Source organism: Mugil cephalus, chromosome 15 (genome assembly GCF_022458985.1).
Source record: "Mugil cephalus isolate CIBA_MC_2020 chromosome 15, CIBA_Mcephalus_1.1, whole genome shotgun sequence".
In the NCBI taxonomy this organism is placed as follows: domain Eukaryota; kingdom Metazoa; phylum Chordata; class Actinopteri; order Mugiliformes; family Mugilidae; genus Mugil; species Mugil cephalus.
Window position 1 is genome coordinate 2,552,902 of NC_061784.1, and position 72,089 is coordinate 2,624,990.

General features: G+C 39.7%; 4 protein-coding genes and 2 long non-coding RNA genes across 9 annotated transcripts in view; 2 read left to right on the plus strand and 4 right to left on the minus strand.

The window, feature by feature from the left end:
• Positions 1-2,135: 2,135 nt before the first annotated feature.
• On the minus strand, positions 2,136-19,112 carry LOC125020757. 2 transcript variants are annotated; one of them, XR_007114254.1, is made up of 4 exons: positions 18,505-19,112; positions 11,718-11,898; positions 3,634-3,686; positions 2,136-2,839 (listed from the first exon to the last, which is right to left on the minus strand). It is a non-coding gene; the product is annotated as an uncharacterized LOC125020757 (long non-coding RNA). The 2 variants fall into 2 exon arrangements; XR_007114255.1 differs by lacking the exons at positions 2,136-2,839; positions 3,634-3,686 and adding an exon at positions 10,304-10,657 and having other exon boundaries at positions 18,505-19,111.
• On the plus strand, positions 18,998-21,387 carry LOC125020758. Its single transcript, XR_007114256.1, has 2 exons — positions 18,998-19,127; positions 21,254-21,387. It is a non-coding gene; the product is annotated as an uncharacterized LOC125020758 (long non-coding RNA).
• A 2,309-nt stretch (positions 21,388-23,696) lies between these two features.
• On the minus strand, positions 23,697-42,608 carry ubash3ba (ubiquitin associated and SH3 domain containing Ba). Its single transcript, XM_047606688.1, has 14 exons — positions 41,979-42,608; positions 30,037-30,090; positions 29,633-29,819; positions 28,424-28,622; positions 27,631-27,800; positions 27,330-27,538; positions 27,084-27,216; positions 26,528-26,648; positions 26,311-26,433; positions 26,056-26,148; positions 25,468-25,612; positions 25,268-25,374; positions 24,812-24,921; positions 23,697-24,726 (listed from the first exon to the last, which is right to left on the minus strand). Exons 1-14 carry the CDS (start codon positions 42,104-42,106, stop codon positions 24,589-24,591), a joined length of 1,917 nt encoding a protein of 638 aa, XP_047462644.1. The 5' UTR covers positions 42,107-42,608; the 3' UTR covers positions 23,697-24,588.
• A 975-nt stretch (positions 42,609-43,583) lies between these two features.
• f11r.1 (F11 receptor, tandem duplicate 1) lies at positions 43,584-49,730 on the minus strand. The gene is made up of 10 exons (XM_047606689.1): positions 49,449-49,730; positions 46,999-47,058; positions 46,795-46,911; positions 46,313-46,459; positions 45,996-46,198; positions 45,807-45,909; positions 45,558-45,665; positions 44,954-44,966; positions 44,760-44,823; positions 43,584-44,659 (listed from the first exon to the last, which is right to left on the minus strand). The coding sequence occupies exons 1-10, from the start codon at positions 49,498-49,500 to the stop codon at positions 44,624-44,626; spliced, it is 903 nt and encodes a 300-aa protein (XP_047462645.1). The 5' UTR covers positions 49,501-49,730; the 3' UTR covers positions 43,584-44,623.
• An 8,272-nt stretch (positions 49,731-58,002) lies between these two features.
• si:ch211-215c18.3 lies at positions 58,003-62,862 on the plus strand. Of its 3 annotated transcripts, none has more exons than XM_047606100.1 (4): positions 58,003-58,360; positions 58,736-58,847; positions 60,927-61,274; positions 61,353-62,862. In XM_047606100.1, exons 2-4 carry the CDS (start codon positions 58,778-58,780, stop codon positions 61,457-61,459), a joined length of 525 nt encoding a protein of 174 aa, XP_047462056.1. In that variant the 5' UTR covers positions 58,003-58,360; positions 58,736-58,777; the 3' UTR covers positions 61,460-62,862. The 3 variants fall into 3 exon arrangements, with proteins under 3 accessions (XP_047462056.1, XP_047462055.1, XP_047462057.1); XM_047606099.1 differs by lacking the exon at positions 58,003-58,360 and adding an exon at positions 58,419-58,631; XM_047606101.1 differs by lacking the exon at positions 58,003-58,360 and adding an exon at positions 58,437-58,621.
• Positions 62,863-70,995: 8,133 nt separating this feature from the next.
• The window catches only part of LOC125021738 (forkhead box protein O1-A-like), a 15,334-nt gene continuing 14,240 nt past the window's right edge, over positions 70,996-72,089 (minus strand). Inside the window, exon 4 of the mRNA XM_047607901.1 lies at positions 70,996-72,089. This exon is cut by the window's right edge and continues 1,059 nt beyond it. The gene's annotated coding sequence lies outside the window, so the exon portion shown is untranslated.

The window sequence follows — 72,089 nt, forward strand, 5'->3', positions numbered from 1 at the left end:
TCCGATGAGACACACAAACAAACAAAAACTACACACATTACTTATGAGTCACGAACAATGGTTGTGAGGCTGGGTGGGACGTAGGGAGGGAACACATGCAGACAGAGAGTAGAGCTACTATGGTCTGCAGTCTTTCTCCTCAGTGCAGCTCTAACGGGGTTGAACACCAGCCTGTACAGATACAGATTCTGGACTCAAAGAGCAACACTTGAAAAAAAGCAAGAACGATCTCCATTTCTTTATCACTTCCTCAGTACTGACGTAGCGTTTTACATAAACTACTCCATGATTCATCACCCACAAAATTTTTTTTTTTAAAAATCCAAATTTAAGTAACATTGTAACTCAGATCATATGACAACACAAATCCTATATTAATCTACTTTTTATCTTATGCCATTTTTTTGATGTCTCCTCTTGGTTCAATTCCTGCTGAGTTGTTGTCAGCGTCTGTAACCATTTTAATGACTGAAAGAGGGGAGGGAAACATGGTGGCAGCTCAGTATCTGGTATTTTTCAGGTTTAAGTGACCTTCTTGTTTGCTGAAAGGAAATATGTGGTAGGTTTTCTTCTTTTGTCTCTCACAGGTGCTCAAGAGGTGAGGTAATGAGATGAGAATTCTTGTTATGTCAGAAAAAAAAGAAAGAAAGAAAGAATGTCAGTTATGTGGCCGCTAGAAAGACGTGTATTTGATCGACACGTTACAGGCGCACGATGCGTATTTCAAAAGCTGAAGGTTATTATAACTTTACCAGCTAATGCGGGAAACAAATAGGGAGGGCATTGTTATTATGAAACACTTGTTTATGTAAGTTTAGGAGAGATCTATGATTACACAAGACATCAAAGCTTAATTTGTATTACGTTGGAGTCCTCTAAAGTATGAAGACATTACAAAAAAAAAAAAAAGTGACAGAGTTTAGTAAATGTAAGTAGATGTTGTATTTTTATGTAGCACCATGTAAACTACATGTCTTCTTTTGTTCTGAATAGAAAAGACAATTTAACTGCTCCGCGACATCCAACAAGTAAAAACATTAAATCTGCTAAACACCATCATCACGTGAGCTTGACAGAGCTCTAAGAAGGAGCACGTATCTACCAAGTCAGAACAATAACACAAAATGCTGAGGAAATTTAAGGACGGGCATCAGAATAACCACATGTTTGTTATTTGTAAATTACATCTCAACATTATGGTCCTGATCCAGGAATGCCATCTATCCATACCAAAAAACACATTATATTTCATTTAAACACAAACATGTACTTTACACATCAGTGTGTTGAAGTAAAACTGAAATAAATTTAAATAATTGTTGGCAACATGCTGCTTAAAACTAATAAGATGGAAATGATAAACTCCTTTTTTTAAGTGTTTATTACTAGTAATGCTGATAAAATCACTGATTATATTTCTTACCATGGTGGTTGAGGTACTTCTTTGTCACCATAGTAATTTAAAATCTTTGTTTTCTCATTTATTAATTTATGTGCATATTACTAAAGCTCCAGAATGCAATATGTTCAGATAACAAAATATTTTTAACGCCTCTCTTTGACACAGCTGTATTTATTTGATTATACAACTTAAATATCTATCTATCTATCTATCTATCTATCTATCTATCTATCTATCTATCTATCTATCTATCTATCTATCTATCTATCTATCTATCTATCTATCTATCTATGAGCTCTTACATGTATAACAATATCTTTACCTCCAGCCCAACATCACAGGGAAATACTGTCACTTGTTGAGAACAACGCAACAAAGGGAATGGTGAGACGTACAATAAAGTGCACCCTAATACAGAGGTGCTCTGATATCTGGCATGTGTCCGTAGCCGTTCATGCCGTGTTGTCAGACGAGGCACCTGGCTTTCTCTTCTCTCTGCTGTGAATGACCTGATGGAAGCTAAAACCACATCCTAGTTTGACTCTTAAAGAATAGTGAGTGCAGTAGAGTATCAACAACAATGAGAGGATACAATATGTACCTAGTGGGCTATAAGGACGTTTATGGCTCTATTGTGTGAGCAAGACAAGATCTATCCCTTTCAGAAATGAACTGAACAGAACTCCACACTTCCTCTCTCTGAGAAAATGCACAGATTGCTGCTACACCGACCTTGAACAAATGAATGGCTGTCATTTTTATTTATTATGCAAGACAATTTTCTGATTGTGTTTTAGATCAACATGAGTTGAAGGGCAATCCAGGCTGAAACAAAAAAAACAAAAAACAAAACAAAAGCAAAAGAATGAAAGATAAAATGACTGCTCTTTAAATAGAGACCAAAACTGACCCTCTTGTATCTGTCTTCCTTTGTTTCTTCTCAGCAGTAAAGAGAAGAATATATTATTTTTAAGGGGACAGGTCCCATAGACCACTATTGAAAGGTTTGATCAGAAAATGAAATGTACAAAATCAGTTCTCAGTTTCAGAAGGTACTGCACAGAACCAATAATGACAACACTTGCAGATATCAAGTCAATATGGTATCAATCATGAATAATGCCATCTAACAAGTAAATAACCTCATCATGACTAAAAGGCAAACACATCTGAACAAATTCTCACTGTATTTCCAGCTCTTTTTACTCTGTTGCTGCAGCATTCTGTGATTGGTTGAATAAATGTGTCAAGTCATGTCAATGCGGCTTGGACGAGGAGCACTATTGGCTGCTCAGCTGTAACCCAGCCCACTCCAGGCAACCACCCACCATCCCGGCCAAGGCGCACATGAGCAGGAGAGCAGAGGAGTGCATCAGGTGGGCCTGCACTCCTAAAGGGGTGAAAAGGCACTCTGGGCCACCCCAGGTAACAGAGCATCTGTGTGGGGACAGTGGAGAAATTTAATGTTTTCCACTACTCTTGACACGCCTTCATTCACAGACGGACAAACGCAACGGACGGCTAATGCACCTGTGCTACGTTTTGCGGGGTTGCATTAACGAAGTGGTAAATTCAGATTTAATCTGTAAATTCATCCCAGACGTACTGCAGCATAGAAGGTAAAACTAGGTCATATTGAGGATGGTATTTTAAAGAAAAAGTATTTCTCAAAAAGGTGTTCATTATGACACTGTCTGTGTGATGTTAACAGACTCTGAGCCATACCACTCCAAAATAGGGCAAGAGACGTGTTCATGTTAATCTCTAATCCACTTTTTCTCCACTTAAGTCAAAGTCAAGGCCTCTCTCAAGACTCATTCAGTCCGCTCTGACTGTACAGACTCAGTGACAAGCTCCAAGCTTACTTCAGGGTAGCACATCAAAGCTCAACGGTATTAGCAAAGCTGGCTGGCACAGCACACAGACATCACAATGACGCTACAGTACAAAAACGGGTTCATGTCTTCTGCCATACAGCACTGACATAAATATCAGCATAAATATCACACAGACAAAACAAGAACAGACAGACTACCACTCACGCAATGAAGTACTAAGGTGAAGTGGCCATCAACAATCTATCCCTTTGTCACATCATGCCAAAACTGACAGATAAGGAGGACAGTGATGTTTGTGCTCATGCTGCACTGTATGTAGAGCAGACAGCGGTGGGTGTGATTTCCATCTGCAGGCCAGCCCAAGAAGTGAGGCTTGGTTAAAATTCAACTTACCAGAGGGAACATGGTTGGTGCTCTCCATCAGCTACTGAAGTTCTTATCGCCGCCTAAGGAAGAGAGAGAAAAAAAACCACAATGAATCAATCACAGCAGTACATTCAAACACTGGCATATGACAGTGTGGTGATGCATATTTTCTATTCAGGTGCTCTCCATACATGCAGCGCAACATTTTGATCAGAGCAAGAGTGGCTGTTTTGCAGAATGAGGTCAGGATTTGGCTCGGAGCATTATGTAACCTGGTATATGGGCCAGAATAATAGTATTACATATGAGATTGAGGTTCAGACGAGAGTCACAGTGGTGAAAGGCAGGCGGATGCAGAATGCAGCAGTGTCTGTGTTTTGAGGCAAGGGCTCTGTGCTCACAACAGAAAGACATGCCCCAGAGAGTTGTCTAAACCTTTTTTTTTTCCTTTTTTTTTCTACCTTGTTTCGTTTCTCTTCTTCCCCATCAATTTATGCTCTGCCCTCTTCTCACCCAAGCTCTGCTCTTCTGCTACTTGCATTTTGTTTTCTAAAATTCCCTGATGTTGCCATAGCTACAGATTAATACTTTCTCATTTACTCTTACTGTGACAAACAGACAGACCGACAGATCAGACAGACAGACAGACAGACCAAGATAGACAGATAGATAGAGAGAGATCAACAGATAGATAGATAGATAGATAGATAGATAGATAGATAGATAGATAGATAGATAGATAGATAGATAGATAGATAGATAGATAGATAGATAGATAGATAGATAGATAGATAGATAGATAATGTGGCAAGGATCTCATTAGGGTCTTGTCAATCTGTCATTGTCACTTTTGTTTTTTCTTTCTTGCTCTAGAAGGGTGGGATATCCGCATTGGTTGCTATGGCACCAGACAGCTCCTCGTTTCCTCAGACAACGACTAGCTGTGATCGTGCGTCTGCATGTCTGTGTGTTTGTGCGTGTGCTTCTGTGTATGTGTGTGTGTGTGTGTGGACATCCACATGTTTAATTGCACAAGCAATGCATGCATGTGCAAAGGGTCCTTGCGCTTAATGAGCTGCAGCAAAAAGATAAGTGTCTGGTTCGGCAATTAATGATAAAATTCACTTAAGATTCATAATACACAGCATGTGACCAGCTGCAGCTCAGTGTCAGGCTATATTTTAAATAGGCCTTCTATCTGATGACTTCTTAGTTTTATTTACAAGGTCTTTAATGGGACTATAGCTGGTATTCAAGGGTTTGAGAAGTCAGTTGTGGATCTCAGTGTCTCCTTTCGTGTCAGTTTTTCAGTTATTTTTCACATTGGAGTCGAGCCACACGAACCCACATCGCAAAGCATCCATTCTTGCTGACCTGCTCTATTTCTACAGTTCGCACTCCAGCAGATGGCAGTGTCTGCTTGACACTATACAGGTCTCCCCCAACCTACAGCCACTGAATATTTATTTAAAACAATAAAAGACTTTCAGTGTTTCAGTCTTTCAGAATTGTGTTCTGACCAAGCTTTTATTTTACTGAAGACATTAACGACGCTTGCTTGTATGTTCTACCCACAATAAAGCTCAGTACGTCAGGAGTTTCAGAGGTCACCTAAAGGGAAAAACTGATGGAGTAGTGAGGTGAAAATAATGAGAAAAAGGTTTCTCAGTGCCAGAAACACATTTACAATCATATTAACAATGGATTTCAAGTATGTTTTCACTAAAAATCTGCCAAGACTCATAAAACAGTAGCTTAACCTATATATGTATCATTCTTTTATGAACAGGAAAATATGAATGAGGAGGGGTTAAGCACATTAGGCACTGAAACTGAGACTCCTACAACTACAAGAACTTGTTGCCAGCCCTGACAGCTAAGGTTGTAAAGAAGGGTAGCACTTGTGTGTATGTGTGTATTTGTGTGTCTGTGCATATATGTGTATGGATGTATGTATAAATATATATATATATACATATATATATATGTGAAGAGGCTGTGGTGTAGAGTGAAAGAGGTGTGTTTTTTCCACCCTGAGGGGCCTCAGGCTGGGGTAGGGCGAGGCGGAGCTCTGGGGAGGCACAGCATGGGGCGGGCTGTTTTAGCTGAACTCAGTGCACTGTAACAGCACTCGGGGCGGGAGGTCACAGAGTCCAGCATTCCTCTAGAGCGCTGTCTGTTTACACGACTGCCGCTGTGCCTGGGGGAGGTGGCAGCTCTGCATAACTACACCATAAGATAACACTCATTGCTTGCATTTACGTTCATCATCTACCAGGAAGATAAGAGTCCTTATTCATTGTTTTAAATGCTGAGGCTTCATACTTCACTTAACTCCCTTCATTCTGACTGTACATAAATCTTATCAGTCACTATGGTTCACAGCGGACTCAGCCTTCTGTTTGCTCAGTAACAGAGGCCCAGTGATATACTGTATTCTTCCTCCTTCCTATTTTGTGTTTTACGTGCACCGAGATCCTGAGGAAGCATGTGTGATATTACTGTATGAACTCGGTATGACCTAAACATGCTGTAACTGCACCCGCGACGGACATAGAGGAATCTGTATGCTGACCCATTGACAGTATGTGTATTATTGACAATAATAATAAGACAAAAGTAACTTAAGGTCTGACTGACACTTTACATATTTTCATAAATACATAGTCTAAAAATGTCCAGTGTTTAATCTGATACTGTTCAGTGCACATATAGAGAATGCAAAAACACATTCATTCTAGCAACTAAAAACAGCCAAAGTCAACGTCAAAAAACACCCCTAAGCAGGATCAAGTAGCCAGAGCAAAGCTGAGATTACCTGGGGTGGGTCAGACTAAAAAGGGCCAGTTCAACCTCCTCTCAAGTGGCCGGGCTTATCAAGTTATTAATGTGGGAACAGCTTGGACTTGGTTGGGCAGAGTGTCTGCTGGCCTCTCTGCTGGGCTAATCTGTGCTGAACTTTGACTGTAGCTCCTCTGTGTTGCTGCTTTCACGTCCCACAGCCTAGAAGCCAGCTGGTCAGCTCCAGGGGAGCACAACAGAGATGGGGAGTGACACCCAAGCCCCAGAGAGACAGTGCGCTGACTGTACTGCGGACTAAGAAGGGGGGCACGGCTGTCAAAGGCTCCATTGTTTGACAGGCCAGCATGGTTTCACGTGCAGCGCATGATTCTCACTGCGGGTCTGAACTATAGCCCAGTCTGATCTAAACTGTCCGGGAGGATGTAGCCATGGCCTCCCCTGGCAGGTTAAAGTGTAACTGTGTCCGTGTTTTCTCAGGAAAGTGTGTTTATCTAGAGGACCAACATGGAGGCCCTTTTGTTTAACTAAGTAGCAGGGCTCGCCCTAAAAGTAAAGCTCTCTGAAACACACAGGACACACAAGAACCAGGTGGCCCTTGTGTGTTCCATTTACCGCAAGTTTGGAACAATTTGAATGACCGTGTTTGTTTACATGAGTAAGGAAAGTCAGAATGCAGATACACTGACAATTGGGAACAAATAAGTAACATGTACAGAGAAACACAAGCTGAGATTTTTTTCATCCAGCCCAAAGCAAACAGCATACAATGAAAGTGCGAGCAATTCAGAGCGAGCTATCTCCTAAGGAGAGCACAACAGCTGCAGCCACTTAAATGCAAATAGTGCAGCAGTGCTAAAAGGGAAATTTTGTTGTTTTTTAAAACTGCATCTTGTTGTCATAATTATTGCAAATCTATCTATCTATCTATCTATCTATCTATCTATCTATCTATCTATCTATCTATCTATCTATCTATCTATCTATCTATCTATCTATCTATCTATCTATCTATCTATCTGTCTATCTGTTGATCTCTCTCTCTATCTATCTATCTAAAAACTTTGCACTTATAACCGAAAAAATACAATTACAATTTTTTCTTTTTCACTTATACATTACATCTAACTGTCATGTTATGACAAGGACTGCCAGTCATTTAACCTCGATGGTTTTCCATATTTATAAACAGGCAAAGCACTTAACTAAAATGGAAGACAGAAGAAATAGTCCCATAAAACCACACAACAGTGTTAATTGTAAGAACAGTCCTGTGTATTTAGCAGGTGTAATGTTACCATGTTCACCATTTTAATTTAACAATGGCACGCTATAGACTCTAAGCTCCAAGTATACCTGGGACATAGTGTATGGAAAAGTCATTTGTTTGCAGACACTTGGCCACAAAAAAAATTAGACAAAGAGACATTTTGAGTTAGGGCATTCCCAAGGTCAAGAAAGACTGACTCCGCAAACATCTGTGCAGACTTTCATGCCAATCCAAGCTGCAGAGGTTGAGAGCAAGGACCAAATCTGTAGGTGAACAGAACTGTCCCTAAAAACTCTCCTTCTGTTAGCTTGAAGCAGCGTGTTCTTTACTCACCAATAGCACTGCTAACAAAACATGTCAAAGGCCTGTTAGCAATCTCTCAGGACATGTTTGTTTACTTTGTTTTCCCTGCAACTGCCAGGGATGACAGGGTCAACTGCTGTCACTCCAACTCATACAATAACAGAACTTTTCTGATCAGCATTTCTGATATTTCAAGCATATTTCTTCCTTAAATAATAAATACAATAAATACAAAAAATCATTGTGACATGTTTTTTTTTCTTTTTAGTTAAACGTGACTTGAACACAAATATCTTGACTGTATTTAACCGCACTAGAAGGAAACGGTCTTTGTGCAGTTTACAACAAAATCTGAGTCTTTATTCAGGACGAGGTGCAAACAAACAGGGAATATGTGCTATGGGACATATTGCAACTTGTTGGTAAGCCCCCTATACAACCTTGGTGGGCTAGCAGTGGAGGGCATGAGTTTGGTGGTTTGTGGACTTAATTGCCCTAATCAGGTATGGCTGAAGACGACAGAGAGTCACTATAAATCTATTGAAGCTCACTGTGACCCACTGAATACGGCCCTAACACTGGCTCTCAGCTGTATGTAAAATGACACAGTGACTGAAATTAAATTTAACTGTGGGATTTTACTATAGACTGCATTTTATCTGAACTAAGTACGTTCCTATCACTATTTTTTTGCCCCTCCTCCTATCAGTTACCAATATTTTAACATAAGTACTGGCCAACCGGACTCCTGATCTTAACTTGAATAAACATAAATAAATCCCCTATGGGGATGCATAAAGGCTTTTCTTATCTTACGTGTATTCTCCACGATCACATGTGCACTGTGCAACCGCGTTAACTACAAACAGACGTCCTACAGACAGTCAAAACCTGTGTTCTCCTGTGCCTGATCTCAGCTACAGAAATGGGCTGGTCATGCATCAGCATAAACTCTATAACCCTCTCTGTAACATATTTTTTTCCCTTGACGCTGTCTCGAGGAAACTTTGTTCTTCTTTTAAACGCAGGGTTCAGTGTTCGCTGTTGTTTCAGTGCAGCCTGAGTGGACCCCATGTATTCCAATTTGTAAAATATATTGTGTGTGTGTGTTGTGAATCAAGTTGGTAGTAATGCACGACAATCTCCTACTAAAACCAACATCCACAACTTTTTGTCTGACTGATTTTCACATAGCAAACATTTTGGTTCTTCTCAACCAACTGAAACCATAAGAAAACCAATTACAAAAATATCATCCGTAGTCTCCACGCAAATGAATTTCATAGAGACTCATTTGGCCAAATGTTGTAAACATCCAGAAAGGATAAGCTGTCTAAAATAATACCCAAAAGACGAAACCAATCCTTTTCTTATCAGGACACTCCTGAAATGCCCAACCTGAAAACAAAGTCAACTGAAGGGTCACACACTAAAGTCAGATACATTTTTTCACACATGGCCTGAAAAGGGGGTGTTTCTATGCAGTAGTACAGTAGTCAAACAAGGCTTCTAGATCAGTGGCCAATGATGAAATAATCAAACAGGCGTTGTCATTGTTTTCAGGTCTCAGGTTAATGTTGAGACCTACGGTTTCATACTTTACTGCCACAAATAAGTTAGATGTGCAGTCGACACCCAACTCTGAAATTCTGTTATGACAATGGAGGGCCAGTAATGTGCTGAAGACACCGCCCAAGAGTGAGCTCATGCAGCTTTAAAATGCATCCAACTTCTTTTGGGTTATTTGTATGTGTTTATGTATATTGATTTTGTCTATGGCAAAGTTACATCATGTTCTGTTTCAACGTTGTATGAAATGATATTATATGGAATGAGTCACACACTGCATAACTGAAACACCCCGAGGCAGATTTTGACGAAAACAAAATTGACAAAAAATTGTTGACGGTTTAGGTTTCATCTATCAGCAGCAGTGTACGTGTACGCAGATATAACCAGGCATTCACAAAGACTGGCGGAATATTATTTTTGGAATTTTAGTACAATAATATGAGCATACTGTGTCCTATTTTTAAACATTGCTATTAGTAAATTAGTGTATCTATGCTATTTGTGTGTGTAATAAACTGTCATGTAACACAGTTATCTGCATTCAGTATCAATTCCACAATATTACAAAAGATTCTACGATAATTTGGAATAGTGTGTTAACACTGTTATGATACTGAAAAAATAATTATTGCTATGAGTTATAAAGCAACTGGCGACCTACAATTTAACAACATTTATGACACCAACTTGTAAATGGAGATTGGTGAGAAGAAGAGAGAGGAGAACTTATGTGTGTACTTAACAATACGACCTGGAGTTTGTCTTTGCGGTGATAACCAGAAGTCAACCTGTGACATAAATCAAAGGCTGTCATTAGAACACCACAACAGATAACGTAACAAGTTACCAGGTTTCCCTGGCTGATCTGTATTTTGCTTGATTGAATCAGCAAATGTGGAACTATGAAGCAATCATTTCCAAAGCAGGCAACATCACCGCAAGCTTTTCAAGGTTAATATGTACATTCTTGCCTTTTTGCCCACAAACAAACTGTCCACTCAGCAAGGATGTCTAACATGCTAGAAGTGAGATATAATGTCTTTTCTCTGGCCCAAGGGTCTGTATTTCCTCTCATGATGCTGATTCAGCCCTTGTAGCCGAGGTTCACTAAGAGGAAAGGATAGTAAGGAGGATGTTGGGCAGGGAGGGAGGAAGGGAGAAAAAGAAAGAGGAAAAATCTCATTTTATCACCTGGAGTTCTGAAATATGAAGTTCATGACACACTATTTAACTCCTAAAGACAGTATTACTTAAGAAGACACAAGCCACAGACACAAGCGGACAGTACTTTAGTGAAAGGTGATCGCTCTTAGATTTTTACATAAAAGCATCATGACACAGGTAACTGAAAATGATTTTCATGAGAACGTCATACTTCACCGTTTCATAATGTAGGTATACAAGCCAATTACATGAACAATCCAAAACCTTCATAGTTTTTGTACAAATAATCTGGTTTCCCCTTTTTTTCTTTTTGAGAAAGCCAGCCATAACACATTTTAATTATTATCAGTATTTGGTTTCAAGGATTTTAAGCTATCCATCTTTTGATTAATGCTGGTAAACATGCAAATTTCATCTGAGCCCGAGTAAAAAGCCTCATGTTTGAATGGAGTATCTCTGAATATCTGTGTGGAAAATGAAAGAGATCAGGATGAGAAGTGCATGAACTGTGCAGGATGCATGGTGAGACAGTTTGGATCATCCCACAGATACTTGATCAGTTTGGGATCCAGTGAATTTGGAGGCCAGGTCAATAACTTGTGCTGATCTTCACTTCTTCAGAGTTGTTCCTGAACCATTATTGTGTGTGTGTCTGTGTCAGGCTGCATCCTGCTGGGGATGGCTGCTGCCATCAAGGAGTGTCGTTACTGTGAGGTGGGGGTGTGTGGTCTGGTGTAGGTGGGTGGTACATGTCTAAGTAACATCCACATGAATGCCAGGTCCAAAAGTTTCCCAGAAGAACATTCAATTGCCACAAGATGGTACTATTATGTACTACACCTGTCAGTGGTTTTAATGTTGTGGTTGATCTGTGTATATCAGCTCTATCAGTTAGCTAACACTCCACTCATGATACGTCATACTTCCATTAAAAAATTCAAAATAAAAGTCACCAGAAAAAAATGTCTCTACAGTAAGGCCCAAACTTCTGTGTTTTTTCTACCTTCTATGGTCAGCAGCTAACACAGATCCAGCTCCATACTGCTTTTCATTTCTTGCAGGTTGATCACACCAGCTGGAGTCCAGAACAGCAAAAAAATGCTAAGAGGTTCATCCAGAGGTGCCCTCACTGAACCACTCCCGCTCCTCTCAGCTCCACGCTGCAGCTCTGTCACGTGTGTTACCTGAGGAGGATTGAGAAGGAAACATCTGGATATGTTCTGAGGGCTGTAATTTTAGAAGCTTCCCAACACCCTTAATCCCCTCACAGTATGTTGTTTATTTTGGTCTTGTTCTCTTGTCAATAGCCAGATTTCTTAGAAGCAGCCACCAGGTTACTGGGACTGACACACTGAGGCCACTACATATGAGCACCACTATCTTTCCGGTAAAAGATAACAATGAATCAATAGGTATATTATGCAAGGGAATGTTTTTCTTCATTGTGTTCCTGCAACATGGTTGATTTGTTTGCATTCCAGGAAAATCATGTGAGCATGTCAACAACTTTGCAATGTGTCTCTTATTCAGACATTGTCTAAACACTTCTTAAAAACTAAAATATAACTAAAATTTACTGGGCACAGACAATCGAAGGGTACATACAAAACCGATTTCATCACGCGTCAAAGCTAACGTCATCATTTAACTATGCTCGCAGTGGCAGATTTTCAACTTTGTTACACAAATGTGGACAGCAGAATGACAGACGGACAGGAGCGGGAAGTAAACAAACAGATTTCTAGCGCAAAAGTCACTCATCTTTTGTTCTGTCACAACGTTTACATTGAATGAAGTGACGCCAATTATTATTAGACTTTGTTGATTTTATTTTTGGAATCCAGTTAAGGTTCTCTATTTTAACAACAACTTAACTTTTAAGTCCAGATTTAGTTCTACACAGGCCAACATGTAGCAGCTCAGGCCAGTTAACAGCCGCATGCTGAAATCAGACAAAGACTTAGAGAGCTGAGCCAGCTAACAAAAGCAGAAAGGAACATACAGAAAAGGAAGAGAAAGGAAAAAGGAGACAGAGAGAAAATTAGGTGAGAAGGTGTCAAAAGGGAAGGCAGAGCTAGAAGACAAAAAGGGAAGCAGCGCGGTCATATTTTACAGACGACGGCAAGCGTGTTGTCTGGCAGGCGCACCAGGAGTTAGTTTGTTAGAGTGGTGGTTTAACAAGGGGCTGTCATATCTGAAAAAGAATGAACAGATTCAGACCAATCGTCTCTGCCCACTGTCTCGACACAAGGATAGGGCTGCTTTAACTTCTACACTGACTTCCTCCTCCTATAACCAATCCATATGTAACCACACAGCACGATATGCACATACTCATTCATTCCTAAATATAGCCGTGCAGTATATTCCAGAGACAGGACAGTCGGTCTGTGGAGGTGTCACCTGTATGGGGGATGTCCGTTATCCAGCAGGTCTGAATGTAAAAATGACTACATAATGAACGCCCAGTCAACACAAAGGACTTTCTAACATGTTCATGAGTCTGTAAGCTCTCAGTCAGGACTGTAGTAGCATCTATTTCACGTGATGATTATTCGAAAGGTTTTTTGTTCATATTGGACAGGGCACTTCAATAATGGACAGTGATATCATAATAACGTAGTTATTGTTTGTATTGTAAAGTTTTAAATGGTGTGGGTTTAATGGCAGAGGAGGACAACTTGGATAATGGGATCGAGTCCTCTTGCTCAGGCTTAAGAGCACTACAACAAAATGTTTTAAGATACATTGCGTTAGACTGAAGTTCTGTAGGAAATACTTTACATTAAATTATCAGATGCCACAAGAAGGAAAAAGCAGAAAGTGAATGAAATAACATCCCAAAATACACTGCCTGGCCAAAAAAAAAAGTCGCCACCTGGATTTAATTATTGGATAATTGCTGCATGTGCGATTATTCAGCTGGAAACAAGTTATTTAACCCAAACTGATGCAATGAGTTGCTTCTCGTTTCTTAAGCAGCCATGTGGAAAGACACATCATGTGGTTGTAGAAAAGATGTTAGCCTATTTGAGAAGGGTCAATGGTCTAAGGGGTTGAAGCAGAAAACTACTGAAATTGGGTTAAGAACTGTCCAACACATTATTAAAAACTGGAAGGATAGCGGGAAACCATCGCTATTGAGGAAGAAATGTGGTCAGAAAAACATCCTGATGGTGATCCGTGATCACTTAAACGTTTGCTGAAATCAAATCGAAGAAAAACAACAGTAGAACTCAGGGCTACGTTTAGTACTGTATTAGTACTGACTAGTCTCACAGTTAACCACATATTTTACTTAAGTCATTGTATTTTGTCACTTCTCTGCATTTTAGCATCTCAGCACTTTTTTCATCTTAAATTGAAACATTTTCCCCAGTGAGACCGACTTTAACTAAAAATGGGTTGTTTTGTTTAGCTAACCAGTTAGCATCATCACTGGTATGTTCCTGAAGCTAATTCAGGTGAGATATTTTCTATTTGTGCTTTTGTGATTGATTATGCTGCTAAAACATAAGGAAACCACGCATTTTTAAGAGTGGAGACGAAACACCTTTGCACAGGTGGTTAGCAATAACGACATACAACAGAGTACAACATGTTTTCTATGTTTTTGAAGAATCACAATAACTATAACGAGTTAGAATGCTAAATAATCTACGGGCCGAAACAACTTATTTAACCCAAACTGATGCACTGAGTAGTTTCTCATTTCTTAAACAACCTCATGGAAAGACACATCCTGTAGTCATAGAACAGATGTTAGTCTGTTTGAGAAGGGTCAAATCATTGACATGCATCAAGCTGAGAAAACATCTAAGGAGTTTGAAGTGCAAACTACTACAATTGGCCTAAGAACTGTCTCAACACATTATTAAAAACTGGAAGGAGAGTAGGGAACCAGTGGTGAAATCAAATAGGAGGGAAACAACAGTGGACAACTCACTGGACAGGACAACGTTTAATTGTGAAAGTAAGAGCATTTACACACGTACAATATGAAGGGAATTCAAGGAACTGGGACTGAACAGCTGTGGAGCCTTAAGAAAACCACTAATGTGTGAGGCTAACCTGAAAAAAAAGGCTTCATTTTGCTGTGGAGCGTAAAGATTGGACTCTGGAGCAATGGAAGAAGGTCATGTGGTCTGATGAGTCCAGATTTACCCTGTTCCAGATTGATGGGGCATCAAGGTAAAAAGAGAGGCAGATGAAGTGATGCTCCCATCATACCTAGGGTCTACTGTACCAGCCTGTGGGGGCAGTGATATGATCTGGGGTTGCTGCAGTTGCTCAGGTCTAGGTTCAGTAACATTATACCCAAAGAATGAGGTCAGCTGACTACCTGAATATACTGAATGACCAGGTTATTCCATCAATGGATTTTTTATTCCCCGATGGCATATTTCAAGATGATTCATGAAAGAGTGGTTCAGGGAGCATGAGACACTATTTTAACATATGGATTGGCCACCACAGAGTCCAGACCTTAACCCCATTGAGAATCTTTGGGATGACTCTCCCATCATCAATACAAGATCTTGGTGAAAAATGATTGCAACACTGGATGGAAATAAATGTAGAAGCGTCTTATTGAAAATGTGCTGTAATCAAAGCTAAAGGCAGCCCAACAAATTATTAGAGTGTGTGATCTTTTTTATTTGGCAGCGAGCTTTTTTTTGTTTTTTAGCCAGGCAGTGTATGGTGTCCACAATAACTGCATACAATCACAAATCTGACATAACTTCAGAGCATGTAATCACAATAAGAAGCATTTCCTCACAAATTTGCTCCTCTGTGTATAGTCAGTGCACTACTGGAGAACCTACACCTACACAGCTTCTAATTGTCAAGCAGTTCTTGACATAAATATGGATTTCTTTCAAATACAAACACCAAAAAAACAAAACAAAAATTGTACAAATAAATATGAGAGAGTGTGTATTTGACCGTGAACGTGGTCACATGGTTGCCTCGTTGTGAAAGCATCATTATTTTTGTTGAAGAAGAACAGGGATATGATTATTATTAAGAGATATTTCTATGCAATGAGCCAAGCAGATGTTTTCTCTGTCAGTAATGCCTTGGTCTTCAGTTTATTTAGGGATTACTCTAAACCGTGTAGTGAAATGGTGTGTGATCACTGCGCTGATACTACCTTTCAGCCTTAAACGTCATGCCATTTACTGAGAAACAGGTTTTCTGTCACATCCTATTCGCCTGCTGCATGACCTTAACTCTGGTCTGATTTCCCGACTACCCTAAACTGGTACCACCGCATAAGAACAGGAGTACAAGAATCTAGCGGACAACTTCGTCTCATGGTGTGAGTGAACCGCCTTCTGATCAATACAGCTAAAACCAAAGCGATGACAGTGGATTTCTGGAGGTCCAGGCCCCACGTGCAGCCTGTAACCATCAACAGGGAGTGTGATATCTGCCGGAAGCTGCTGGACACACAGGGGCTCTGTGGTAGGGGCAGAGCTGGGGTCCCTGACATCAGTGGCAGAGGCAAGGACCTTGAACAAGCTGCGGTCCATCATGAACAATGTCCACCACCCTCTACACAACACCACAGTCAGACAGAGAAGCTCGTTCAGAGACATCCTGCTGTCTCTGTCCTGCTCTATGGACAGGCTGAGGAGGTCCTTTGTCCCTCAGTGTTATGGTCTGAGGAACCAACTGGACTATTATAGTTTTATTATTATTTTATTATTATTACTGTTACAGTAATAAAAATCCTCAATATCCGGTTGTAAAGGTAACAGGCCTCTGCACTTATCTAAAGAAAGAAAGAAAGAAAGAAAGAAAGAAAGAAAGAAAGAAAGTAATCAGGGATCAGGTTTAGTACCTGTAACGAGTCAGCCTCAGCCACTGACCATGGCAGTGTGACCTTGAAGTCTGACTGTTGTTAGTTTCTGTAGAGGTCAGCAGCTAAGAATGTTAAGCATGCAGAACCCAAAACATGGCTTTCTTTTCCCAATGACGTCCACAACGTTTTTGTTAATATTTGTTCCCGGTATTTGACTGCTATCATAAGCGCCTGTTTTAAAGCATTTCCGATGGCGGCTCTGTTGTCCTGTATGTTATAGGGACACTGGTCAGTATTTCCAAGAGCAGTAATCACTGGACAGACCTGAGAAAAAAATAGGAGAGCTATTTTAATCTGTTTCCCTGCAGGATATCCTGGGACAGCATGTCGATTTTCAAACAGAATAACTTTCAACAGATACTGAGTGTGCTTAAACTCATGGGTTAAACCATGTATGTTTTGAAACTAAGGCCTGCAGTCAGACACAATCCACAGTTTACCTCTTTTTATTATAACAACTATAAATAACTACACCAACATGGCTTCTGGTAGAGCATGTAAAATGTAATGGCTCTCAGGCAGATGTGTATGAAGGTCATGCAGATGCAAATAAACAAATATGATAACCTAATATGTTCCCACTTAAGGCCAATAAATCATCAGAGTTGTCTTTTTCTTCATGAATCTTCTTAGCTCTTAGTAAATGAGACCTGAATTAGGACCAGAGTGGGATCTAAATCATTTAAAACAAAATTGTATTGGGTAGAAATGTGTACTACTGATTTGCTTTGATTACAGAAAATGTACAATTACATCTTTTCAATCCAAGAAGAATTGCAAAGTTTAGGGTAGCTACACAGCATGTATTGTATTTGTTTTGAAAGGTGACGGCTTGTTGAATTGTGACGAATAATGCTGCTGTCAGAAGTCAGTCTTCTATGTCTCTCTCCATTATACTAAGGTCAGTTCTGTCCTGAGTGATTGAGTGACTGAAAATTTACTGTACACAACAAAATACAAGAAGGGCCCATGATGCCCATTGCACTTCCAATTAGTGCAACCCTTTTTGTCCATTACTGCTAGTTTGATCAATTTGGCCCTGGTCTGTCATCATCCATTTATGTTGCCAACAACATTTAATGCTACTTGTCCTTAAACAATCAAACACACACAATGTCAGCAATAAGTAGACTAACTACTAAACACCAAACCACTTTTCTGAAAGGCCAAATGCATCTAAGTATGCATCATGACCTTAGGGCTCCTGGCCATGTTCACTAATAGCTGAATAGCACACACTTGAACAGAAGCTCAATCCACAAACAATGAAAAACAACATGAAGCAACAACTTAACCGAATGAAAACACACTTAAGTGCTACTTCAAGAAACCTTAAATATCAGATATTGTATATTTGTTTTAGACGTTTGTGAACAGAAAGCGTGTAGGTCTTTAAAAAGCACACTTGTTTGAAAAAAATGTTGGAAAATGTACCATCAAGCTCAGTGAGTAATTTACAAGTTGTTATCATAAGAATACAACAGATCACTTGTTGCCAAGTCAACTATCACTTGAACTGGTCAGGCTGAATTCTATCTGTTATGGACTTAAAACACCACACTGTGTGTTGTTTCCTCTTTGTGTGTGTGTGTATTTACTTCTGAACATGTGAGATGTCTGAACAAATGAACAAGAAACAACAACACACACACTGAGAGAAGCAGAGCAGCTGCTGCTCCGAGGATGAGCCACAGACCATGCAACACATCATAAAATTCAGCAAACACAACACACGCCCCCACACATGTGTGTGCGCACACACACATACATTAAGAGATCAATAACTAGCATAAAGGAAAACTGTATGGGCCACAGAACTACGCAGTGCACTATTGTGACAGAACTTATACAAAAAGATAAAAACTTTGATACTGATTGTTTGCGGCGGAAACTTCAGTAACTTCAGTTCAGTGTGACTTACCCCTTTCCACACAAGTCTGCTTGTTGTCAGTGCTTCATTTCAGCCAGGCAAGTTTGTTCCTCAGACTTCTTTCGTCTCAAGATGGAGGCAGAAACTTCCAAACTCACAACTCCTTTGCTGTGATTTGTTATTGTGAGTCTACCAGGTCCAGTACTGCTTCTCTCCTGCTGACTGCTGCACGAGCTGCAAACCTGACAACATTGACAAACAACCAGTTGGAATGAGAGAGACTAGTGAGTGCTGAAACACACAGGTGCATGCGGACTCCCAGGGAATACAAACAGAGAGAGGCACAGACAGCTCAGAGGAGCACCGTTTGAAACGGCTGCTTTGCCAGTGGTTCCCCTTGTGTGGGACTCCAACCTCACTCCACCTACCGCCTCCTCCCTGCACCTCCCCTCCCCTCTCCAAAACAGCTTCAAGACACAAGAGAGAAGGACTCAGAAGTTGTGCTTTCTTGAAACTTTTCCTTTGAATACCTGTGCAACAAGAACCCGCGTCTTTTTGTTTGCCCTGAGCAACCGTGATGAAGCAAATCAACACAGACGGAGATGCTTTTCTTTTCATTCACACTTTAAAGAAAGAACAGCACTACTATGTTGACACAATGGCCAGAAATGTTGGTAGGAACTGAATTATTATTTGCAACCATTCTATGTGATAAAAGCTCGAAACAAAACCTTGTACTTTTCCAAATCTTTGTTGAAGACAGCCTAGACATTAAAGCATTAAAGATTGAATGTTTGCTTTTTGTTGCACAAAACCTTGTTTACAATTTCCCATTTAGAAAAGAACTACATTTTATTTTCCTTTTTATTATTCCAGAGGGTTAGATATACAAAGTCAAATTATCACAGATATACACAACCAAAAATACGCAAACAGAGGTCACTGAGCATGGCAATGTTTGTATATGAAGTGTTAATAAACAAGGACTGTATTTTAAAGAAACCCTTACACAAACTGACCTTCATGAAATTTTCATAAAAATATTGAACACCGTTACTATGCATTAGTATTGTAATAGCAAAGCAAAGCCAACGAGAATGCCATTATGATGTTGAAATGTCAGTTTTGTAAAAAGGCTTTTTGAAACATCAATCAATGCCTCCCTTGGGCAAACTCTGGTTTTAAACAGCTCCAGCTAGCTCACACTTGCCTAATTTATGCAGAGTCATTGTAAGTGTAACATATTGCAGTCTTAATACACATATTTTTCCTTGCTATGTAAATTTCATCTTGTTGTCATTTTCAGAGAAAAATATAAACAGGATCCATCCACTTTGCAGGAGACAGTCAGCAAAAATTTAAAATCCAGTATTTTGTTGTTGTTGTTGTTGTTATTAATTCATCAGACAGCATAGTTATCACATGATATGAATGCTAGTTGATAAGTGGCTGATATGAAAAAATGTAAAACAGATTAATTTTCCAAAAATGCCATAAAAGCTATTTATTTAACTGTGATTATATTGATATTTTTTCTCAAGATTTGATTTCTCTTATGAAAACCTGGTGGTTTATTGAAGTTAATTTGCCTGAAAATATTACATGTATGCATATCACAACCTTTACTTACTATTTATATAAATCAAAGCTAAACTGAAGTGCTGTACAACATCCAAAACATCTGGCATTTATTTATCCCTACTATGGCAGAATAGATAGTCAAGACTGAATGTGAGACACTACATCAGAGATGGTATCTGTGTCCTTCTCATCTTAATTCCTGCTGTATATTCACCTCACCCTGGTCTTGTACTCTGAAGGTATTTCATTCAACCTTAGTAATATGTAGAGGCTAACTCATGACAGCTGTGTCCAACCTTATTTTTGGTTGGAAGGACTAGCTCTGTTGTTCAAAGGCAAATGTCTAAATCACTAATTGTAAAACCACTTATTTGGATTAATATTAAAAGTGCAACAGTATTCTAATGCTACCATTTATTTTCCAAAGCTGAGGGACACCCTCAAATTCTTCTACCTACTTTACTTCCATGCACAGAGCTAGATATATTGATCCTTAATGGTAAACACAGTTTCTTGTAAAAACTGACACTCTAACAATACAATGCAATACAACTGCATTTTTTGAGTTTTCAAACATACCTAAAGTCCAAGGTGACAGTTGCATCAAGGAAGGGGAAAAAAGACATTTCATTGTTCAGTGTTGATGATGGCCTGTCCATTGTTTTGTTCAGTCTTGGCTGTTTAATTTTAAGTTTGCCAATCAGCAGTTAAAAATAAATCAATATTTAAATCTGTAACATACTACTAACTATATTTCAGTGGTAGCATTGAAGAACAGAGATTAATGAAACAAACCAACCCCTACAGAGAAATGAAAAGTGTAAACCATCATGAGTAGCAGGAACCACCAAGCAGGCACCAATGAGACTTCTTTTTGTCTGTGCTGCGAAAAAAACAATATGTGAAATGAATTTTTTAACAAGACATATTTAGCCTTTCAGCAGTTTTTATGAAACACAACATTGCTGTTTTCTGCTTATTTTAGTTTTACAAATATGCTACTATGTAGTTATGATCAACACCACACTCAATATCCATCAAAATCCTCATTTTAAATTCAAATCTGTTTTAAAGTCCTCTTATTTCTCATTAAATTAGCACACAGGACCCAGAATGTATGTCAATGAAAAACTGCACATGCCCTAATACACAGTTCAGAGTTCCTTTCAGAAAAAAAAATGTCAAGTAGAGTAATATTTCTAATCTATATATTCCACAGGTCATTAAATAATTGCTGGGTCACAGCTTGGATGAGCCTGACGGTGGTTGTGCAGGACTGCAACTGAGACTGGTCAATGGCACCATCTAGTGTTTGCCTCTGTTTGTGCGTTTATGTGAGAGAATTATACAGTCGTTCCTTTTAGATTTATTTCAGTTTGTGCTGTTTTTTGTTTGTTTTTGTCTTTGTTGTTTTAGCCTTGAATTCCTGTGTTTATAATTTTACTATTAATACTATTACTATATTATTATGTTCAAATAAGAAAACAGAACTTGACTGTCCACATGTTTGTAGAGGGCTGCCAGGGGTCAGCGAATCAGTGAATCAGAAGAACACGATGAACATTTACATGAACAAGTGATCAAACAAAGCCATTTACTCATTAGAAAGGTAAATAGTATTTGTTAGCATTTTAAGTGTTATTCCCAGGCCACAATTCTGAACATAAATACATTGAAAATTCAATTAGACATTTCCAGCATTATTTGATTTTTATACTGGACGTTTTGAAGATTTTTCACCAAAAACTAGGAAGCTAGTGGGGTATTGGGTTTAATCATATACATTTCTAGGTGTTTCCCATCAGAAACTCACATGACAAATGTCTGTCGACCAGATACTTACCTGTCGTTGGAGGAAACTTTGACCCTGTCCCCTTTCTCCATTACATCATAACGACCCCTATTACGTGTTAGAGGCTCCGGTGTCAAACTTTTTGGGGACAGATGTTAAGATTGTACTGTAGATTGATGTCAGATTGATGATGGGAGAGTCAATGCCTTCTTCAGCACATCCCAAAGATTCTCAATGGGGTTAAGGTCTGGACTCTGTGGTGGCCAATCCATATGTTAAAATAGTGTCTCATGCTCCCTGAACCACTCTTTCATGAATCATCTTGAAATATGCCATCGGGGAATAAAAAATCCATTGATGGAATAACCTGGTCATTCAGTATATTCAGGTAGTCAGCTGACCTCATTCTTTGGGTATAATGTTACTGAACCTAGACCTGAGCAACTGCAGCAACCTCAGATCATGTCACTGCCCCCACAGGCTGGTACAGTAGACCCTAGGTATGATGGGAGCATCACTTCATCTGCCTCTCTTTTTACCTTGATGCCCCATCAATCTGGAACAGGGTAAATCTGGACTCATCAGACCACATGACCTTCTTCCATTTCTCCAATCTTTATGCTCCACAGCAAAATGAAGCCTTTTTTCAGGTTAGCCTCACTGGTCACTGGTTTTCTTAAGGCTCCACAGCTGTTCAGTCCCAGTCCCTTGAGTTCCCTTCATATTGTACGTGTGGAGATGATCTTACTTTCACAATTAAACGTTGTCCTGTCCAGTGAGTTGTCCACTGGTTTCCCTCCTATTTGATTTCACCACTGGTTCCCTACTCTCCTTCCAGTTTTTAATGTGTTGGGACAGTTCGTAGGCCAATTGTAGTAGTTTGCACTTCAAACTCCTTAGATGTTTTCTCAGCTTGATGCATGTCAATGATTTGACCCTTCTCAAACAGACCAACATCTGTTCTATGACTACAGGATGTGTCTTTCCATGAGGTTGTTAAAGAAATGAGAAGCTACGCAATGCATCGGTTTGGGTTAGCTAAATAACTTGTTTTCGGCCCGTAGATTATTTAGCATTCTAACTCGTTATTGTGATTCTTCAAAAACATAGAAAACATACGGTTGACTAATGTGGATACAACAGAGGAAATGACCATATCTCGAAACAGAAAACTGGTGAATAAAGAGTATTTTTCTACCGTCTGCTAATGTTAGCTCTCCGTTGTATGTCGTTAATGCTAACCGCCTGTACGAAGGTGTTTCGTCTCCACTCATAAAAACGCGTGGTTTCCTTATGTTTTAGCAGCATAATCAATCACAAAAGCACAAACAGAAAACATCTCATCTGAATTAGCTCCAGGAACATACCAGTGATGATGCTAACTGGTTAGCTAAACGAAACAACCCATTTTTAGTTAAAGTCGGTCTCACTGGGGTCGATGTTTCAATTTAAGATGAAAAATGTGCTGAGATGACTTAAATAAAATATGTGGTTAACCGTGAGACTAGTCAGTACTAATAAGCATCCTACCCCCAGCATAATATTACATATGCTATGTCAAAGTATCTGCTGGGATTTCTTTTTTAAGTAGTTTATTAACACACACCTTATATTATTTAAATATTTAAAGTGTGCTTACGGTCAAAACTCCTAGTTATGTAACATATATAGGGAATGATAGCATCAACAGCACACTGACACTTCTTCAAGTCAAGACAGGGATTTGTGCACATTGTCCGCTCATCTTTATTTTAAGACGAATAAACTGTTATTTGTTCTGAACAGAAGTCAAAATTAAAAAGCTCTCTTCTCCCTAACATGAATAAGTGGCTAATGTTTTTTTTTTTTACAGAACACATATAGTCTGATATATAAGGCCTTTATATCTCCACAACCTTGCTTTATTAATTTTTAGAGTGTCAACAGATATTCAGTCATACAGCAAATGATCGGTATAAGCAGTAAACACTTATTATCTGATGCAACCAAAATAAACCCATTATTTGAAAAGCGTTGTGGTTACCAGGCATACAGGGTGTCGGGGTAGGGTCAAGATAAACAAGCAAAATTTTTAATCAAAGCACCTGAACAGAATTAGCGACGCAACTGCATTCTGTGTATCATGTGAATTTCCTTCTTGGCTGCCTCCAGATAGGTCAGGTGGGGCTTTCAGGGGAGATTAAGTGATTCTTGTGGGCACATAAATGCTAAAAGAAGAAAATGATATGACATTTGCAGGAATAAAACAGGTATAATTAACTACCCACCTGAGCACCAGAAACAATGAAGATCAGTTCTCCCTATCTGATTGTCAACATTTCTTTTGTGCTTCTTCACAGGAGGGTTGTAGCTACACGTTAAATAATAATTTCTGATGCATGGAAAAATATTTCTGTGGTATAAGTCTTTCTCAACTAATTCTCGTCACAGTGTGTGAGAAGGCAGCGGAACACAAAGTCTTCATCATCATCAGCCCGAGAACAACCTTCTCACGGCATAAAACCTGATTCACTGAGAGAAACAAACTGCGGCCCAAATTGTAGCTCATTTTTGCTGTGATCTCCACACCATTCCTGAGCAGTGGATGCATTTCCATTTGTATATATACATTTTTTTTTCATCATGTTGTTGATGGAAACCAGACTTTTTATTCCTTCATTTTTTTGGTAGTTGGGCTGGATCTATAGCATTGTAGGTTAAAAAATAAATAATTTTTCAGCAGTTCAGGCTGCCAAAAGATTGAGAGCTAAACAGCATATCCTTCAGTCTTGCATTAGCATTTCCCTCCAGTTGAAACTGTGATTTGGCCCATGTGTCAGAGGCAGGATGGGTGGGTCGACCAGCTGCCACACCCCGGTCTCTCCCATTTCTTCACAAGCACAAAAACCCAAGTAAGGAATCTGTAAGAGGAGACAGATGTGCATGTGAGATGAGAATAATGCGACAGAAATGAAGAGAGTGTTTCAACCAAAGCAGAAAACTGACCTTTCTGACAACTTGGACAAAGTCCTTGGAGTTTTGAGGGCTGAGGCCTTGAATCTGACGAGTGCAAGCCTCCAGGGAGGAAGCATGGGCCACAATCAGGACCGTGTTTCCTGTGTGAAAGAGGTAGAGAACATAGCACCACATTCCACAGATACCATTACTGTTTATGGACTCAGCAGTCGATAATATACAGCGGTCGCTACAGCAGTCATGTTCTTTAACAAGCTTTTTTTTTAAGCTCATGTGAAAGACAAAAGTTAAAAATAAAGTGCTTGGTTAAATACTTCAGCTTTTTAAAATCCTGTCACTCTGCTCACTGTCAAAGTTGTATTGACTTTATAGGGTGAGGCTACACACACATCCCACTGTTTAATTTGATTTTGTCAGCTCATGTTTTACTTCATGCTTATAAGTCTAGACTTAATCTGAAATCATACACTTCCATTTATACTTTACCCAGATTTTTGCACTCTGTCAGGATCTCTCGAGTCACTTGGAAGCTCCTGCTGATGTAGGTGTCATAGGACTCTGACACTGCCAACTTGCTTATAGGAATATGAGGTCTAGGAACAAGACAATTGATGCGTGAGGCAATGGTCAATTGTAGTTTCACAGATATATGCACAAAGATGCTATACTGTAGTGTTGCTTTGTACCTGTATGTTGTGTCCACACTCAGGTTAGCAGCAGCCAGATCAGCTGGGGGAACCCAGGCGGGTAAACCTGTGCCTGAAACCCACTTGGTCCATTCAAACAAACCAGGCTCCACGCGGATTTTTGTCTTTCCCTCCTGCTGGAGACCTGTCACAGAATCCAACAGGGAGAGAAGCTGTCTGAGAAGAAGTATGTCTTAGATTTTCTTTATTTTATTTTAATGTCTACAGAAAATTTATTGATGCAATAAGAGTAACTGTGTTGTTCCCGTGTGGGCCAACTCAGCAACATGGCATTCTTTGACCAGAGAATATTTCCAAAAAGACAAAGACAAAAGTATAAATATATGGAAAGAAGATATATGACCTTCTGCTAAACATCCCTCTTTTGTGATCCATTTTGTCCAATGTCACACATAAGTTGTTGTAATTAATGTAGGTTTTATACAAGTAGACAAGTCTGGACCAAGGCAAAGGTTTCAAACCAAAGATCCTGCATTATAATGCAGCAGTACCAATTTAATATGTACATATATCAGCTGAAGACCCTGATCCATTATTAGCTTATTGATGAGGAAAGTGAAGTCCTACCCTGCAGAATGTGCTGAGCAGTCTGGATGCAGCGCAGAGAAGGAGAGCAGTAAACAAAGTCTATTGTTGTGTGGCTTTCTAACAAGGCTTCACCTGGAAAGAGCCAAAACAACGTGATTCCACTGGCAGGCATTTTATTCCTAATTGGGAACACTCGGAAGTATTTAACAACTTTTAAAATATGAGTCTAGTAATTTATGGTGAGTTTTCATTGATAAACCATATCAAAACTAACAATATATAAAATGTACTGACCTACGAGTTTGGCCTGTGTGGAGCCAAACACAGTAATTGGACAATCTTTATCATAGTCCCGGTGACCTCCACTTCTGGGTGGAAGGCTGGTTGGCATGTTAAGATTAGAGCGAATGTATCTGCCTAAAGAACACAAATGAGAGGGAAATACTAAAGTCAGAGGTCTCTCACATAGACCTACTGGTAAAAATGTAATCTTGCCTGTAATCATTCCAACCTTTGGTGTCAAAGCACTGAGTGACCCAGTGTTTGCCGAACACCACATCCATCCTCTCTCCATGGCGACACACAAACAGCCTCATCCTGGACAATGAGGTCTGACTCATTGGCCTTGACACCTAAGATAAAGAGTCAAGTTTAGAGCTATTAAAGCAACGGCTCCTCCTACAAGCCTATGCGGTAGTCATTAATATCTTAAAACGTTAAAGAAAGGCAACTGGACTTGTAGATTTTCTTGAAGACGTTTCACCACTCATTCAAGTAGCTTCTCCAGCTCTAAAGGGCTGGTAAGGAGTTGAGGTTTAAATAGGAACATCTATGGGTGTAACTTTGCTTGACTAGTGTCCAGATACAGTAGATGTTCCTATTTAGACCTCAACTCCCAACCAGTCCTTCAGAACTGGAGAAGCTACTTGGATGGGTGGTGAAACGTTCTTTACAGACATATTGTCATAAATGCATTTTATTGGGACACACCACATTGTTGCAAGACAGTGGCGAGGTTTGAGGTGTATTTTTCTTTTAAGCATGTAACAACATATTTTACGCTGTACCTGCAGAAGAGGACAGAGACCAGTGAGGCTAGGAGGATCCCCAAGACTGTCATTTAGCTGGCCATCAAATAATAACCCACTCACAGCGCTGCCAGAGTTGGATGGAGAGGCACAGTTGAGAAAAGAATGAGACCTGGTGGTCAGACAAACACAAAGACTCTGTTCAGTCATTGGGCTTTAAATACAACGTGGTTTATCCACACTGATGACGTGTCTTTGCATTAAACACTAGGCCTCCTTCCTTACCCGTGGACAACCCATGTGTCAGACTCATCAGCACGGCTGACGTAGTTCTCAGGCAGCAGGCCGGACAGCCCCGTAGCCAGCGAAGTGCCATACAACCAGCCCTCACTGGCAGCGCTCTGCTCCACTGCAGACATGAAGATGAAGTCTCCCTGCAGCAGCTCCAGCTCATCATCATTCTGAGGCGCGTATGGGTACATGACTTGCAGCGTCTATATATAGAGGCAGTTAGAGACAGTTAGCAGCCATTAAGAAAATGGTAATATGGCTTGTTGAAAGCAAGCACATATTTCAAAGGGTGTACCTCATGATTAGCAAACCGAATATCCCTGGAGAAGAGCACAGCCAGCCAGTCACAGCCTGAAGACACATCCACACTTTTGGCCAACTTCTCCAGAGCTGGAAGGTGACTGGCTTGGAATTGGTATGCCAAAGTGACATGAAGTTGTTTCTTATGGGGCTCAACATGAGCATCTGGATGGAGAAAAAAACGCAGAAATTTATACGTGTTACAGTTCAAACCCTCTGATGTAATATCCAATTTACATTCTTTATTGTTTCTCCACTGACAATAAATCTGGTGTCATCTGGTGATACTTATCGACTTATTCCTCAAAATACAACTGAATGCAATTAGTCTACAACTGTCTACATATCAGTTTACATACATAGGTAATAATATTAAACACTCAAAAGAGGAGAGTGTGGCATATAAAGAAATACGCTTATTCACATTCCTTCCTAGAGAATGCAGAGAAGAGTGATATTATCTTGTTTGAATGTGAAGTTAAAGCCAGGACATGGCTAGCTTAGCATTAAGACCCGATGGAGGGGAAACAGTTAGCAAATGTGCAAAGCTTAAAAACAAAATCACCCATCAATACTTGTAACAATTGTATTGTATAATCACTAAACACAAAAAGGCCTATGAACCACATGGTGACAGCATGACTTAAGTTTGAAGTCTTGGCTAATCACCTCCTGAATGTAGCTTCTAATACAGTATGCTGGACAGACATGGTCCAGCCAGAAAGCGAATAAGCAGCCTACAAGTCTACAAGACAGTCTTTGTGTATAAGGTATAAGTGGACTCAAACCTGCTTTAGATGTTGCTTCAGTGGCAAAATCAGCAGCGAAACTCTTCAGAACCTCCGCCATCTGCTCCTCCACAAAAAGGCCTATGAAGGTGGAGGAGATGTAGAGCTCCAGTGGGAGGGGCATGGGTATGCGACCCTTCCACTTGGCCACGGTGGTCTGGAGAGCGTCCGACAGAGCCTCCACCTTCCCATCGGCACACTGACCACCGCGGAAACAACCAAATAGAAAAGTCAACATCAGTCATTTCATCAGTTATCCATATACACACATATGTGAAAATAAAATAAATTGCAACAGTGTAACACACTTTGCATGCAAAAAAAAAAAAAAATAGATTTTCAGATAAGTATTAAGATGTTCATTTTCACATACATGCCATCTGTGAATTAGGGTACCTGAGGAGCAGGTTTAGTGGCACCAACTGTTGCTATTTTGGTATCTGACTCTGACTAACTCCTGGCTACAAACTTGGCAAAAAGGTGGAGCTAAGGAGATGACTGACCCCTAGGTAGACAACTAGCAGCCATACCCTTAAAACTTGTTTAGCTGGATGGTAAAAATTCCTCCTGTACTAGTGTCGGAAATGCATAAACTATTCATAGAGACCAAAACTGTTTTGGTCCTAGGCTGTTAACATGTTTATTTCTGCTGTTGGGCAAGTTGGGCATTTTATGGAGATGGACTAGCTTTGGGTGCCAGCCTCAAGCGGTTGCGTTGGCTTAATTTTTCAGCCAAAGAGGTTGCCTTTTGGTCTGCACCAAACTTCATGGCAGCCTATCCAATAGCTTTAGAGATATTTCAGTCTGGCAAAGTAGAATGCCACCCTGAGGGCCTCTTGTGTGTGGAAGACCTAAGCGGTCATGCGTTCACATATTATTTCCTCCATTTTCCTGTGACAAGGAGTTAAAATCCTCTGTTTTCTAACACTAATAATGTAGTAATAACAATAATAATAGCCTAATGTAATATGTCTACTGTAAAGTGAGCCATTTGTGTTGTGCTTTAATGTATGCTAGATATCAGTCAATTAAAATCAGATACTAGCAGACAGACCCCTTAAATAAAGAGGAACTGAGTCACAAGTTGAAACTAAGAAGCAGGGATTTGAAGACCGCAGACACTAACCAAATTAAGTGTCTGTGTCTGCAAAGGGGATTCAGTCACTTTTACTGACAATATAAAGCCATACACAGAAGAAAAAGACTGACCATGAAGAACTGGCAGAGGGTGATGTGGGGGAAGATGTTGTGTGCCTTATTCTTGCCACATGAGAGGCGGGACTGCTTCCAAAACTGTGAGAGCTGCTGGAGCAGCGGTCCACTGGGTCGCAGATATAACACATACTCTCTAGGCAGGGGGTCATCCAGGAAAGGATCATCCACATGGGAGAAGAGCCTGGAGCAATCAAGGTGATGGAAAGAGAGTGTATAGTGGGAGATCAAAAGCAAAGTAAAGACATGATGTCCAGCAGAGGGCAGCACCATGGCAACAGCACAGTGACACATCACTGTAATATGTTGTTCCGTCAGTACCATTGCAACACTTTGTTTGGTTTCCAGTTAAGCATTAATCACCATCAAAGGGAAAATGCATATGTGTGTGGTGCTCTCACCAGTCACATGCTGCCTGGACGTTTTTGCCTCCTGTCGAAACCAGAGCTTTCAGGCTGCAAAGAGAATAAGAAGAGGAGATCAAAGCTCAGTCTCAAAATCAATATCTTCTTATCCGTATTCATTTGGAGGCTGCTGTGCTTTCATGCGACAGTGAACAAAGCACAAACATCTGGAGAGAGCAGTAAAATGACAGCAAGCACATTATTATTCACAATAGAAGTTCATTACTCCTAACAGAGGATCATGCAACAGAGCCGACACTGACGCAAAGCAACTATACCTTTTTGACATCTTTTTTCTGTCATCAATTGAATGTGCTCATATGCTTGGAGATGCATTCAGCGAGAGAGAAGCTAATGTTCCGTTATTAAATATCTCTATCTAAGACAGAATACCGCCTTGTGTTTTAATGTGACGGACTATCAGAGAAAAAGTAGAGTCTGTGTTGTGCCACAAGATTTATCTGTGCTATTTCATAATCTCCTAATTTCTTAAGACTTTTCTTCTGAAACAAGAGAGTGCTGATTGCATGATTACTCTTGAGTGCTTCAAATCTAATTAGTGTCTTTTTATAAAACCTCTGGCAGTGCGGGCTGCCTCTGAAGGGACTCACTGGCTCGAGGAGCTTGCTGGAGCCTTCAGAGGACTAACACAGTCTGGATGTGGCAGTAATTCTGAGTTTGCGTTTGTGTATTCCCATATTAATGGATGGGAGATGAGACTGTGTGTGTGAGAGACTCTTGTTTTACACACAAGTCATTTTTTTCTCTTAACCTAAACAACTAGGTCATTCCAGGAACATTGGTTCATTTTGAGCATATATATTAGATCATTTTGTTATCACGCTACAGGAAGCGCATGGAGCAACTTTATATTGTTTCTGCAGCATATAACCTTTAAACTAAAAGCCATGCTATTCGGTCACATTTTAGCTCTCTTGTGCATTATGTGAAAATAAAGACCCAAGTTTATTTTACCCATTCAGTGCATGAGATTAGTTAAAAAATAAAGAAAGAAATGCAAAAACAAAAATCCTTTTTCTAAAGGACGCTTGCCACCGCTCGCCCCTTTTGAATTGCCATTCTAAGGACGAGAAAACAACACCAACTGTGCAAGTGTTGTTTTCTGTGCCATTGCAGAGTCGTCCTTTGACTTAATATACGGCGTGATGTGGACATGTTGCAGCGTCTCTGTGTGCGATGACAGTGTTCATTGTGCTGCGCTAGCGTTCAAATTCAATGAGCTATTTTTATATTTGGCCCACTGAGAGGATCCTAGATGAGGCGAAGTCCCCAAACCCCGGGGCAGCGCGTCCATACACAGAGTGGGTTCATGATGGGAACGCCAGGCCAACACGATCGTAACAGATGGCTATCACTGATCTACTACAGCACCCACAGGAACCCACACTAACCCAAATAAAATATCAGCAACAAAGCTTAAAACGTAGGTTCAAATCTCCTTTCAAATCGCCCTCACCAGAAGCCTACAACAGCTAGAGATTACACATTTTACCTAAATGATCCTTTTTCATTTCTACAGTATAAACTATCCCTCTGTGTAGGCGGCTTAAAACAGAGACTCATTTGTTGGCTACAGTCGTCTTATTCAAAGATTCCACCTGGTGCTGTGTGGAGGAGGAAAGAAGGGGATTTTCTCTCAAAAGGCATGATGGGATTACATGCAGATGTGACCGAGACATCACAGAATCCCTCACTGGCTTGCTTGCTTCTTATCCCTGTGGTATTTTATGAGAGCGAACTCTTGTGGCACGAAATAACAGAAAAGGTCTCAATTACACACAACATGGTGCTTGAATTAATTCAAGTGGTTTCAGGCGATGAGCCTAAAACAAAACATTCTTTAGGATTTGCATAACAACAAAACAATTCCTGAACTTCCGGTATTATTTTGTCCAATGCCCTGGAGTACATCTCTGAACATTCGGCGTCAGCAAATGCGGACAGTTTATAAGCCTGGATACGAAATTAAAAAATATTTTCAGCAGTAAGTCTTGCAACTGAACCCTGCCCTAAGCATCATGGAGTCAGTCTGTGATTGCATGAAGAGGCAAAGGATACGGAAACAGATGAAGAACTGTAGCAAGTTGTCCATAACACTTGAAACAACCTACCAGCCAAGTGTCGAGTTAAGTATGGAAGTGTAACTTGGAGAACTGGTGCTGTTTTCAAGGAAAACAGTTCTCACACCAAATATTGCTGTGAGGAAAGTTTCTTTCTCTTACTTCACTGTGGGAAAGTAAACTAGCAAAGATGCTTCAACCAAATCCATCTAACTGGCAAGCTAGCTAACAAAAACTTTTTCCACGACAAACATCTCCACAACGAATCACACAAATAACACTAATAACACTAATAAGTAGTTCATTTTACTAAGATTAATCACAGAGTTGCTGTGGATTAATTTTGATTAATCACAATTAATATCATTCATTTTTATCATTTATTATTTTTCATCTATATCAATCACGTTACATTTTGCTTGGGCAAACGGACTCAAGAAAGAAGGAAATATATATGCACTTAACATGTTTATTAAACACCTTCAACAGTTTCAACAAAACAATGTGAAACAACTTAACAACTTTTTGTCTCTTTTTTTAAACCAACATTTCTCCACATTAATGTGGCCTTGTTCCTCCTCTTTCAGCAGCTAAGATGAACTAACTTGTTGACATTGTCCGAGAGCAGAGCCGACTAAAGTCAGCATTGCCAGCTTGTCTTTATCTCGGTTTGCCTCAAGCTGAAGTGCTAGCATAATCCCAGACTAATGTATGCACCACGTTAATGCGGTATTGTAAAGTGGAAGCGCTTCAGTGAAGAGAAAACCCCTTCCTGCAGAGTGTGCATAAGACTTTATGTCAGTCCACTGTCCGTCTTGTTTTTTGTTTTTTTGAACTCATTTCCCATGGAGAGGACCAACGTTCTGCTGCCTGTCACCACAGAATCCACTGTACATTTACGCATACGTTAACTGTACTTGGACAAACTGCCTGAAATGAAATATTTATCACTAGTAACTTTCTTTTTCGTTCTTGTTTGTTAACCTACACTTCAAGGCGAGACAGCAGGGAGATGTTTGCCTTGACTTTGACTGAAGTACAGACCACAAGGAAGTGGTAATATACAGCCAGGCGCTCCATTGAGGTGTTAAATATGCTTTTCTTCCACGCATAAATTACCCACATACACCCTGCATCTTGCTTGCGAGATCAGATCTTGTTGCATAATGCAGCCACACTGGACATCCTGCGCTCTTGATAACTACATACACAAGCATGCGCGTAATGTGCACAGTGGTTATTATGGATAATAAGAAACAAAGTGTTTATTTCAAGCCTATTTTCTCTGAACTTCAGGCGGCGTGGAATTTAGGCTACAAAAATGACTGAAATGAATAATCAGTTATTAATGGACAGACTAGCTCCTTATTGACTTGACTGATCAGACTGATTTTTAAATTTTGCTTTTGGCACTTGGTGCTCCTTTTTTAAAAGATTGTTGGAACTCCTGCATCACTGCATTTGCTACACTTGAAGGTTGTTTTTGCCTGGACTTATGCACATCTCTGCTCGACACCTGCAACAGCACCTCCTACCCCAATGTTCTCTGTGCAACATCTGCTGTTTGATCCCTTCATAGTTTTTAAGCACATCTTTAACAGAGTTTGTTTTCACTGAACTAAATATTCATGTCTCAAATGTGTTTCCCATCTGTTCCAGCATAGCTGCAACAGTCATGGACGAACGGCACTCAATAACCGTTCCTAACCTCTTAGCAAGAACTGAGAAAGTTATTTATAAACTGCATTTCCTGTTCACAGGGACACAAAGATAAAAAAGATTACAAAGAGGAAGGGAGATAACTCACAAATGCAAGTGACAGTGACTGTTATTAGATGAGAGCTTTTACTTCATTTGCACATGTAACACCACTGCAGGCGACATTGCAAACAGCCTTTCACTTCACTCACATGTGTGTTCAGTTCCCGTTGCCAGACTTAACCCCGCTACAGATAAAATGTTCTGGCCGACGTTTGAATGTTTAAACATCAGTGGTTTTGATTTTTCGTATATGTAAACACTATCTGGATTGCTTACTAAAGCCAGTTTTACCAGGAAAGTTGATGTAACTAAACTCAGCTGTATACATGCCATTCATGGCCACACATTGGAAAGAGAAAGGAAATCATATATTGAAAGCTGCAATTATCTTGGACTATAGCCAGTAAAACTGTGTCACTCTGTCTCAATGCACACATACAAATATGGACTCACAGTACAGCGCTTACAGATAGATGCTCCCCAGGGCCCCTCCCTGACTCAAATCAACATTTCCTGTTTACAAGCCAACGGCAAACTCACATATCTAACCACTTATCACACCAACAGTGCCAAGAGGACTGCTGCTGCTGCTGCTCATCACCAGACTGCCCGCCCCCCATCCCATCAGTGGATTGAACTGTGCTCCGTTTCAGCCAAACACCAGACTCTCCATCAAACTTTTCACTTACTGACTGCCCATGTCTGGGGTAATTATACAAAAGTACAGATGTGTTGAAACTGCAGCGTTAAATACACAAGGCTCATGCTTGTGATTACACCATGGTAAGTCATGCTTGGTGTTGAAGTGGTAACGGTGACCACACCACTGCTAGGCAACTGTTGGCATCTGGAAGAAACCAAGGTTAAAAGTTTAGCAAGCAAATCAGTACTATATATAAAAGCAAAATCTTTCAAAGATATATTGGGCATTATTGAGCTCTGTGCTAATAAATTACAATGTGATTTACCATCCACCTGAACTATCCCTATTGTGACAAGTCAAAATGTATGCTGTGAAAATTGTCTGGTAGTTAAAACTCAGTGCAGCAGGAAGATCGTTTTATAGGGACATGTGCGCTGTAACTAACAAATGGCTACCTTGTAATTGAACTAGTGAGCTTAAGGTAACAATTTCAGAAGTTATGGACACAAAATGCTTGTGTTCAAATGATATCATCACCCGTAAGTCATGAGAAGGCTGCTGCTAAGTAACTATTAGCACCTAGGAGGCACACAGGCTAACAGCTAGCAAAAAGGCACAACAAAAAGATGAGGCCATTGGGAATACGAGTATTTTACTCATGCATATTGTATATTAAAAGTACAAAGAACCCTTCATACAAGTAAACTATAACCAACTCATTAAATATTTCTAGTGACTAGTAAGGGAATGCCACAAGAGAGACTCTTGAGCTGTGAAAAACGTCTAACAGGGAAACAGGGAATTTTATAGGGAATTGGGCAGTATGTAACCTCTTGAATTCTGTGTTAGTTACAGCACAAGTTGTCACAAACATTTCTATTTGTACATGAATTTAGGAAATTACACAAACGTTTTTTATTACAACATTTTATTTGGTATAATTTCACTCTGGCCAAAATTAACCTCGTAGCTGTTTTGCCATGACATATTTGTGCTACGCTCATCTAAGGTGCAGCTAGCAGGCTAGCTTCGCATGGAGATTACAGAAATTAGTGTGGTGTCATTCGAAACATTTTGTTCAGGGTCAGATAATTTACTAACATGTCCAGCTCTTGGTGTTGCGCACGTTCAAAGCTATTCTTTCAAGCTCAAAAGGCAATGTTTTAACCACCACTTTTATTACAGAACTAGCTGTGTACAGCTGGGTGTGGTAGATTTAACCACTACTCACTTTCACACTTCATTATTTCTGGACAAGAGAGATGAAGTTCACAGGATCAGACAGGACAAGTCTGAGGCCAGCACCATATATGACCACCGTATATGGACAGAGTGACACTTTGTGTAGGCAAATAATGGTAATGATAGTATTCGCTTGTGTCACTCGAGCTTATCAGTCTAGATCAACGATTAGAAAAGCTTTAATCGAAGCCACAATAAAGTGTGCTGTTTTAGAATGAGTGTTATTTTTAGCGCAGTATGACATCAGTGAAACAAGCAAAAGTGCACGGAGCAAATGTTTCACTCAGAATTTATGAGGCACTCTGCCAAAACTGTGATGCCTCACACAGCGATCCTCAAAAGTCCCAGGAAGTGTCATGAAAAGGAGACTGCCTGAGAGTTATGGCCATGGTTGCTGCTATGAAATTATGAAATTATTAGATCACACACACCAGCTGAAAAGTGACAAGAGAAGAGATTAAGGAAGTACAAACCTATCAAACAACTCAAAGGTTTTAGGCATTTATATGTAACAGAGTTATAGTGAATGATGTAGCATTCTTGTAACTCATTCAGTACACCAAACATTTTACAATCTTTAAGTGACGTGTGAGTCTCCTGCTTCAACCGCCCTCAGAGAAAACCATCTCTGTAAAGGTCACAAGCAACTTCCGGAAATGGGCGACTTCCTCTTGGCAGTCTTGAATACAAACTTACAATTCGTTCTTCCAAGCTGCGCACGCAGGCAGCGACAAGTCACATGTGTGCCTAAGCTGTGTTTTGTCATTATTATGCAAAGTGTCACAGTAAAGTACAGCAGTTCCTCATGATGCTATGTCACACATTCGATAATGGTGAACTTGTGCATGTAGCTATTATGTTTAAGGCAATAGATGTGAAACTGATATGGTTATGAGAACAGGGTCCCGCAGTTGCTGACTTCCTGTTAAACACACAAAAGCTCTCACAGACAGCGTGAAAAAAAGAAATCACATGAAAGTAGTGTACATAACCGTATATCAGCTAGACATGTTCCAGTAACCACAATGGTTTTGATGTTTGAGTTTGAGAAGAACAATGGAACATGAAACAAACATGATGTGGTCTAAAGACAATTTCATCTGTGTTGAAAGAATTCAGAACAATAGCTATAATTCAGAGTTTGTCAGTGTTTTATTAGCTGGAGTGCACCATCAACCAAAGCCAACCAAACCAAGATTTGCATGACCACTGAACTGAATGCAGTTAATGCTTTGCATGTCACAGCAGATTTATCCAATTTACTGAGTAAAAGTGCCAAATGTTTGATGGATCCTGCATGGATTTTCATTGTTTTAATGTAAACTGAAAATGCAAACTGAAAAAGTTACGAGCTGTTGACTGGCTCAAATAAACTGAAGTTCAACATCTAAACAGTTAATTTCTGTTGGATCCACGTGCTCCTCAAAAAGTCTAATTTCTTAAGTTGGAAGAAAGAAACTTGGTTATTTTGCTCAAAAGGGTACCGTTAGGCACTTGAGATGGATAAAATCAATTTGATATCAACAACTCACGGTCCACCACCAACAGTTTTTCCAAGTTATCAACCTCAGGTACAAAAATATTCTACTCGTATTCATAATGGCCTCATCCTTTCGTCTTTTCCAACATTAAGCTACTTGGTCATTAGCTTGCTAGCTGTTAGCTAGCAATTCACACATGGCTGACGCAAAGAAGCCACAGACCTGCTATATGAAGTTTTGCCATGACTATATTTACAGAAAATCAGGAAGTTAATTCAACTTTTCACTTCCTTAAAATATCAACGGTGACACCTTATTCTGCCACAAATTCAGGCTCTAGCACTAGGTACGGTTTCCACTTTTCAGGTGTGTCATTCCAGTATGCTCAGTTATTTTGGCAACAAGGAGCACATCTTAAACTACACACATCAAACTCCGCATGAAACTAGATGCAGGCTTTAAAATACTCCAGTACTCACTGAAAAATAAAGAAGCAAGGAACTTTCTGGGACTGGAACAGGCACCACAAGTTATTACGAGTTAATATTCAACCACAGCGATATAGATAAGTTCTTTTTAAGAAACGCTGGAGAAACTATTTACACATTGATCGAAAAACAGATTACTAAACAGGAGAAAGGGTGCACGTATGGGAGGGATAAGAAACCAAGATATAAAATCACAACAATGCCTGGGGTTGATATTGCAGTCGGTATATTGCACAAGACGACAGGGCTCAGTGGAGCTTGAAAGAAGGTGCTGGGATACACTGGCAAGGGACACTTTTATTAAGACACTTGTGTCGTGTCCTCAGTGTTTTATTGTGACTATCTTGACAGCATTTTTGGGGAGTTTGTGTTCCGCTACCAGAAAAAGAGAAGTTCATCATTTTAAACTGATTAAACATCTTCTCTCTTTTGCCAACTAAACGTTATTTCTAATGACTGGTTATTCTAAACTTACTGATTGGTCCGTATAAAGAAAGACAGAGGAAGCCGAACATTTCCAAAGCAACACAAAATCTAACCACATCTCTTACCCAACTCGCCTGCAACTGCCAAAACCGACAGCAACACATTGCTTTGGGGTAAATAGCAGCAAAGTAGAGAGATAACACGACAGAACCTTACGCAGTCACGTTCTTAGCCTGATCAGCTTCCAGTACCGCCTCTGACCATCAGATGCAATCGGTGCAGGAACAGAGGGCCCTGTCCATCCAGCTGCTATCTGATTACTCTCGTCGATGCATAGATGATTCAGCAGAAAATCACCCAAAAAACAGAAGGACCATTTCTGTGCTTGCTTGTGTGTGTGTGTGTGTGTGTGTGTGTGTGTGTTTGTGTGCATTTTTGTGCGTGTACATGATTCATGCTTCCTACTGGCTGAAAAAAAAAAAAAAACACAGTGAGGCCCTTGTTCCCTGAGGCTATGACTGATAGCTGATTTTCCTATTATTCCTTCTTCCTCTCCCACCAAAATGTAGAGAGAGGCATGACAGCAAAGCCCAGAAATTTATTTTGATATTTTACCACAATATGACTGGGTTAGTAGCCAGAATAGATTGTGACATCTGCACAGAGATATATGTCTGTGGTTATAAGATATTTGCAACTGTATGTCTGAACATCTTGATCATAACTGGACTTGGTGATTAAAATCCTAATTTTAAAGTCGCTGTACAGCTGCTCAAGTTTCAAACACAACATATCACATATACAGGACTGTTTCACTATACGGGTGATATGACAAATATGTCAGCAATCAGTCATTAGCAGTCATGTTCCTCCTCATATTTTCTCTCCTTTAAGTTCTGGTAAAGACACTCTAACACAAATGATGACACATTTTAAGCTGCGCAAATGCTATGAAATGCTATATACTTCCTGTTTCATAAGTGGGTGTTATCTGGAGGGTTTTGGAGGTCATCCGAATTTTTGACTGTAGCAAATATTCATTCATTACCTGTCTGCATCTTTTGAAAAACAAAACACTGATTTCCTTGCCGCTGTCACCCTCCGGTTTGCTCTGGAGTTTTTCAGGCCAGTTTTTGTAAAGTGTCTTGAGACAGTTTGTATTGTTATTAACACTGAATTGAAAATGAATTGAAATGAAGCTAACACACTGATGGACTATTCCATATGCATGCCAGGAAAACAATAGATACAGTACAAATTGAATGTTTAATCCTTAAATTCCATTTTTGTTTTATTCATTGAGTCACGAAAAGCTCTCTACTACTAAACTACTTTAAAAACAGGCCCAACTTTGACTTTGGTAACTTCAGAATGAAGGATCTGGTCCGAATCTGGACCTGAGCACCACGGCCCAGGGGGATGAGTTAAGTGCATCATCTCATTTCCAAACTGTCTCTGGCTCAGTTTTAGTTTCCACAAACTGCTGAATCTTTTTATGCTGCCATCATACAGGTCACTAACTCTGTCTGACTGCTGTACGGTGTTGGAAAGCTAGGACTACTGGAATAGAGAACAGCCATAAGCCTTCTTTTACCAAGGCAGTAATTTAGGTGCTGGTTGGGAGTCAATGCCAAAAGATTGCAAAAGATCTGTGTAGGAGACTGCATAAGAACAGCAACATTTTAGAAACAACCACTATTAAAGTCAAGTGGTGGTGGCCGCATTATCAATATTTAACAATTTTTAAGATGAAAAGCCAGAGCTTCAGTATCACCAACCACACAAATCGCAAGCAGCACCACTCTTGTTTGGGTGTAGCTCACTAAGTCAGGAGCAACATTTCAGTATCCAGTGATGTAACGAAGCAGCTCTTGGGTGTCTCTCAGGCGCACTGGAAAAGCAAACAAGGTTTGTGAGATGAACCAACTCCAAACAGGCACCAGCTCAGAACTTGCATTCTGTACCGGTGGAAAGAAGCTATCAATCAACATGATCCCTGGGAGATGGGCACAAAACACCTGGCATTCTCACGTGTTGGTTTTAGGCTTTTCACACATGCATGTTTGCATTTCACAATTCTTTTTATCTCCTGTTAGAGTCATAGTGTCCACACCGGCATCGGCTTGAGGGTAATGACACTAAATTATTCTGTTTCATTATAAATGTATAGCCTTGATGAAATCAAAGTGTATTAGTGTGTCATCAATAATACATGCGAGTCTACAAATATAACCAAGCCCAGTCACTCATTTTGTCTGCAGCAGTTCATTAGGCAGAAGCAGAGAGAGAGAGCGCTGTCTAAAACAGTCAAAGCCTGCACAACCTTAGCCAGTTTTGCAGAGGATAAAACAGCTTAATTTTGGAGATAGTGTGTCTGTCTGGCTAGAAGATGAAAGGCCGGCCAACATTTGTAGTCAACTAAGACAAGCATCAGCAGTCACTGCTAAATTTCCTGAGACAGTGTTAAGTCCTGCATTCAATCCATACGTGTCAGAAACAAGTAATAGACCTGGAAGGTAATCACTGTGCTCTGAGTTTTCAGACACCGTAGACAAAAGCGAGACCACTTGAGATTTCTTTTGGGACCTGGGAGGCAATCTTCAGGCACATACAGAAAGGCTTTTTGTTGGAGACGATTGAAATCATCTGGGTTAATGTATCATGTGGGAGTATCTGACAGCCTGAACAATAAGAAGGCTCATTGTGATTATAGATTCTGTGATTAGGTAGGGTTCTTACAGCGGGAGGAGGCCGTGACATTAAAATGTAGCTGTGCGGAATTATTCAGAGGTCTTAGTGGCGTGAATGCTTCTTAACTGTGTTTAGGCGCGATGGGGTTCAAGCAGACACTTCAACTCTCAAAATAAGCATATTTCCTTTGCCAACACATTGAGCTGCCAGAATGAAAACGGGTTTGATAAAATATACTTTTTAAAGTTGAGCGTGTTGTCCTGTTCACTGACCAGGCCACACATTTTTATTTCTCTGGGTTGTGTTAGAAGATATGATAGTAGAAATGCGTAGATTGTGTAGATTTACGAGTTTAAACTGATTATATTCTATTATTATTATTATCATTATTATTATATTCATGTATACATAGCACACATTACAAACATGTGTACGTCTGAGGCCACCAACACTAGTAGGCAGGCTACACATTGTTATTTTCTGTTATTTGAATTACATAATCCACGAGCCAGTCCTGCTTGTTTCCTGGCAACTTCTTCGCCCAAGGATGAATGAAAAGAAGTACTGACAAGGCAGAACCAAGATCAGGTTTTCATTGAAAAAAAAAAGCAAGGAATGGTGTGTGAATCGCATGAATCAGACAACACTGAGCAACTCCAGTGTTTTAGTGGAAACAAATGGACATGCATGCATGGATGCAGTTCTGACAGTTCATTTTACTGGTTGCACGTATTTCAAATGCAGTATTTTTGCATTTGCATTAGGATTTGAATATTTCCTCCACTTATGTACTGACAGAAGAAGAAAAATGCAACATCCGTGTAACAAAGTATTGGTGTTAAGTCTAGTGAAAGTCTAGACTAAAGTCTAAATAATGACCCAAAAATCTAAATGAAATCCTGTAGAACAAGCTGTCAGCTTAAAGGGGCCATCTGGAGGCTATGACATGAGTTAACATCATGCACAGCAGAGCAGACAGCAGCAGAGATGCTTCTGGTCTCAACAGCTGCTGATGAAACTACAACAACGACGCTGGAAACTTTGAGAGGTGGTGCGATGCTGCTGGAAACCCTTGGCGAGTCTTGAACGGTGCGTGTGTGTCGGGACAGTGCAGTTGTATACTCACGCCCTGGTCTTGGGGAAGCCCATGGACAGGAGCACGTCCAGAGTGGTCCCATGTTTGACGGTGTTCGGCCGGCTCTGGCGCTGCCTCCGAGGGGTCACTTTGGCATAAAGTTCCTCTTTAGCTGCCATAACTCAATGATCCATAGGCATATCAGGTCCACAGCTCCTCTGCTGTGTTTTCATTTGTTTAAGATTAAAAGAAAAGCAGAAGGATGAAAGCGACGGGCTGTTTAAACCGGGGTGGCTCTAGTTAAGCGGAAGCGCGTAGGAATCACGAAACGCAGCGAGGAAACGGGCATGTTTTTGGTTTGTCTGAATGTTGTGAGCTGGATCAAGCTGCCTCCTGACGGCTCGCACATGAAGTCAAAACCATCAGCAGGGGGCTCAGCCATGGGAAGTCACTTCTGCTCTCTGAACCGTGCCCCCGATTCACAGTCCCCGGCCGAGGCGAACATATCTGACCCCAGCTCGCCTCTCGCATCCGCTTAGTGGAAATAAATAAATAAAAATCAGATGTGACTACAAAAGCTTCTTTCCAAACGATGTCTTATTTATGAATGGTTCCTGGGTGAGCGAACGTTGAGCCTGAAAACGGTTGCGGCTCCAACTGCGCGGCCCCTTTACTTAAAGGGACAGCACACATTTTGGAGAGCGGAAGGGGAAACGGCGCGGTTTTACACGGAATACTGTTGAGACAACGAGTAACACACACTCGTCTCAAGTGAGGCGTGTGGTTTTGATGCGTGTGCGACTACAGTAATCACATTATTGGAGGCAGTGTTATAAAAAAATGCCGACGGAGGGTTTGATGGTGGAAAAAGCTCGTCACACTTCCCGTCTGCGAAGGGTGTCGACACTTCCCGCATGCGCAGTGCTTGGCAACGGGAGCAGCACGCGACAGCATCAGTTGCCACAGCAACCCGCTGAATTTATTCGTGTTATTTAGGCATTTACAAGTAAGGAATTCTCCATTTTCTTTATCGATGTAATGTAAATAGTATTTACTCACAGTAAGTATACAATATTTGCTGATGGAACCGAAACAAGTGTGTCTTCAGGATATTTGAAAACTTTTTTTTCCCCAACAAGAAGCTCTCAGCACACTTTAGGAGTTTTGCTGGAGAACTTGGGATACGGTTCAGCTGATGATGACAGGAATCTATGTTCTGGATTTAACGTGATTTAGTTTCTACCAATACATAAAACAAAATTAAAACTAGAGTTTTTAGAGTTGACAGTAAAATTTCAATCATCCATTTCTCTACACTACATTCAGTATTCACCGTATACTCAAGGTGGTATTTTGGTGGCATTTGTACAACTTGGTTTTATTTCACATTTATCCGATTGTGTTACAGAAATGGATGAAAATAATCTCGTTACAACTACAAGACAATATTTAAAACAACCTAACCCATAACAGAAAGTATATAAACATGCTTTAATTTTTAAGTCTCTTCTTAAGTCATGTTTTTGGCCTTTGATCAGTTATTGTTACTAAAAACAGCAAAATCTCCAAAGAAAAATAAGACATATACAGTGTCAAAGAACGTAGCTTAGCTGTATCACTGAAAAGCTTAAAATTGTCCTGATACAAATGTCGAACTCATTTAACAACTTTTTTTTATTATATATACACAACATTACATTCATCAGCTCAAAAATGTATACAAAGGAAAATATAATGTAAAAAAATTGAATAATTTAAATATTGAACCCGATAGTCATTATAATGTCATGATATGCATGTTCTGTCTTTATGAAACCATTTTCAGCACATGACGCGAGTATTTGTAGACATCAAGGAAAACAACTGAACCAAAACTAAGGCCTTTTAGTGGTAGGTAAACGATTTAAGAAAAATTTCGAATCATGTCATGGGGTACTTGTGTGTAATCAATTATGTTTAGACCACACATGACGCCTTATTAGCAAGACAGCAAAAACTTGCCTTGACTTACAAAGATATCCAATTCACTAAGATGTGCAGCATCGCAGCTGACATCTTCATCTGGAAGTTCATGTCTCGGAAAACACTAGCCGATTAAAAATAGTTAGAAGTTAAACGATTCAAAGGAATGAAAACTAAAATATCAATGTCATTCCAACAGCCTCCATAATTGACCCCAAAGATTAAACTCAGAGTTTCTAGCTAATATCAGAAAGCTCAGGGTCAACCGCTACAAACCAACAAATTGATCTAAACTACAAATGTAAAAACAGTCAAGTTATTTACAAGAAAAAGACACACTGACAGAAAAAGAATCTTGCACATTACAATAAATTTGCCTTTAAAAAAAAAAAGGACAACACCTCTCAGTGACACTCAGCTATGAACCTCAACTGAGCAACAAACACTGTTAAGAGCTGTTTATATGAAGATAATGATTTAACAGAAAAAACTGCTCCAGTTTAGTAGAGATGGAAGATGAAAAGCACACAGCAACAATGCGCTCAATCATATGCAAAAGAAATATTTGAAGGTAATATTGGTCAAAAGTAATCTCATTTCACAGAAAACGTACAATGTACACAGGAGGTGTAGGTGTATCTCTATTAAACCTGCTACTTAAAAATTCCGGAAAAACCACACACTGAGACATATTAAGAAGCAAAGAGGTCGCTGGTGTGACTCTTGATTGCAGACTATACCACAAACGACGACTTCTGTTTGAAATCCCCCTGGGAAACAAAAATATCACACATCATCGTCATTGCTTCTACATGCACAACAGTCCACAGCAAACCAATAAAAGTCTGAAACCGACAGCATCACACTTACATCTTCATCGTCACCACCACCATACAGTGAAGGGGGTTGGTAGACCGCATTGGACTTTGATTTGCTGCAGAATACAAAAATACACATTGAGGGAGACCCAGAGATCACAGAGTATTTTATCCTAACCTGCATTTCATCAAGCCAACTGTGTCAGGTAAAATTCAATGAGATATTATTAAAGAAAATCATCTTACCTTTCACTCTTCTCTGTAATGGGAAGAAAGAAAGCATGTCGGTAAGATAAAGTGCATATTACAAATGCGCAACAGAGGGCATGGTTAGTATTTTTCTTATAGCACAGATAAACATATATTCATAAATATACAATATAGCCAACATCCAGCGTTGAAAAATGAGCAAAAATCAGCATGTCATTTCATGTTACAAATCTATTACTGGATTTCTGCCACTGTCACTACTTTGTCCTAGGCTGTCTCTGATCACACCCTTACAACAGACACGTTTGAACACAGTGTCATGTAAGACCATGGGCCTGATGCCACAGAAATGTCAAGATGTTGCCAATCTTTCATGATTCTCTCATGATTCTTTCATGTGTGTCTAGGCCATCCAAATATTTTACAGCGCACAGCCAGCTCTAAAGAGAAAATCATCAGAAATTTCCACCCAGCTGCTGGCTGCGCCTGGACTACATGCAGCTTTAGGTTACTCTTTTCATCAATTCATTTAATAATTTTAAATTTCACCCAACAAGCTAACTATTCACTGATCATTAACAGCACATTGGTGAGCCTAACAGATGTCGTCATTCTAAAATAAGAATAATATAACACTCACTGGGCAGGTATCCCTTCTTGTTGGCATACCAAATGCCAACTGCCAGTAAGGCAAGAATCAGCAGAACTATTATCACTGCAGCAACAATTCCTCCAGTGTTTAGGTCACCTTAAAGAAAATACAGACAAACAATATGGTCATGTAAATAAGTACATTTTTATTCCTTCATTTCTGTCTGCCAAATCAAACAAAACTTTAGCTCAGACTGAAACATGTGATTATTATGAAATTAAAGCAAAGACAACTTACGGACTTCCATTCTCAGAGATTTGCAGCTCTGAGGAGGACCTGCAGAATTGGTTGCCTCACAGTAGTACACACCTGTGTCCATCTTGGTTGCAGAATCAAACTCCTGCAGTCAGACAGGAAATACTTTGGTGTTATAGGCATGTCAACCACAACGATTTAAATAAAGCAAAGTAAAGAGCTGCAGCTAACCAGGTTGCCATTGTCTGGGTTTAGTCTGTAGGTGGCATTTTGGAAGCCAGCAATCTTGCTAGGTTCACTGGGCAGAAGGACGCCATCTTTGTACCACTTGTATTTGGGAGGAGGTGAAGCATCGGGATCACTGCAGGACAGAACAGCTGTTTTGCCTGTCGTCACTGAAGTAGGGACCCTACACAGTGGTGGAGAAGGTGGCACTGCGGGGCACAAGTTTAATTTTTTTTTTATCTGCACTACTTATTTAGTACTACATAGCCTCCATCACTTAAACATGATTTTAAATGTGAGAAGTGCTTAAATAGGATTCTTACCCAGAACAGTCAGCTTCACAGAGGCTTCCCCAAATTGGCTATTAGTGCTCGACACCTCACAGTCGTACACTCCAGTGTCCTTGCGAGTCACCTTGGAAAATCTCAGATTACTGCCACCATACAGTGTCACACGGCTGGAATACGGCTCTGTGAAAAAGATGCAACATGAAAACATCCATCTCCAACTTTATTCATGGATAACAGAAAAGCTTCCAAGTTCATAAAACAGACCGACATGAATAAATCCAACCCAGTTTATTTTGGGGGTTGCTCATAGTTAATACGCATGCATCAACAAAATTTGTCTGCCCACAGCAATAATAAAATAAGAAGATAATTCATTTAGGGAAGGTAAAAAGAATTTTAAACCATGGCAGGGTGTTCTGTGCATGGGCAATGGCCAGACACCGGGTGGGATAAATGCATTTTCAATTACATCAAATCATTTTAAACAGATGTCAATCTCATGTCAATTTACTTACCAGTTGGTTTCCCATCAAAAACCACATATGTCTGTGAGCCTTTCAAATCCCTAAATTTCCACTCAACCCTGGCGTCTGAGCCAAAGTCTGCTGAATATGTGCATGTCAGATCAACACCTGAAAAACCAGAAGAGACAGTTGACGAGAGTAGCTCTTGACTTAACCTCTTCTTTAAAAGCATTTCTTATTGTTTCTAGGACTCACCTGCATTCTCTTTCACCTGCACATTTGCATTTGAGGTCGTGACTGAAAACCCGCTTGCACCTAGTCACAAAAAGAGAAAGAAATTTAAGGTGAATTAAGTGACAGACATTGACCAACGGAATTTTAAATGGTCCAAAGGGCCCTCACATCCTCCAAGTACACATCTTTTCAGCCCGGATTATTAAGTGATTGTACAGCTTTATCTACAGCAGTGAAGTACACAGATATTTGAGTTTTTTGTGTGATGTGTAGGGTTTTTCTCATCAGAAATATCTAAGATGCTTTGCACTGACACGGAGGATGTGTTTAGGTCAAAAGAGACAAGGTGGTAATGAGAGCTCTGAATGAAGTGCGAAGTCATACCTGCATACTTTCAGTACTCTGTTCAAACAAACAAAGCACCTGAAACTATAAGTCAACTGAGAGAAAATTAAAAACTACTTTGTCAGTAACTACTTTGACTTCAGTGACATTGAAAAAAATATTTTCTATTGACAACTCAGTATAAAAATACCAATGTAGCAAATTGAACTGAGAAACTGCACAGTTATATGTATTTGACATTTGACATGCTAAAAAATAAATGAATTAAAAAAAGACAATTATTTCCCTATATGTTGTTAGTAGCTGACTGCTTGAAATGAGATACTAAGATCGCAATGGGCTACATTACTATAAGCCTCTCCTTCTGTATTGGCAGCAAGTAGTTGACAAACCTACATTGTTCTTAGAATCGCAAACAAAGTCCTGAGGATTGAAGTACAGCCTTAGTCAACACTCCGAGCATGCTCACAAGCGCTGAGGGTGGGGTTTAAAAAAAAAAAAAAAAATAGTGCTTCATTCCTGTCTGCTGAGCTAGAGAGCTTCCGGTGAAACCACCAGCTTTCTGTCTGAAACTGGGTCTTTTCAGGCTCAGCTGAGCTACTAATAAATGTATAAATGCAGGCAGTCACATGCCTACCACTATATGTCCAGCTATTGCTCCACTTTACTCTAAACAACTTCCATTCTGTTTGTGGAGTTGCCTCATTAACCATTACATCGCCTGTCAGTCCTGTGCAACACAAAGAAGCTTCACCAGGACTCAGTTAATTATTTACTGTCTGCAAGTCATTCATTGAACAAGGCCCCTAATTTACTAAAAAACATATAAATATCAACTTTAAAATAAAGTGCTTGCTAAAATATGTATACTATAATTCAAAGCTATGCGAGGCGTTGTTGCTGTAGAGGCTTAATGAAGGGTTTCCTTGATGCCTGAAGGAGTCTCTCACAGTCAGTCTCACCTGAGATGACACAGCACGGTCATAGTTTTGGTTTGCTGGAGAGATAAGGCATCACAGTAAAAATGAAACCACGCCAAGACTTTGTTGTTTTCCAAGAGTTTCAGTGTACTGATAGTAGCTGTTGAAGCCCTGGGAAAAATGCAGGCTTGGGAGCTTACAGAAACTCACGTATGACAAGATGTTAAGCATCTTCTCTGTAAGGATATGGAGTCACGATCATCAGACAGGTGAACAATACAGCATCAACACACATAATTTGAGTCTAACAGCTACAAACAGTAGCAGCTGGATCCCTGAATATAAGCACCTCCCAAAGTCACTTATTAAAAGCTGACACAAAATAATTTAGATGTATTTAAACCTTTATGGACTTTAGCCATGAAACTCAGAACTACATTACAGTCATAAGATCTGTCGGTACGTTCAACGCGGAAATAAAACATGGTCATTTGATTACATTTGAATTAGCAGAGGAATAGGTTTTTCATTTTGAAGAAGTAAGCAGAAATTATTATATATATTGTCATTGCTGCTGTGTGCTTCTTCTTCTTCTTCTTTTTAAAAAAAATATATATGTGTGTGTGTGTTTGTGTATATTAATAAAAAAGTATTTAAGCGATATGTCATATTGGACTTGTGAGTATATCCACATGAACAAAAAAACAAAAACAAAAAAACAAACAAACAAACAAAAACCTTAAAAGCAAATGTGTAAGCGATCTTTGGCCGAGAATGGCGTGACACAGTTTCCTTCCAATCCAGGACGCAGCTGACGCAGACAATCCAGTCGGAACTTAAATCAAGCAAAGTGAACACAAACAGTGTGTATTCGATATTGTGGCTTCAAAGACCATTTTTAAGACTAGACTACTCCACCCGCCGCGCTTTACCTGCCCATCATTTATAAAGCTACATCGCGACCAACATTCAAAAATATCATGAAACTTTAAAGATCCCATTTTATAATTACACAACTCAACTAACCATTGGCAAAGCAGGTCAAGCTTCGCGAACCAGGCCCGAGCCACATTTCACAACTTAATAAATTTAACTTTTCAAATCCCAGGGATCGATTGTCGATGTAATTGCGCAAAGTTGTTCAAACGATTAGAATTTTCAACATTTGAATATCCCAAATGATAGAAATAATGAACAACCACTCACCTGCTGCTGCGCATAAAAGCAGGAACACCGAGGCGAAGCCGCTGTAACTCATATCTGCTCCTTGTTGTTCCCACACGGAGACCCTCTTTCACGCTCTACCCCCGCAGAAAAAATAAGAAAGCAACAAACTCACACAAAATTCCTCCTCGCGTCGAATGAACAACTAAGGACAACTTTTGTGTCTTTCTTTAATTGCGCGTATCGGGGAGTTGGTCCGCAGTAACCGTCAGCTCACCTGTGGAGGCCGCCCTACAGGTAACAACAACTACCTGTTATGCGATCCTTCGGATGATGACGTCAGATTGAAAAAACAGGTTGGACCGGAAATACCTGAGGACAGAGACAGCTCGAATTTGAAGCCAGCTGCTTACAGCCTCCACCAGTCAGCAGATTCTGTGTAATGTAACCCAGAATTTAGTAACTACGTAACACATAATGTCTATCACTCCCTCTTCAAAGTTGCCACGACAGTCTTCCTGATTTGCAGTTATCGATAAGCGTGTCTGGCCCATTAAAGGGTTGCCCCTAAACTTCCAAGTACTAGTAAAAATAAGAATTAAACAAAACTGTTGTTGTTTGTTTGTGTCTTAAGGGCTTGTCTTTGATAAGATGACAAAATAATGTTAATAATAAAAATCATCACGATAGCAGAACGTATATGGTTTAAACATAGAAGGGGGAGTGTGTAGAATGTCTCTTAGACAGGGTTGCCTATCTTTATTGACTTTCATATCTTTACGTTTATTTTGTTCCTACTTCATCTTCTCATTTAAACGCAATTTATTTATTCATTTTTAAATGAAATGATAATTAAAGCACCCCTAAAGCTCTGTCCCTAGAAGCATCCCTGAGTTATCTATTCCTACCTAAATGCATCATTCTCCAACCCTCACCATTACAGCAGCTGACTCACCTGTGATAGAACAACAGCTTTATTCATATTCATTCTCAAACTTTCATGTACCATCATCAGCTATATCTTGTATTTGTGTCACAATCAGATTCTACATGTATGCTTTAATATATGCCCCATACATGATAACTGAATAAACCATGAGGTAATAGTACTATTATGAATGGATGCTCACTATTACATTTTTGTTCCTTCTAATTATGTGATTGAAATGGACATGGACAATGGAGATGTTTGAGCTGTTGCCCTCTAGGAGGTGCTACAGATGTATTAGATCATGGCCAAACAGACTGAAAAGCAGTTTCTGTCCGAGAGCCATCACCACCCCGAACTCTCACATACAGCAACCCCTGTAATATACAATGTACAAATAATACAACTACATTGACTCTTTACCTGCTATTATGTCTTATCCATCTATTATAAAAACCTTGTGCAATACATGTTTATACATTTACACTTTACCACTGCTGCAATAAAAACATATATTATATTTAATAATTTTATATATTTTCATTATTTTTTGGTATTGGTATTTTACCCTTAGCTGTATATCTTGTAAATAGTACTTTCCTTTTTATTTATTTTATTTTACATACTTGTGTTATTTTTTGCACTGAAAAGGAGAAGCTCTCCTATCTCATTGTTAGAGATATAATGACAATAAAGGGCATTCTATTCTATTCTATTCTTTTATTTGAAATGTTTTACTTCAGAAATTTTCCCAACATTTTCATAGTCTAATATCAACTGAAACCACTAGAAACCAAACTAAATATAATAAAATAAGCTAGTTGATTCAAATTTTACTTATTCATCAATAATCATTAATGACCTTGTATGTACAATGTTTATCCCTTAACTGTTATTAGAATTTATGAGCTATGAAATAATGTGAAATGTAATTAAGAGCTGCACAGATCAGTCATAACATTATGATCAACTGTTCAAGTGAGTAACTGATTATCTTGTCATCATGGCATCTGTCAGTGGGTTAAGCAGTAAGAGAACATTTTGTCCTCGGTAATAATGTGTTAGTAGCAAGGAATAGGGAAGTGGAAGCAGTTTAGTGAATCTGCCAAACGCTTCTCAGTCATCCAGGTCATGGTAATCCATAACGCGTTAAAAAAAAACGCAACAGAAACTTGTAGATTTTCTTGAAGACGTTTCATCATCGCCACTCATCAGAGTAGCTTCTCCCGTTCTAAGAGACTAGTGGGAAGCTGTCAAAAGCTGAATTTTGATAACTTGTCATCTTGGTCGTAGTATGTCCCAAACAGCTGATCTTATGTGGCGTCCCCAGCCTGCATTCATCAGTTTCTATCAAAAGTGGCCTATGGAAGGAGAAGTGGTGAACCAAAATCAGGTTCAAGCCTCACTGATGCAGGTGGCAAAGGGAAGGTTTGGTTCTTGTGGTTCCATCTAATGAACGAGCTACTGTAGCAAACCGCAAAAGCTGATGCTGGGTCTGATAGAAAGGTACTAAAACACAAAATGCATCACAGTTTGTTTTGTTGTGGGCTGCATAGCCATGGAGCACGAAAAGGAAGGAAGAAGACGGCCTGATGGACATTTCATTTTATAAGTTCAGTAAGTTAGCTTGACTACTTTCTGTTACGCCATGCTCAGCTAACAATACACTAATACACTTCTACATTAGTATCATCGTGCCCTACTGCCTTCTTGTCAGCTTTCATCTGCTGAGCTTCCTCTCAGTTTATAGGTCAGGCACTCATTCAGTGTTCTGTTCTACTTAAAATGTGAATTGTCATTTCTCCAAAGTTAGTTTAATGAATGTGTCAGCCTAAAAATTGGCTTCAAAAATTTAATTCAATATGCACTTAAACTGCATTATTTTAACAGAAGTATCAGCAACACAATTAATGTAAAACATAACACCACTTTATTATGTTTAAGATGCAAATCAAATCAGAGGAAAATAGTCTGAATGTGAAAGAGTTGTGCATTAGTATAAACATGCATTAAATTCAATGTAAAAAGTCAGATGTGTGATTCAGTCCTTTGCGCACGCCTACAAACGGAACAGCACCACAAGCCTGCACAAATGCTCTTGCAGATGCATGATTTGGCAACATGGTGAAACTAGCGTATGTGTACGACGTGTAGTCGCAAACGGGGCCTTACGGTGTGCACATGTCTACTGCTGCTCTGATCACTCTTTAACAATACATAATATTGTCACTGTGCATCTTCTAACTCAGTGTAAGAGAGTAACAAATAGAAACATACTTGAACACGTTCTTATTGTCTAGATATTACTGGTTTAGCATGTTTATGACTTATTGTGAAATAATTCTATTGTGTAAATTTCTATTGTGTAAACTTCAAATCTGCTTTGCTCCATTATACAAGTGATCACAAATGCACATTAGCTTGCCACTATCCTAGATACGGTCCAGCTGTAACAAGATATTCTCTGGTTAAACTTGATTTTGAACTTCCTTATACCTATAATCACCAATGGCATCAGATTCTTCTTTTTGTATTACCCTTTCAAATATTATTCATTTTGACTCAGCCCTACCATCTACAGGTGATAATAGGGGCCTGCAGTGTCATAGTATGCATAAACATGCATGTTAGAAACCATGCATAAAACATGAAGCACACTGACTGACCAACCTTCATCTTTTGTTTGTGTTGTTTCAGTTCATTTTATTGTCATTATACAGTACATGATAAAGCAGTGCTTTGTAGTGCATTTATATGTTTGTGCTTTTGCTACATACCACCTACTCAACTACAGACATAAGTAAAAATCCCCGACATTATCAGAGAAAACATTGCATCCTTAAAAAGCTTGTTCAGTGTAAATTTATAAATACAATCGTTACTGTAGGTGTGAGTATACTCAGTAAGCCTCGGCGGAACATGGTCACGTATCTCAGGCACAAGTGAAATCAAAATAAAGGCTGAGTTTGTGTTTTGGTTTTCTTCGTAACAACAGTCGAGGGAGCCGTCGTCACCTCGGAATAGAATAAAATAGACCTTATTGCTCATGCGTGCATCAGTGGTCAGTCAAAAAACAGCTCTACAGTTTAGATTAAAACCCCTCTGCTGTCTCTGCTGCCATATCCATTTCTTATTGACAAACACTACACAGCTGTCTTTCATCAGTGGACCTGCGTGGCACAGGGTCGTCTCTGTTCGCCCTCACCGTTCGGAAGCCAAGAAGAGACACAGGGGACGGATTTGAGCCAGGCAAAATAGATTGCTTTCCTCAAAGAGTGATGAAACTCAGCAATAATTCACATTGCTGAGAGCAACGTTGCATAACTTTGAGCTGGAAAGATCTTAGCCAGTAGATAGCAGAGCAAAAGCAGCTTTCCCCCTCATAATTTCTGTCCTCACAGATAGATCTTATTATCTTGCTAACGAGACTGAAGGCAGAAGCATAATATATTTATCCGCATTTAATACATCTGCTAGAATTATTGGAAGTAGATATGAAATAGTATAGAATATAGACTCTTTAATTTAGGACTAAGTCACATTCATGCTTCTTACTCATCAAACTGTTAGTTAGGCAAGTTCTAACAGAAACGTACTGTTCACTTTAATATGTGAGAGTACTGCAGAGTATAAAGTATTTGCAGCAGTATGTGTGCTTAGTAGTTCGTGCATAATGCAGAGTACGCAGGCCTGTGTTATACCAAATGTGCACTGTACGTATGTACAGTTCAGCTCGTTGCACTTTGTGCATACACATCACTTCAGGAGAGTCCAGTGTCAGTCACCAGATTATGGATGTCAACATATGCATCAGTTTGGCGCCTTCTTCACAGCCAGTGAATTTCCAGCAGCATGGGAAGAGCCATCAAGGTCAGCAGTGGGCTACTGCAGCTCTGTAACAGGACACTCCAGGCCGAGCAGGGGAGGAGGAGCCCTGCATTAAGAACAATCGTGAGAATTTAGTTTGGCAAGCTCAAGTTTCCTTTTTACTTGTAAAATAACAGGAAGTAGGAACAAGGAGCTTACTTCTTTCAACTATAGAAGTTTTGGATGCTGTGACTGAGTTGGATTTGATGGTGCAGGTGAAGTTGGCCTTAGTAGTGGGCAGGTTTCTAAACAGCATGCGGCAGTTGTTGCCTGGGAAGATGCGGACTTTGACACGTTTCTTGAAGGGGGCGTGCTGCTCTTCCTCTGGGTCCGTAGTGTCAAGGAGTCTTGCACCTTGTGTGTACTTGCAAAAGACTTCTGGTGACTCAGCGGGAAGCGCATATTTGCAGTCCATCCTGAGGTGGTCCTCGCCTAGAGCGCAGTAGAACAACTGAATCACCTTCTGAGCCGATGCAAAGCCTATGGGTGGCATGACACAAAGAGGTGATCTGGTAGTCATTAAAAATACCGTTTGTCAGTGTCAGAAAGTCACTCTGATGAGAAGACATGCTATTGACAATGTGTGGTTTGTCTTACCAAAAAGTAACACTGTGGTAAGGATAAACATTCTCCCAAGATTCCTGGAGAAATAGACGATATAACAAATTTGAGTAAATTGATGCTAAACAAGCGGATTGCCCGCTTATGTTAAGTGTTCGTTGAGGTTGCAAACAAATAAAGCCTGTAAAGCACTTCTGCAGCTTGTATGCGATCCCACAGAAAAGTCACTGGACCATAATCCCAAACAACTGATCACAATACAGCATCTCCGTTTACGCTGCAAAGACATGAACTGCAAACTTCACTGGTGGGCTGCCAACACTGACGCATTCCTGTGCTTTACCTCTCTGGGGAGTGCAGACCATTCAACTATTTGCATGATATAATACATGCAGTAAAGATGCCGATGTTTCATTTGCTTCATGCAAACCTGCTCTTCATTCAGATATTTGCTGTAGTGCAGCACTGAGCCCAATAATTCAGCCACAATAACAGAATGACAGAGAGCCATTCAGGTCAATATTTTAGCTCGCATTCAACATATAACAGCAGATGAATCACTCTCACCTTCTCTGATGCATTTTGAGTCTTCCTCAGTGCTCTGCAGTGTGATGCCGGGGGTAGATACAGTAGAGGTCGGTTTATAGAAGTAACAGAGGAGAGAGAGAGGGGGACAGAAAGAGAGGGGAGGGGGGAGAAAATGCTGCTCCAGTGGACTTAGGGGACACTTCACAGTACAGTATGAGGTTTTGTATTGATTTCTAGCTTCTGTTTTACCAGAGGACAAAGGATCACATGTCAATACACACACACACACACACACACACACACACACACACACAGACACACAAACACACAAACACACACACACACACACACACTCACACACACACACGTGAAATAATACAAAGGACGAGTGTTGATGGGGGTTGATTAGCTGAAGCGCCTCAGCAGCCCATCTACATTTCCACACGCCTTGAAATATGTGTCAGCAGTTTCTTTGTTACTTTTACCAAAATTACTTATACATACAATGTTAAATGCTATAATTCATCTGATTTATTCAAGATCAATTGGACATCCATATTGTGCTCGTTTGCATCTGCCTTGAAGACACACGATAGTGGGGAAACAAAAACAACAAGTATTCTGCCAATAACATCCATATGAAGCATGTGAGAGGATATATCTGAAAAGACACAATCATTGCCGTTTCAAAAGCCACACTGCTAGCTGGAGCAAAAAAGAAAACTGCTGTAACATCACTTGGTACAAGTTTAACAGAGCCACTCACTGAACTATTAACTGACTGTTGACACAAGTAAAATTCTGTGATGAACACCCAAAATACCTTTTCCCAAACAGAGGCTGAACTTCTGAAGCAGTTCCATTGTTTTCATTAATTTATCATTAATCCCCTAATAGTAATATTACTCCACCTGCACAGGTGAATAACTATATATTGTGACAAAGTGCTTATTTGTATATTAATAGCTATGGTTTTAGACAATCTGACAACATTGTTTTGTGCTGCCTAAAAAATGAAGCACCATTAGAATGCCATCTTGACAAATCCTTTGAGACAGACCCACATTATCCTGTGTATCCTGTGTATCCTCTGCATCCTCTTCATTCTGCTCATCCATTTTGTCAAGGTCCTTCCTGGACAGCTGCTGAACAACTGGCACGCTGAAGCAGTCTCCCGGGACACTGACAGAAGCGTTGCAGAGGTCTCCGAAAGGCACAAACCACAGTGCACACTGAGGAGACAGATGCTCCTTTACCACGTGTTTCATGCTATGTATTATCATGTAACTTTGCTCCCTCCGTTTGGAACGTAAAAAGCGAGATTGCAGAAAACGATTCATTTGAGGCTGTGAAGCAGAGATCTCTGCTGCTCCTCTGCTGGATGCTGCTGCTGATACACTGCAGATGAAACATAAACCCTTACCCGTCCTTCTCCAACCATGTATATTATTATACAGGGAGTATATTGTTGCAAAGATGATTTATGTCCACCAATATTCTGTACAGCCAATATTCTGTACAGCCCAGCGGACAACTGGGCTGTACAGAGGGGCTCTTCCAGTGACAGGCTGCTGTCTCTGTGCTGTCCCACTGACAGATTGTCCCTCAGGACACGTCTCTACAACACCTCCCTGTGAGGGCGCAACTGAACTGTGGTTGATCTGCTACTACTTTCTGCTACTATATATATTTATATTTACATACAGAATTATATTTTAATTCATTTATATGTGTTACAAATTACACATCTTAAATATCTCAGATAATTTGCACAGTATTTATATATCATATAGCTCATACATGTACTCATATACTGTCTTTAAACTGATTTATTGTACACAATATTATACTTTTTTTATTACCACATATCTACATTTACATATTTATCGCATTTTACATGTTAGTATATTGTGTATCTGTCTATGTATATTCGTGGTCTAAAACATTACTTCACCTGATGTGGCTTGTTACTTTGACAAGATCTGACCAGCAACTGAAGAAGCGTCTTGTATGAAGAAGAAGAATCTCTTCCTCAAATAGTTGATTTACCAGCCACTGTCTGCAGTTTGCTCTCTACAAAGTGAGTGAGAAGTGTAATGGACAGCAACACTTTAAATATTTCAAGTACACATATTTCTTTGTATGTCTTTTTGTTCTTAAGCTTCTTCTACCACTGGCTGGTTAATCATGTTAAGAACAGAACTTCCTATAGAAATACTCATACATTTAAGTAAAGTAAAAGCAAATATGGCAGTGAAGACTTTCTATTTTCAACTGTAGTGGATATTATGGCAACTAATCTCAGTAAAAAAAATTCAACTGTTGATTTTTAGTTTCCACCATCCTCTGGTTCTGGTTCTGAATAAACTTCAGTTGGCAGAATTTGCACATGTGCAGTTTCTAACCTGCCTCAAAGACAGTGCCACGGCTTGCTCTGAAACAAAAACTTTCAAATGAACCTCTCTGAAGGAAAAAAGTTTGGACTTAAACTTCATTACCCTGGGCTTAGAGCCCAAAGATGATCTGAATGTCTCAATATGTATTCTGCACCTCATTTCCACCACAGCATGGGCTAGTGGTAGTGCTTCCAGTGTTTGTCCAGCAGAGGGAACTCTTGTTTTACACCACTATTAGCAGTCCAACTCTCAAAAACACGAACCTGTATAGTTGTGATGAGTGGTAAAGAATAAATAAATAAATTAAAAAAAAAAATGCACCCCTGCAACCTTACAACACAGCGAACGAGTCAAGATAAAGGTGTAGTTCACCCACACACCTTTTTATCCACAGTGTATTGAGTTAAACTTGGAGGTTAATGAGCGTTGAAGAGCCACCATTTACTTGACATTTAGTTCGCATTTTACTGATTCTACACCTTACAGAAACGAGTGCATCTCAGTAGTGTGCATAGTTTGGAGAACATCTGTGGAGTTCGTGTGTGAGGGCGTATTGTATCGCCGATCGAACAGTCTGCGCTGCTGTGCTGATGATTCTGCTGCTGATGCTGCTGATGCTGCCCTGCATACCAGCACAGCAGCAAGACTGACAGGGGACAAGGGCTATACATCAGGTAAGACGGTCTACCTGATTCCTAGAGGTAGTAAACGCGGTTTGGACATGTCAATGAAATCGTAGAAGCATTTCACTTCGGATGTAGGTGTGTTAGATGCGCGGGCGCAGGGCTGTCGTTCCTTTCTTCTGCAGTTTGCTGCAGTGTAATGAGTCTGAATGGGCGTAGTCCTATCTGCATTTGGGCTGCAGGCAGAGCCGCACATGCAGGCCCGCTCTAACTGCGCTATTGGATGCTATTAGGCTATGCAGGTTATTACAGGTACACGCATGTATGTGCCTAGAGAGTGAGCCATCTCCTGTTTATTCCACTCACGGTGGTCCTGCTTTGCTCGTTTAACTTTCTCTTGCGGTGTCTCTTCTTTAACTTTGCCAGGCAATAGTGAAGGTTATTGATCTGATCGGACAGACAACAGACATGGAGCTGCACCTATTCGTCACCACCTGTCTCCTCTTTGGCAAAATAATGATGACGCATCAAACTCACAGTATGTGCTTCTCTCTCTTTTTTTCTTTTTAATTTATTTTCTTTTCAATGTTTGTCTTCCTTAAAATGGTCTGTGACGTGAGACTAGTGTATGCTATTCATTTCAAGTGGGTTGAATAAAGACAAAATGTTTATTGTTATGTCAGAGATATGCAGAGGTGCTAAAAAAAACTAGCAGTTATAATAAAAAAAAAACGCCTGGTCTACAGCATACACTGCTGCAAGGTGTTATTAGCCAGTTTTACCACAGGGGTCACCAAAGTCTCATTTAGGATTGCGTCATCAAATATACACCCATCAGCCACAACATTAAAACCGCTGGCAGGAGAAATAAATAACATTGACCATGTTGTGACGATTCAGTCTTCTGTTGGGAAACTTTTGGACCGGGATTCATGATGATGTTACTGATACTCGTGGTCACCCGTGCCCATGCTTTGAGTCCCATCAGTGTTGGATGTACAAGGGCCTACACAATATTAGGAAGATGATCATAATGTTATGCCTGTTCAACGTACTAAAGTAAAATACACTGCTTACTTAATTCAATTCAATTCAGTTTTATTTATATAGCGCCAATAACAATACAAATCGTCTCAAGACGCTTCACAAAAACTAGCCTGCAACCTCCAGAGCAAGCCTGAGGGTGACGGTGGCAAGGAAAAACTCCCTTTTAACAGGAAGAAACCTTGAGCAGAACCCAGCTCATATGGAGGGACCCATCTGCTGAAGGCCAGCCGGTTAGAAACAGAGAAGACAGAGAGAAAAGAAGAGCAGGAGAAACAAGATAAACAAACTTCTGTCATAGATACATACATCAAGCTGAAGGAAACATGTAGGGTCTAGTAATATAGCACATAGCTGATGATCTGTGACAGTTTGTGAGTATGACAGGACAGGTTGGTGAATTGTTCATCTAGGTAGGAGTGGACAACTGGAGGAGGCCATGATGACTGGGGCAGATGCAGTTTAAGATTTCATAGAGAAAGGATCTTTGTTTTTGCACAAAGATCCTTTTGTAATGTTGGATACAATGTTTTTAAATATGCCCTGGTTGTATCCTCAGATTTTGTCACTGACATCTTTATGAAATCTTTCAATATGGAATGGTGAGATTTTAAAGTAATTTGTAAGTTTAATCTTACAAAAGAGATTCATTGCAACTTAAATTATACAATTATTAGTATAATTAGTAGTAGTAGTATGTCACTGAAATATCAACCTAAGTCTTTTCAGTCAATCAGTGTCAGCAACTGCTACCTAGATTAGCCAGACTGCTATTTGGTGCTAGTTGCTCGTGCAACTACTCTACTGATTTTTCTTCAGTTCTAAGAGACTGGTGGGAAGTTAAGGTTTAAATAGGAGACTCTCTGGGTAAAACCCATCAGGAACTTGCTGGATACTTACCTTAAATTTACTTTAAAATCTCACCATTCCATATTGAAAGATTTCATAAAGATGTCAGTGACAAAAGCTGAGGATACAACCAGGGCATATTTAAAAACATTGTATCCAACATTACAAAAGGATCTTTGTGCAAAAACAAATGGGGAAATTCCACTCCAAGTATTTGGATTACCACAACTGATGACTGAGAACTTTCACAGACAAAATACCACCTCCTGCCTAGCTAATGAACTAGCTGGACTAGCTAGCTAGGCACAGCGGAGCTCGTGATATTAGTTAATTCAAAATTGTCTTTTAAATGGTTTTCAGGAATTTGTAAAATGTTTCTCAGAGTAAAACACACATCACAGTGAAGAGCAAATGGACAAACGGTATTTCACTGTGGCTGCTGAAGCCAATTAGAGCTCACAATAGACAATGTGTGCACTACCAAATGTGTATTTTTGACAGTTTCTTTCAACAATTCTGAAAGAAAACATAGAAACCAAAAAGCCAATTGTGTAGATTTGGCTCCTATATTACAGTCCTCTCGCAAATTGTAGAGAGTTTTATTCCAATTTGTCTCGGTTTTTATAAGAATTTCACAGTGGAATAAAAAAACTGATAGTTTTGTGTATTCTGAATGTAACATTTTAGCATACTGTGATATAACCCCTGTGTGCATGTCTTTCAGTGAACTCAGTATACACGTTTCTGTTCGCTCCACGTGGGCCTCAGATGTTTCCATGTCTAACTTACCTGGAGAGAAATGTTAGGGTGGACTGCGAGTTCCCTCCCACATATCAGATCCCCGGCCCCTACTGTGAGTATCGGCAGGACAGCCGGCTGGTGGGCAGCACCTACCCCAACGCTGTCATCTACGTATCCACGGAGGACCGCAGGAGGAGCAACGTCAGCCTGGTCGCTCCCAATCTGTGCCGCCTCACCTGGGCCCCGCTGGCTGACGAGAAGCCTTACACCTACACCTGTAGGGTTTATCAGGGCAACAGCTGGAAGGAGAACAGCATGGCGGTTCACCAAAGTGAGTGGAGATTACTTGTTAGCTGGATTTGTTTCACTGGTAGACACGTTATCTAAAACTGACCTTTCTTCACTGCAGGGATTCTTCCAATCTGCTCTGCGATCAGTGTTATGTTCAAGTCAGCGCCATGGTTTTTGTCGCTGGTGATGTCACTTCCTGTAGCTGTGGGTCTTCTGAGTCCTTGAAATCTCACTCTTCACAGGGTAACAACCTAATGGACCTCTACATTATCTTACTTTGATTTGATAGTTGTCAGTTGGCTCAGTGTGAGCGAATGTTATTTCAGTTCATTTTTAAGCAGAGAATACATGAAAAAGACTGAAAAATTATCAACCCCTTGTTGGAATAATCCTTAAAAAATGAGAGATTCTGTGTAACACCACTGTACCTTGAACACCATTGTTTCACAGTGCTTTTAAAGATGATGACGAGATCGAATGACAAACCCAATAACAGATTCGTTTCTGTCTTCATCAGGTCTCTCTTGTACATAAGATTCGGTAGAAGCCATCTGTATACAAACATTTTGTTAAGTAAAGAAATATTAATTTATTTTTTTTGTATTTTTTCACAAAAAAATATGCTTCTTATAGATTTATATTACATCTTATTGTTAATATAAATTATTACATACGCCTAAAACAGTAATGATAAATTACAATTGGAGATCACAAGACGCATGATCTTTCAACATAGTTATGTGGCAAAAGTGGAGAATCCTGTCATTTGATTTAATGTTCTGCAGATTCATTTTTGCTCAACTATACATACAATATGTAAGCTAGAGATGTATTCAGGTGGACGTTATGGCTATGAAATAATAGTAATAAGTAACTGCTCAGACACTGCCTTTTCTGCTTGCATTGGGCCTCTCTGTTACCTCCAATACCTTTAAATACAATCAAGTTGAACTCTCATGTGGAGTTCATCTGATGATAACAAATGAGCTCAAGTAAAACCTCACTTAAAGACTTTTGGAGCTCTGTCATTGTGCCACGTTTCAGCTTTTGCTTTGATGCTCATCTGCCCCACAGCCTAAAAACGACAGGAGGAGCTTGACTGTTCTGAATGTTCATGAAGTCTGATGGCAAATAATTCTGCAGCAGATGGGTAGACATTATCAAGAGATGAAGGAAACGCAATGTCCTGCTAAGCAGTAGCTCACTGTAAAAATCGAGGTGTGTTTAATTGAGACATCGCATACAAATGCACATCTTACTGAGCACAGTATGTGTGTCTATGATAATCAATGCAGCACTTCAATTATAATATTTATTTTTAAAGTGTACCCAGTCTCTCCAAATACACATTTGAGCCTTTGTTCATGCAGCTCACTTCAACCTTGATGTTTTCACATGTCACATTTCTGACATTGATGGCATGCTTTGTTTTTCATTCACTTTGGCCTCATTATCTAACAAGCATTATTTGCATTATTTAACACATAGCATTATTTGCAAAATAGTACTGTATGTAAATGTAATAATGACGTCTTAATATTTATTTTCAAAAGGCTTATTTTATTCTACCGCTAAAGGTGTACTAAATGCTATGACAACATAAATAAAGGTTATACATTATAAAGGCACCCTGTGTTTTTCCTTTATAAGCAGCTTTTTTCAAATGTCAAATATATGCTTCAGTTCTATGTTAATGCTTTGGACAATCCCAATGTGCATTTTACATAAATCACTTTAACACATGTGTATCACGTGTATTGTTGGTCTCACTGCAGTTCTAGTACTCACTATATGCTGGGATGCAGCCCAGTCGACAACCAAAATCACTATAACAGTGGAGTGAATTAAAAGCTTGCTCTGCATCCGAAAGCCTGCACTAGCTTTCTTTAACACTAGAGGTCACCAACATCTCAAGCTGCTGTGTTTGTCAGGTGCTTTTTTTTTTCTATGGCCAGCTTCCTCCAGAGGAAGCTCTTGCACAAGCAAGGCAGCTCCCTTAAAACTGCATAGAGTTTATACAAAGAGTTTATACAAAGAACTCACCATGAGAACATATCTTGTCCAGTTTAAACTATTTGCAATGCATTATTTGTGGGTCTTTTTCACAGGGCACACTCTGGTACCGCAGGTAAATCATTGCTCATACATTATTATTTATGTTATAATAATAATGGCTGTTATGTGTGTCATTTTCCTTGGTTTACTGGGACATTTAATGTACACGATCATGTTTTTCATTTCTCCTCTACAATGGTGTGTGACACAGTGTTGCAGTAGTGAGCTCTGACAATGTCTTTTCTCCCCTGCTTGTTTGGTTAATTGGTGATTCTAAATTGGCAATAGGTGTGGGTGGTTGTTTGACCCACTTCTTACCTACAACCGCTTCTCACCTGACAACCAAGATCCATTGTCCCCCTGCAACCTGCTTGACTTATGCTTGAATCCTTAATTATAGGAGAAAAAACAGGTGTTATGCTCTGACTGTGACTCTTAGTATTTACATTTTATGCTGTATAAATAGCTCAAAATAGAGCATTTTGGTAGAAGTTACATAAGTGAAAGTTACTATGTGAGTTATTGTGGTTGGCAGTCAGACTGTAGAAGTGCTGTGAGTATCTGTTCAGATGCTTATCTGTCAGTGTTGCAAGAAGTCGAATTTTCTTACAATTCATTCATTCAGACATGAAGATAAATTGTTCGAAAACTCAGGAGCTGAAGAACTGAGACTCTTCTCAGAGCAAAACTGTGATGCATTAGGAAGACAGCATCACTCATGGCAAAGAACATTAAACATAGCATAAAGTGAAGGTGAAGTCACATCCTGTCAAAATGAAAGCAGAAAGCAGTGGAAATATTTTCTGCATGGAAATATCAGAGGCCCTTTGCATAAAGCGTCAATTAAAAGCACTGTGGCTTCCTGTCGCTATTAATAACACCCCATCATCACAGTAAAGCCCGCCAACAAAAAAACAACTTTCAATACAACCTGTGTCACCTTCTTTTCAGTTTGGACTACCAAAGAGTGCCACTACATCACTTGTTTAGTGTCTTTTATGGATTTGTACTGAGTTTTCTGACAAAAGATTAATTTGGCTGTATTACGAGAAGTGTGAAATCCAGCTTTTGGAGTGTGATGTGAGTGATGCCAGTTATTGTTATCCACTAGCCGTGTGCTGTTTTGATCTACTGTTTTAGCTGCTTTTGTTCTATTTATGTTTCCTGAGCAGCTTGCACTAAAATACGACTACTGATATACATTTTAGTAACAAGTGGGGTTGAAAACCATACTGTATCTCAGTTTTGGTAAAAACAAACATAAATAAATCCAACAGTAATTTTGTGAGTTTTGAGCTAATGATTTAAATGTGGATTATAGACTGTATATAAATATGGACAAAATGTCCCCACTTCCTTGCAACTAAAACAAAATGAAAAATGGACACTTGATTGCGCATGAGTGTTATATTAAGCACCTAAAATGACAGAAACTATCCTTTAAAAAAATGATTTCAGTGTACCTTAGTCTTTCAGTTTGGCCCAAGTACCACTTACTGCATGGAGAGGGTGGAGCTTGTGACTTAAACTGCAGCCAGTCACCATGGTGAGCTCTACTTGCTTTGGTTTCACTTACTTTAGAGGAGTTGTCCCAACTTCATTCTTTATACAGTCTAAGGTCAGCACAAATTCATTCACCCATTTATACACACAGACCAGTGGTGGAGGAGCTGGCATGCAAGGTGCTCTTCTGCAATCAGAAGCAACTTTGGCAACCTGCTCTACTACCTGAGCCACAGCTGGCCAACCTTTATAGAAGTGTTGTGGCAAACTGCAGGAGAACGTCTTCAGTAAAGACAAAACATACTGTATGTCATCTAACATGTTATGTATCATCTGCTTCTTCTCAACTTCTACTGTTTGTGGTTTAAGACTCACCGTTAACATACTGTAGATTGAACAGAGCACATATGAGACTGGAAGCTGCCATGATGCTGTCACCGTGAGTGAAGATCCAGCCCTGAGTCGTTTACACCCATACTATCAGCATGATTTTCTCAGTTTCCTGTTCAAGAATCATGTAATGGGACTGATCAGCATGCAGCTGCCAGGTTAATTTCATCACAAATTAATCTTTATCTTGGCCTCCCCCTGAGAGATCCAGACAAGCATTGCATCTCTGATGCTGGTTGTGCATGTGCATATAATGTTTTATATTATCAGAGGTCCAAAAGCCCAAACCACCTAATTTCCTGGCTTTGTGCCTGGGCCACACAGACAAATTAGACCAGCCCTTAGCTTGCTGTGCAATCCCTCCAGGCCATAGCCCCCCCTTTGGGAAAAACCATGACCAAAAGGTCTATCTTATTTATACAGGCATGGCAGGAATAATCTCCATTAGCCCTGAGGTAGCAATATCCATCTTTCACTCCATACAGATGTTAATGGAGGTTCTGCTGCTTTTTCTATGAGCCAATTAGGAGCATCAGCCAGGAGTGGTAGCACGGCAGGACGCATCTGTGTCATGAGACAATGACTGTGGAACAAATCATGTTTGTGATGCGATAACCCATACATAGAGAGGCACAAAGACACATGTGTACATAATTTGTTAAATTACAGCCATAAGTAACTCACAAACATGAACCCCTGTACAGTAACCTCATTGAAAAAGTAAGGGCCTTATTTTCATCATATATATATTCTAAAAGAATAGTTTGAGAAATATATGTTTTCTTCATGAGCGTTAGACAAGTAGTGGACACCACTATTGTATTGTGTGCTAATATAATAGAATAATTCTACAACCAAGAGACGCCTAAACCAAAGCCAAACATGTGTTTACTTTCATCTCCCTGTAAAGGCTGTAAAAGAAGCAAAGAAGACACGGTTATAGATAAGCCAGGCTCATTTTTCCTCACAGCAGCTAGTCGTTCATTTTACATTTAATGGACAGATTTAAAATTTGCACCAACTTGACCATATAGCCACAAAATACACTGCATCACTTGCAACAACAACAACAAAAAAAGATATTACTCTAAAGATTCAGCTTTTAAATACCGCTAAATAGAGGCCTGTGATTTAAAAAAAAGAAATAAAAGCATAGATGCTGTTGATTACATGAAGAATTATTAAGACAACAAGGTTGCGTTCATATTTTGTCACAAAAAAAGAATGGATATTACAATTCAAAATGTAATGATTTTTCATTTGTTGTGATGACTGTGTGTAGTTTATCATTAAAGCTGGAGAGTAAACATTGATACAAAAGACTCTCTGTGATTTGGAACCATTCAAACCTAGACATCTTAGACTTAGACTTAGATTTAGACAGACTTTAATGATCCACAAGGGAAATTAATTGATCATAGCAGCTTAATTGCCACAAAAAGATGAGCTGTTATACAGCTGGATAGAGTAGGGAATTAAAAAAGGTCTGTAGCTTTTACTATGGCAGCGAAGCTGAATCAGTCTGCTGGAGAATGAGCTCCTCCGACCCTCAAATGTCTGGTGTAGCGGATGGAATGGATTGTCCATAATGGAGAGGAGTTTATCCAATGTCCTCTTGTCCTTCACTGAGACAAATGACTCCAACTCTCTACCGATCACATGTCCAGCCTTCCGGATCGGTTTGTCGATCCTACTGATGTCTTTTTTGCTGGTACTATTCCCCCAACAAAGCACAGCAAGGTAAAGGGCACTCGCAACAACAGTCTGGTAGAAACACTCTAGTAATGCACACAGCATCACTGTTTTCCCTCCAGTCCATTCACGTTGTTCATGTGGACTTCCAGGTTCTTGTAGTCATCCACTACTTCCACCTCCAGGCCCTCGTGGTGATGGGCTCCACTGGTGACCAGCTCCTTGGTGTTGTCCATGTTCAGGAGAAGGTGGTTTGCCTGGGACCACTCCACAAAGTCTGCGATCAGTGTCCTATACTCCACCTCCTGTCCATCTCTGATACACCCTACCACTGCAGAGTCATCAGAGAACATCAGAGAGCTGTATCAGAAATCAGAGGTGTCAATCAATCAATCAATCAATCAATCAACACAATCAACACATGGGCGGTCCATATAATAATAAAAAAAAAAGCCAAAAAAGAAGAAAACCACAATAATAATAAACAAAACAGAAACAAAAAGAACAGAGAGACAGACAGATATTCAGTATCAACTATTTACATATAGGCTAAAACGCCAGTGCTTTCAAAGCCTTGAGGTGAGCCTGACTGTACTCATGGCAGGATTTGCCAGCACAGAAATGATGCTATTTGGTGACTGGGAAAATCTACACATGAAGCTGAACATGAGGTTCCTAAGTACAGCAGGACATGTGAACACACCAACACTCACAAACATTTAGCTAGCACTGCTCCCTTTTTGCTCATTAAGCAGCATCCTTAAGCCATCATCATATGCCACCTTGAGTCTCTGAATACATTTGCAGTGCTGTAAAGAGTGAACGGAAAGGAGATAAAACAGCTCTCTGTGGTGCCCCCACATTAACGGTATCTGACAGGCAGCCCCTCAGCCACACAAACTGAGGCCTGACAAACAAGTAATCAGCAATCCAGGAGACATTGGAGGAGCTGACACCCATCTTGAGCAACTTCTCACTCATCAGAAAAGGCTGAATGGTGTTAAAAGTGCTGGAGAAATCAAACAACATGATCTTCACAGTGCCCTTCCCACCATCCAAGTGAGAGTGAGCCCAGTGCAGCAGGTAGATAACAGCATCATCCACACCAACATGAAGGTGATACGCAAACTGAAGGTCCAAGACAGGGGCCACCAGGGGTCTCAGCTGAGCCAGGACGAGTCTCTCTAGGACCTTCATGACATGTGACATCAGTGCAACTGGTCTGAATTCGTTGAGGCCAAATGGGATGGGCTTCTTCGGCACCGGTACTATGCAGGATGTTTTCCATAGCACCAGTATCCTTTCCAACTTCAGACTCAGGTTAAAGAAGAACTGCAGGATGCCAGTCAGCTGGGAAGTGCAGGTCTTCAGGACCTGGGGGTTTACACGGTCAGGGCCTACTGACTTGCCTTGCTTGACTTTTTCCAGCTGTGCTCTCACCTGGCCAGGTGTCACAGGCATGTATGATTTACATTTGGTTATCTGAGATCATTCTGAAGACCTTCGCATTGAGTAGGAATCAAACCTGGATCCTTGGTCTCCTTCTTGAGTGCATCTGTGTGAAACACAGCAAAAACAACAAAAAAAGAATGGCTTGCAACTGAATCTCACATTCCCATCGTAAGTCTTAAAGAGCCAGTCAATAGATTTGGTTTGTTCGAGAACATCACATCTTTATCAGGTATAACTTGAACCAACTACAGATAGATATTTAGGTTCTTTTAGATTGCAGGGTCTTGGGCAATGACTTCTCTAGAGAAAGTAGCACAATATTTCTTTTTCTAGTCACAAGGCAGTAACTTTCGGTTCACCCTGAATCAATAAATTGCAATGTGATTCATGGAGTCAACCAAAATTTGTTCCCCCAGCGAAGGCCCAGAATCATCTAAAGGAAGTACTTGCCTGAATTGTACAGAGTTTACAGTAAACTGTTGGCAAACTAGTTTAAAGGTACATTACGTTGTGTTCACACCAGCAACAAAAATGCAACAGGTTACAATTCTTTGCCAATAAAAGGCAGCATTATCAAGCAACATGACAGTCCTGCCATGAATTGGCCTCAACTTTTTTCAGCACTCCAGTGATGTGGTGACGTGCTATCCAATCAAATGTTTGTATCAGAAGTTAAACTTTAAATAGGTGTTGACTTTCCAACATAGTCAATAACAGTCAACAACAACTAACCGCTTGATTATTTTATCATTTGTAGTGTGAAAACAGAATCATCACAACCTAGATTTACAGCAAGATTTTGCACCACGGGCTTGTTTTCTCATCTGCAGTTGAATGTGGCCATTTGGAACTGGTACGTGTTTGTTGGCAGCATAAGGCGCTTCCAGAGAGGCTTATCCATTTATATTAACTGGGAAATATCATATTTATTACCCCACTGCCACACATCCTCTATAAAAACCCCAACAGTCACAAGTCAAGCAATGCCAAATTAGTCAGAAGACTGAATGAGTCACCATTGGAAGGAATGAAAATGTGCCCTGATAATGATCAGAAATTGTGGAGAAACCAAAGAACTTTTGCCGGGGGGTTGCCCTGGGTTCATAAACCTGGAACTACTGTAGGCAGTGTGCTAGATGTAGTTACAGAGGGATCTGTGATGTGTGAACTGTCACACAGATGAAAACGTTTTCTCAAGTGTGTTTAATGACAGTTAATGGTTATGTGACATTTTATCGTTTCACATCACAAAAATATCAATGAGCCAAGTTGAACTGAAGCACTCACTCACCTGCGTGGCCTGCCGTGACCTTTGAGTGTCTGGACAACAGCATGTGGGTTCCATGTGTGCTTAATGACGGGTGTCCATCCTGCACAAGCCTCATTCCTCACAGTCAGCTTCACTGTTTAAGATACTCTAGCACTGGAGTCAAGTAATAACCTCGAGTCACGGCAGGTCAAGTTGTTTTCCAAAGTTACAATCTTTGTCGACTAAACAAACAGTAAAGAGGCGTCTGATAGACTGAGCCTGGAGGAAGAGTTGGTGTTTGTGGACAGATACTTAAACCGAGATTCAAGGGAAATTTCAATGTACAGTACAGAGTGGAGGTGCAAAATAGTTAGTAAAAAAAAAACTGTTTAGAAAGAAAGAAATAGGCTTGAGTTAATGAAGCCACTTTCATTATGTGAGTTTTTCTTTTAATACTGATGTGAAGTGAACATTTAATGGACTTTAAAGACAAAATTGTGGAATTACAAAGACACATTTATGACTGATAACCGGAAAATACAATATGCAATTGTATGAGGCTGATTTCTACAACTTAAATGAGTACAGAAGCATAGGGGGAATTCATGTATAAACATGAAGGGCCACTTCAGGTCCTATGTTGTTGTTTTTAGCTCAACCTTCTTTCATTTGACATCAGACACTGGAGACACTGCTACGGCATGTAAACCTTCAAACAACCAACCTTTGTGGTTGTTTGATCTCTTTGGTAATATATGTCACCCTTGCTTTAAGAATGACATATTTTACATAACTAACAGGCTTTCCTGTCCATCTTGCCCTCCATGGGTCCTCAGCCAAGAGCTTCAGCCATTGTTTCACTAATCAACATGATGGACACAGAGTTAGAATAATACATGATGTAAAATAATTTAGAAATCATTATACACTCTGTACTCCAGCTTCCTTCGGTGATTCTAAATTGGCCGTAGGTGTGAGTGTGAATGGTCTCTCTATTAGCCCTGTGATCGACTGGAGACCTGTCCAGGGTGTACCCCACCGCTTGCCCAATGATAGCTGGGATAGGCTCCAGTCTCTCATGTACCTAAACATACTGTATATTAAGGTTTTAATGGCTATTCTTTTACATTCCTAAAAAAGACGTTTTTGAAAAAAACTTGTTTTCTCTTTTGGGCAGAAAAAATCACCCGCACATGATTTCAGGTCCATTTTTTCCTTTAATTGCAAGTGGAGTGCATTGAAGTTACAAAGGGAAAAAAGCTTTCTTTAAAAAAAATCTGGACGTGGATATCAAAGGCAAAAATAAATCTGCATTTCATCTTTCCTGAAATGTTTCATCATTTGCATAATGTTTTATATGAAATATCAAAACAAGTCAGTCTTTGAATGTTGAGTGTAACAAACTTTAGCACTGTGTTCAAATGGTTCCAGCATATATCTATTCTTTATTCAATAATTACATATCGTGAGTAGCGCATTAAATGCATTATTAAATATTTGACTCCATGTTCTGTCTGGTACATACCTTTCACTGAGTTTTATCAGACGACAGATGAATGCACATTTGTTTGAAAAAAAATCTAAATTTATAATTTGAAAGTATTTTCCTTTACCTTACATTTAATAAAACCTAGTGGTGATAATAAGCATTGAAATGCAAAGACAGAGCAGGCCCCACACTGAATACATCCAAATGTAACTGGTTTCAGCATTATTTAATAAAAAACAAAAATTAAAAATATGTACAAAAATCACATGTCAGAAGTGAATTCAATACATTACTCACTGAGGACAATGGCAGGAAAATAAAATCCCTTCAGCACTTCAGAGGTAAAATATTTTGAGGTATGAGTGTTCATATATTTTTCTGATATAGTTTGGACTGAGATATGTAAACAACCATGTCTCACACATTTATACAGTATAATGTTCCAGTACAATAACAGCTAAGTAATTTCAAACTCATATACAAAAAAGTAAAAGTGAAGAAAATAAGTCGGAGACAGGGTAGGCACAGTGAATTGGCACTTTCTTTGAAATCTGTTTTGTGGAGAGTCTTTGGTGCATAACAGCTGTAGCTGCTTGGAGGTAAAGAGAAACCAAGTTCAGGGTCTTGCCATCAACCTTTCCATTCGCTCCTGCTCTCACTATATCACCCAGCATCAATCAGGTGAAAAGCTCCAGATTGTCCAAAATGTCCCTTTAATCAGAAAGTGATTTCAACTTGTTAGCCAAGTTTATTTTTTCCAGTGGGTCCAATATGGGTTTGAGAAGTTAGTCATAACTTTACAAATGATTTGCAAAACATCAGGTAATCCTATCCTAGATGCAAGAAATGTCCCACTGGCATTTTAAAAACTATAAAAATCCCTGCATTTTTAAACAACTCTGAATTACTGCATTAAAACACCCTTAACAATACAAGGAACATTTGCAAATTTTACTTCTCTATGTATACTGATACTGATATGAACTTTCAGTAAACAGTATTTAGAAAGTTTTTCCTTCTTTGAA

Excerpts from the sequence above, each read along its gene's own strand:
- ubash3ba (XM_047606688.1), bottom strand. The coding sequence starts at position 42,106 with ATGGCAGCTAAAGAGGAACTTTATGCCAAAGTGACCCCTCGGAGGCAG. Across the intron at positions 26,649-27,083 it reads GTCTCTGTCCTCTTCTGCAG|GTGTCAAGGCCAATGAGTCA; the intron begins GTACAGCGTAAA and ends TCTTTATCTTAG. Across the intron at positions 24,727-24,811 it reads TTGTCCAAGTTGTCAGAAAG|ATTCCTTACTTGGGTTTTTG; the intron begins GTCAGTTTTCTG and ends CTCCTCTTACAG.
- f11r.1 (XM_047606689.1), bottom strand. The coding sequence starts at position 49,500 with ATGAGTTACAGCGGCTTCGCCTCGGTGTTCCTGCTTTTATGCGCAGCA. Across the intron at positions 45,910-45,995 it reads ACCCAGACAATGGCAACCTG|GAGTTTGATTCTGCAACCAA; the intron begins GTTAGCTGCAGC and ends GTCTGACTGCAG. Across the intron at positions 44,660-44,759 it reads GTGGTGGTGACGATGAAGAT|GGGGATTTCAAACAGAAGTC; the intron begins GTAAGTGTGATG and ends TTTGTTTCCCAG.
- si:ch211-215c18.3 (XM_047606099.1), top strand. The coding sequence starts at position 58,593 with ATGCTATTAGGCTATGCAGGTTATTACAGGTACACGCAT. Across the intron at positions 58,632-58,735 it reads GTTATTACAGGTACACGCAT|GCAATAGTGAAGGTTATTGA; the intron begins GTATGTGCCTAG and ends TAACTTTGCCAG. Across the intron at positions 61,275-61,352 it reads CAGCATGGCGGTTCACCAAA|GGATTCTTCCAATCTGCTCT; the intron begins GTGAGTGGAGAT and ends TCTTCACTGCAG.